Below are 72,089 nucleotides of genomic sequence, written 5' to 3'. Positions count from 1 at the left end.
TAATTTCTGAATTTCATTTACCAGACAAAAGTGTTCTATCATAAGATCTTTAAGTTCTGCCCAAGACATACGGTTGGTTACCTCTTGTCCCCGAATTTGTATAACCGTATTCCACCACATTAAGGCGTGGTCCACAAATGTGGAAGTAACATATTTGAAAATACAATCCGGTGGATAGTTTGTGATATTGTTAATGGATTCAGTCTTTTCGATCCACCTTAACAGTCTATTCGGTCCTTCAGTTTCACTAAAATCTATAGGTTTACATAACATGAAGTTCTTAAGTTGATGTCCCTGTTGGAGGAGATTTGGGTTATTTCGATTATTGGTCAAGTTTGGTGGGGGATTATTATCATTAACATTAGCATTAGTATTCAACGGGGGAGTATTAGTTGTGATAGTGTTAGTGTTTATCAGGGGAGCATTTGTAGTTGTATTTGTATTTGTCGGGGGATTAGTATTCATGGCCACATTAGTACTTGACATTTGATTTGTATTCATAGTTGTATTAGTACCGGCAGCGAATTTTGCTGCTATTGCTGGTAGTACTGTCTGTAGTTGCTGAGCAATCATCTCGGCTACATCTACCTTAGACAATGTGTTTGATTTCTTCGGGTCCATTCTATAACAATAACTAGTTATACCACAATTAGCAACAATTTTACTTACACAACTAATCACAAAAGGAATCATGTTAACAAGTAATAAGGTATTTCAAATAGCACATATGGGTCACGCGGATCTGACTTGAGTCCATATACTAAGGATAGTATATAGATTTAGTCTAACAAAGGCCATTGTCTGTGTATTTATATATAAAGTTACAACCAAGACAAGAAATTTTAACCCGATAAGGGTCAGTATTGTAACGGAAGGCCCAAATTGTCCTCCATATCAGCATAGCACGCAATGTTAGTGTAAGTCTCGAATCTGGATCACTACAATTATGATATCAACAATCTAGATGTTGGTGCGGAATTCCAACACTAGATGATTCAAGAACACACGTAAACACAAACATGTAGAACACAAAAATGCTTCAAAACACACGTATTATTATACGTCGGGTGCTTAAGCACTATCAATACCAACTCTTCTAGAACAGCTTTTAGACAGCCAAAAATACATGTGAATGACACAACCCCTAACCCTATACAATGCATTCTATATATATAGGGAACTAACCACTCAAGCCCAATACTAACCAAAAGCCCACCGAGATCCAAATGGATCTCGGTTTACATAAGCAACCCAAGTTAAACAAACAGACTAAGTATAAACCACATAAATGGGCCCAACAGTTAGATGCATGCATGGAGTATCGAAAAGATGCTATACACAATAATAACACACTACCCTTATCCATCTACGTACACCTTATAACAATTACGAACGGTTAACAACTCGCATGACAATTATTCCGTTACGATCCATCATTGGGCAATTATTTTCGTCCGGCCTCTCTTATAAGTAGACATCTGCCCGTTATGAGTTTAATCAGTGCGTTATAAAGGGGAATACACGTATATATTCCACTTGACCTCTGAATGTTTTAAATATAAAAATATAATATATTCTTTCACCAGATCATTCAGTATTCGTAAGCATACCGGGTTTACTATAAGTGGCAAGTAATTGGTTAAGGATAAGTATGTCCCATTCCAATCAAGGCAAGTCATCGATTATCGGGGGTTTCTCTTTTATAATAAACCGATTGGAATGGCAAAATGTAGGAGAGGTTGGAGGTTCTCGTACATAAATGATTTGAAGAGTTTGCTAGTTAGGGAGGTTCATCAGAATCAGTTGCACTGGTGACATGTATAAGGAATTATTATTGTTAGGATTTCTTTTTGAAATCTCGATAGTATCTGGTATGCACCGGCAGTTACGGTCTGTTATAAAATTTAGGGCTCAATAAGGTAATTATTATATTTCTAAACTAATAGTTCGGGCTCATCACTAGGCATTCTCCAAGGAAAATTATTTGTTTTCGAAAGACGAAAGTGAGAGACGAACGAAAAGCAGTTTAGTTTATTATTTGAAAACGGGTATATAAGATAAGGGCTAGATCTAAGTTGAGAAGTATTATATATATCCTTTCAAAATTATCGTGTGTAAGTCACACCTCCCATGGTTCTTTCCTGGACCTTGAATATTAAGCCCAGTTGTGGTTCCGTCATATCCCAAGATTCAGTTCGAATTCATTAAAGAAGTCTCGTATTCTCGTTTACAGGAAAAACCGGTTCTTTATATATCATAAAGCTACCCGATCTCGATCTCTTTCGGTGCAACAATTAGTCATAGAATAACATTTTCGTTTGCTTTGATTAGGGTAAAAATAAAATATTTTATCTGTTATGACCAGGTATAATGTTAATTATGTTAAAATATAGTAGTAGTTTTAATAAAATAAAATGTTTATTAAAATAAGGATTAATATTGATTATAATCGAATATAATATTTGTTACGATAATATTTAATATTATCGGCAGTACGATACGTACACGTATTCATATACCTTGTTTTAGATAAGCACGTATGCACGTTACATATATACTCCACATTACTTTCATACACGTATGTTGCCATTTTTACATATCGGTATGTCCCGCGACTTCTCTACGAATTCCCTCGTACAAGTTTGGTGGGGGATTATTGGTCAAGTTTGGTGGGGGATTATTATCATTAACATTAGCATTAGTATTCAACGGGGGAGTATTAGTTGTGATAGTGTTAGTGTTTATCAGGGGAGCATTTGTAGTTGTATTTGTATTTGTCGGGGGATTAGTATTCATGGCCACATTAGTACTTGGCATTTGATTTGTATTCATACTTGTATTAGTACAGGCAGCGAATTTTGCTGCTATTGCTGGCAGTACTGTCTGTAATTGCTGAGCAATCATCTCGGCTACATCTACCTTAGACAATGTGTTTGATTTCTTCGGGTCCATTCTATAACAATAACCAGTTATACCACAATTAGCAACAATTTTACTTACACAACTAATCACAAAAGGAATCATGTTAACAAGTAATAAGGTATTTCAAATAGCACATATGGGTCACGCGGATCTGACTTGAGTCCATATACTAAGGATAGTATATAGATTTAGTCTAACAAAGGCCATTGTCTGTGTATTTATATATAAAGTTACCACCAAGACAAGAAATTTTAACCCGATAAGGGTCAGTATTGTAACGGAAGGCCAAAATTGTCCTCCATATCAGCATAGCACGCAATGTTAGTGTAAGTCTCGAATCTGGATCACTACAATTATGATATCAACAATCTAGATGTTGGTGCGGAATTCCAACACTAGATGATTCAAGAACACACGTAAACACAAACATGTAGAACACAAAAATGCTTCAAAACACACGTATTATTATACGTCGGGTGCTTAAGCACTATCAATACCAACTCTTCTAGAACAGCTTTTAGACAGCCAAAAATACATGTGAATGACACAACCCCTAACCCTATACAATGCATTCTATATATATAGGGAACTAACCACTCAAGCCCAATACTAACCAAAAGCCCACCGAGATCCATTTGGATCTCGGTTTACATAAGCAACCCAAGTTAAACAAACAGACTAAGTATAAACCACATAAATGGGCCCAACAGTTAGATGCATGCATGGAGTATCGAAAAGATGCTATACACAATAATAACACACTACCCTTATCCATCTACGTACACCTTATAACAATTATGAACGGTTAACAACTCGCATGACAATTATTCCGTTACGATCCCATCATTGGGAAATTATTTTCGTCCGGCCTCTCTTATAAGTAGACATTTGCCCGTTATGAGTTTAATCAGTGCGTTATAAAGGGGAATACACGTATATATTCCACTTGACCTCTGAATGTTTTAAATATAAAAATATAATATATTCTTTCACCAGATCATTCAGTATTCGTAAGCATACCGGGTTTACTATAAGTGGTAAGTAATTGGTTAAGGATAACTATGTCCCATTCCAGTCAAGGCAAGTCATCGATTATCGGGGGTTTCTCTTTTATAATAAACCGATTGGAATGGCAAAATGTAGGAGAGGTTGGAGGTTCTCGTACATAAATGATTTGAAGAGTTTGCTAGTTAGGGAGGTTCATCAGAATCAGTTGCACTGGTGACATGTATAGGGAATTATTATTTTTAGGATTTCTTTTTGAAATCTCGATAGTATCTGGTATGCACTGGCAGTTACGGTCTGTTATAAAATTTAGGGCTCAATAAGGTAATTATTATATTTCTAAACTAATAGTTCGGGCTCATCACTAGGCATTCTCCAAGGAAAATTATTTGTTTTCGAAAGACGAAAGTGAAGAGACGAACGAAAAGCAGTTTAGTTTATTATTTGAAAACGGGTATATAAGATAAGGGCTAGATCTAAGTTGAGAAGTATTATATATATCCTTTCAAAATTATCGTGTGTAAGTCACACCTCCCATGGTTCTTTCCTGGACCTTGAATATTAAGCCCAGTTGTGGTTCCGTCATATCCCAAGAATCAGTTCGAATTCATTAAAGAAGTCTCGTATTCTCGTTTACAGGAAAAACCGGTTCTTTATATATCATAAAGCTACCCGATCTCGATCTCTTTCGGTGCAACAATTAGTCATAGAATAACATTTTCGTTTGCTTTGATTAGGGGAAAGGATATTATTAATTAGGGTAAAAATAAAATATTTTATCTGTTATGACCAGGTATAATGTTAATTATGTTAAAATATAGTAGTAGTTTTAATAAAATAAAATGTTTATTACAATAAGGATTAATATTGATTATAATCGAATATAATATTTGTTACGATAATATTTAATATTATCGGCAGTACGATACGTACACGTATTCATATACCTTGTTTTAGATAAGCACGTATGCACGTTACATATATACTCCACATTACTTTCATACACGTATGTTGCCATTTTTACATATCGGTATGTCCCGCGACTTCTCTCCGAATTCCCTCGTACAAGTTTGGTGGGGGATTATTGGTCAAGTTTGGTGGGGGATTATTATCATTAACATTATCATTAGTATTCAACGGGGGAGAATTAGTTGTGATAGTGTTAGTGTTTATCAGGGGAGCATTTGTAGTTGTATTTGTATTTGTCGGGGGATTAGTATTCATGGCCACATTAATACTTGGCATTTGATTTGTATTCATAGTTGTATTAGTACCGGCAGCGAATTTTGCTGCTATTGCTGGCAGTACTGTCTGTAATTGCTGAGCTATCATCTTGGCTACATCTACCTTAGACAATGTGTTTGATTTCTTCGGGTCCATTCTATAACAATAACCAGGTATACCACAATTAGCAACAATTTTACTTACACAACTAATCACAAAAGGAATCATGTTAACAAGTAATAAGGTATTTCAAATAGCACATATGGGTCACGCGGATCTGACTTTAGTCCATATACTAAGGATAGTATATAGATTTAGTCTAACAAAGGCCATTGTCTGTGTATTTATATATAAAGTTACCACCAAGACAAGAAATTTTAACCCGATAAGGGTCAGTATTGTAACGGAAGGCCCAAATTGTCCTCCAAATCAGCATAGCACGCAATGTTAGTGTAAGTCTCGAATCTGGATCACTACAATTATGATATCAACAATCTAGATGTTGGTGCGGAATTCCAACACTAGATGATTCAAGAACACACGTAAACACAAACATGTAGAACACAAAAATGCTTCAAAACACACGTATTATTATACGTCGGGTGCTTAAGCACTATCAATACCAACTCTTCTAGAACAGCTTTTAGACAGCCAAAAATACATGTGAATGACACAACCCCTAACCTTATACAATGCATTCTATATATATAGGGAACTAACCACTCAAGCCCAATACTAACCAAAAGCCCACCGAGATCCAAATGGATCTCGGTTTACATAAGCAACCCAAGTTAAACAAACAGACTAAGTATAAACCACATAAATGGGCCCAACAGTTAGATGCATGCATGGAGTATCGAAAAGATGCTATACACAATAATAACACACTACCCTTATCCATCTACGTACACCTTATAACAATTATGAACGGTTAACAACTCGCATGACAATTATTCCATTACGATCCCATCATTGGGAAATTATTTTCGTCCGGCCTCTCTTATAAGTAGACATCTGCCCGTTATGAGTTTAATCAGTGCGTTATAAAGGGGAATACACGTATATATTCCACTTGACCTCTGAATGTTTTAAATATAAAAATATAATATATTCTTTCACCAGATCATTCAGTATTCGTAAGCATACCGGGTTTACTATAAGTGGTAAGTAATTGGTTAAGGATAACTATGTCCCATTCCAGTCAAGGCAAGTCATCGATTATCGGGGGTTTCTCTTTTATAATAAACCGATTGGAATGGCAAAATGTAGGAGAGGTTGGAGGTTCTCGTACATAAATGATTTGAAGAGTTTGCTAGTTAGGGAGGTTCATCAGAATCAGTTGCACTGGTGACATGTATAGGGAATTATTATTGTTAGGATTTCTTTTTGAAATCTCGATAGTATCTGGTATGCAGTGGCAGTTACGGTCTGTTATAAAATTTGGGGCTCAATAAGGTAATTATTATATTTCTAAACTAATAGTTCGGGCTCATCACTAGGCATTCTCCAAGGAAAATTATTTGTTTTCGAAAGACGAAAGTGAGAGACGAACGAAAAGCAGTTTAGTTTATTATTTGAAAACGGGTATATAAGATAAGGGCTAGATCTAAGTTGAGAAGTATTATATATATCCTTTCAAAATTATCGTGTGTAAGTCACACCTCCCATGGTTCTTTCCTGGACCTTGAATATTAAGCCCAGTTGTGGTTCCGTCATATCCCAAGATTCAGTTCGAATTCATTAAAGAAGTCTCGTATTCTCGTTTACAGGAAAAACCGGTTCTTTATATATCATAAAGCTACCCGATCTCGATCTCTTTCGGTGCAACAATTAGTCATAGAATAACATTTTCGTTTGCTTTGATTAGGGTAAAAATAAAATATTTTATCTGTTATGACCAGGTATAATGTTAATTATGTTAAAATATAGTAGTAGTTTTAATAAAATAAAATGTTTATTAAAATAAGGATTAATATTGATTATAATCGAATATAATATTTGTTACGATAATATTTAATATTATCGGCAGTACGATACGTACACGTATTCATATACCTTGTTTTAGATAAGCACGTATGCACGTTACATATATACTCCACATTACTTTCATACACGTATGTTGCCATTTTTACATATCGGTATGTCCCGCGACTTCTCTACGAATTCCCTCGTACAAGTTTGGTGGGGGATTATTGGTCAAGTTTGGTGGGGGATTATTATCATTAACATTAGCATTAGTATTCAACGGGGGAGTATTAGTTGTGATAGTGTTAGTGTTTATCAGGGGAGCATTTGTAGTTGTATTTGTATTTGTCGGGGGATTAGTATTCATGGCCACATTAATACTTGGCATTTGATTTGTATTCATAGTTGTATTAGTACCGGCAGCGAATTTTGCTGCTATTGCTGGCAGTACTGTCTGTAATTGCTGAGCAATCATCTCGGCTACATCTACCTTAGACAATGTGTTTGATTTCTTCGGGTCCATTCTATAACAATAACCAGTTATACCACAATTAGCAACAATTTTACTTACACAACTAATCACAAAAGGAATCATGTTAACAAGTAATAAGGTATTTCAAATAGCACATATGGGTCACGCGGATCTGACTTGAGTCCATATACTAAGGATAGTGGCCATTGTCTGTGTATTTATATATAAAGTTACCACCAAGACAAGAAATTTTAACCCGATAAGGGTCAGTATTGTAACGGAAGGCCCAAATTGTCCTCCATATCAGCATAGCAAGCAATGTTAGTGTAAGTCTCGAATCTGGATCACTACAATTATGATATCAACAATCTAGATGTTGGTGCGGAATTCCAACACTAGATGATTCAAGAACACACGTAAACACAAACATGTAGAACACAAAAATGCTTCAAAACACACGTATTATTATACGTCGGGTGCTTAAGCACTATCAATACCAACTCTTCTAGAACAGCTTTTAGACAGCCAAAAATACATGTGAATGACACAACCCCTAACCCTATACAATGCATTCTATATATATAGGGAACTAACCACTCAAGCCCAATACTAACCAAAAGCCCACCGAGATCCAAATGGATCTCGGTTTACATAAGCAACCCAAGTTAAACAAACAGACTAAGTATAAACCACATAAATGGGCCCAACAGTTAGATGCATGCATGGAGTATCGAAAAGATGCTATACACAATAATAACACACTACCCTTATCCATCTACGTACACCTTATAACAATTATGAACGGTTAACAACTCGCATGACAATTATTCCGTTACGATCCCATCATTGGGCAATTATTTTCGTCCGGCCTCTCTTATAAGTAGACATCTGCCCGTTATGAGTTTAATCAGTGCGTTATAAAGGGGAATACACGTATATATTCCACTTGACCTCTGAATGTTTTAAATATAAAAATATAATATATTCTTTCACCAGATCATTTAGTATTCGTAAGCATACCGGGTTTACTATAAGTGGTAAGTAATTGGTTAAGGATAAGTATGTCCCATTCCAGTCAAGGCAAGTCATCGATTATCAGGGGTTTCTCTTTTATAATAAACCGATTGGAATGGCAAAATGTAGGAGAGGTTGGAGGTTCTCGTACATAAATGATTTGAAGAGTTTGCTAGTTATGGAGGTTCATCAGAATCAGTTGCACTGGTGACATGTATAGGGAATTATTATTGTTAGGATTTCTTTTTGAAATCTCGATAGTATCTGGTATGCACCGGCAGTTACGGTCTGTTATAAAATTTGGGGCTCAATAAGGTAATTATTATATTTCTAAACTAATAGTTCGGGCTCATCACTAGGCATTCTCAAAGGAAAATTATTTGTTTTCGAAAGATGAAAGTGAAGAGACGAACGAAAAGCAGTTTAGTTTATTATTTGAAAACGGGTATATAAGATAAGGGCTAGATCTAAGTTGAGAAGTATTATATATATCCTTTCAAAATTATCGTGTGTAAGTCACACCTCCCATGGTTCTTTCCTGGACCTTGAATATTAAGCCCAGTTGTGGTTCCGTCATATCCCAAGATTCAGTTCGAATTCATTAAAGAAGTCTCGTATTCTCGTTTACAGGAAAAACCGGTTCTTTATATATCATAAAGCTACCCGATCTCGATCTCTTTCGGTGCAACAATTAGTCATAGAATAACATTTTCGTTTGTTTTGATTAGGGGAAAGGATATTATTAATTAGGGTAAAAATAAAATATTTTATCTGTTATGACCAGGTATAATGTTAATTATGTTAAAATATAGTAGTAGTTTTAATAAAATAAAATGTTTATTACAATAAGGATTAATATTGATTATAATCGAATATAATATTTGTTACGATAATATTTAATATTATCGGCAGTACGATACGTACACGTATTCATATACCTTATTTTAGATAAGCACGTATGCACGTTACTTATATACTCCACATTACTTTCATACACGTATGTTGCCATTTTTACATATCGGTATGTCCCGCGACTTCTCTCCGAATTCCCTCGTACAAGTTTGGTGGGGGATTATTGGTCAAGTTTGGTGGGGGATTATTATCATTAACATTAGCATTAGTATTCAACGGGGGAGTATTAGTTGTGATAGTGTTAGTGTTTATTAGGGGAGCATTTGTAGTTGTATTTGTATTTGTCGGGGGATTAGTATTCATGGCCACATTAGTACTTGGCATTTGATTTGAATTCATAGTTGTATTAGTACCGGCAGCGAATTTTGCTGTTATTGCTGGCAGTACTGTCTGTAATTGCTGAGCAATCATCTCGGCTACATCTACCTTAGACAATGTGTTTGATTTCTTCGGGTCCATTCTATAACAATAACCAGTTATACCACAATTAGCAACAATTTTGCTTACACAACTAATCACAAAAGGAATCATGTTAACAAGTAATAAGGTATTTCAAATAGCACATATGGGTCACGCGGATCTGACTTGAGTCCATATACTAAGGATAGTATATAGATTTAGTCTAACAAAGGCCATTGTCTGTGTATTTATAAATAAAGTTACCACCAAGACAAGAAATTTTAACCCGATAAGGGTCAGTATTGTAACGGAAGGCCCAAATTGTCCTCCATATCAGCATAGCACGCAATGTTAGTGTAAGTCTCGAATCTGGATCACTACAATTATGATATCAACAATCTAGATGTTGGTGCGGAATTCCAACACTAGATGATTCAAGAACACACGTAAACACAAACATGTAGAACACAAAAATGCTTCAAAACACACGTATTATTATACGTCGGGTGCTTAAGCACTATCAATACCAACTCTTCTAGAACAGCTTTTAGACAGCCAAAAATACATGTGAATGACACAACCCCTAACCCTATACAATGCATTCTATATATATAGGGAACTAACCACTCAAGCCCAATACTAACCAAAAGCCCACCGAGATCCAAATGGATCTCGGTTTACATAAGCAACCCAAGTTAAACAAACAGACTAAGTATAAACCACATAAATGGGCCCAACAGTTAGATGCATGCATGGAGTATCGAAAAGATGCTATACACAATAATAACACACTACCCTTATCCATCTACGTACACCTTATAACAATTACGAACGGTTAACAACTCGCATGACAATTATTCCGTTATGATCCATCATTGGGCAATTATTTTCGTCCGGCCTCTCTTATAAGTAGACATCTGCCCGTTATGAGTTTAATCAGTGCGTTATAAAGGGGAATACACGTATATATTCCACTTGACCTCTGAATGTTTTAAATATAAAAATATAATATATTCTTTCACCAGATCATTCAGTATTCGTAAGCATACCGGGTTTACTATAAGTGGCAAGTAATTGGTTAAGGATAAGTATGTCCCATTCCAATCAAGGCAAGTCATCGATTATCGGGGGTTTCTCTTTTATAATAAACCGATTGGAATGGCAAAATGTCGGAGAGGTTGGAGGTTCTCGTACATAAATGATTTGAAGAGTTTGCTAGTTAGGGAGGTTCATCAGAATCAGTTGCACTGGTGACATGTATAAGGAATTATTATTGTTAGGATTTCTTTTTGAAATCTCGATAGTATCTGGTATGCACCGGCAGTTACGGTCTGTTATAAAATTTAGGGCTCAATAAGGTAATTATTATATTTCTAAACTAATAGTTCGGGCTCATCACTAGGCATTCTCCAAGGAAAATTATTTGTTTTCGAAAGACGAAAGTGAAGAGACGAACGAAAAGCAGTTTAGTTTATTATTTGAAAACGGGTATATAAGATAAGGGCTAGATCTAAGTTGAGAAGTATTATATATATCCTTTCAAAATTATCGTGTGTAAGTCACACTTCCCATGGTTCTTTCCTGGACCTTGAATATTAAGCCCAGTTGTGGTTCCGTCATATCCCAAGATTCAGTTCGAATTCATTAAAGAAGTCTCATATTCTCGTTTACAGGAAAAACCGGTTCTTTATATATCATAAAGCTACCCGATCTCGATCTCTTTCGGTGCAACAATTAGTCATAGAATAACATTTTCGTTTGCTTTGATTAGGGGAAAGGATATTATTAATTAGGGTAAAAATAAAATATTTTATCTGTTATGACCAGGTATAATGTTAATTATGTTAAAATATAGTAGTAGTTTTAATAAAATAAAATGTTTATTACAATAAGGATTAATATTGATTATAATCGAATATAATATTTGTTACGATAATATTTAATATTATCAGCAGTACGATACGTACACGTATTCATATACCTTGTTTTAGATAAGCACGTATGCACGTTACATATATACTCCACATTACTTTCATACACGTATGTTGCCATTTTTACATATCGGTATGTCCCGCGACTTCTCTACGAATTCCCTCGTACAAGTTTGGTGGGGGATTATTATCATTAACATTAGCATTAGTATTCAACGGGGGAGTATTAGTTGTGATAGTGTTAGTGTTTATCAGGGGAGCATTTGTAGTTGTATTTGTATTTGTCGGGGGATTAGTATTCATGGCCACATTAGTACTTGGCATTTGATTTGTATTCATAGTTGTATTAGTACCGGCAGCGAATTTTGCTGCTATTGCTGGCAGTACTGTCTGTAATTGCTGAGCAATCATCTCGGCTACATCTACCTTAGACAATGTGTTTGATTTCTTCGGGTCCATTCTATAACAATAACCAGTTATACCACAATTAGCAACAATTTTACTTACACAACTAATCACAAAAGGAATCATGTTAACAAGTAATAAGGTATTTCAAATAGCACATATGGGTCACGCGGATCTGACTTGAGTCCATATACTAAGGATAGTATATAGATTTAGTCTAACAAAGGCCATTGTCTGTGTATTTATATATAAAGTTACCACCAAGACAAGAAATTTTAACCCGATAAGGGTCAGTATTGTAACGGAAGGCCCAAATTGTCCTCCATATCAGCATAGCACGCAATGTTAGTGTAAGTCTCGAATCTGGATCACTACAATTATGATATCAACAATCTAGATGTTGGTGCGGAATTCCAACACTAGATGATTCAAGAACACACGTAAACACAAACATGCAGAACACAAAAATGCTTCAAAACACACGTATTATTATACGTCGGGTGCTTAAGCACTATCAATACCAACTCTTCTAGAACAGCTTTTAGACAGCCAAAAATACATGTGAATGACACAACCCCTAACCCTATACAATGCATTCTATATATATAGAGAACTAACCACTCAAGCCCAATACTAACCAAAAGCCCACCGAGATCCAAATGGATCTCAGTTTACATAAGCAACCCAAGTTAAACAAACAGACTAAGTATAAACCACATAAATGGGCCCAACAGTTAGATGCATGCATGGAGTATCGAAAAGATGCTATACACAATAATAACACACTACCCTTATCCATCTACGTACACCTTATAACAATTATGAACGGTTAACAACTCGCATGACAATTATTCCGTTACGATCCCATCATTGGGAAATTATTTTCGTCCGGCCTCTCTTATAAGTAGACATCTGCCCGTTATGAGTTTAATCAGTGCGTTATAAAGGGGAATACACGTATATATTCCACTTGACCTCTGAATGTTTTAAATATAAAAATATAATATATTCTTTCACCAGATCATTCAGTATTCGTAAGCATACCGGGTTTACTATAAGTGGTAAGTAATTGGTTAAGGATAACTATGTCCCATTCCAGTCAAGGCAAGTCATCGATTATCGGGGGTTTATCTTTTATAATAAACCGATTGGAATGGCAAAATGTATGAGAGGTTGGAGGTTCTCGTATATAAATGATTTGAAGAGTTTGCTAGTTAGGGAGGTTCATCAGAATCAGTTGCACTGGTGACATGTATAGGGAAATATTATTGTTAGGATTTCTTTTTGAAATCTCGATAGTATCTGGTATGCAGTGGCAGTTACGGTCTGTTATAAAATTTGGGGCTCAATAAGGTAATTATTATATTTCTAAACTAATAGTTCGGTCTCATCACTAGGCATTCTCCAAGGAAAATTATTTGTTTTCGAAAGACGAAAGTGAAGAGACGAACAAAAAGCAGTTTAGTTTATTATTTGAAAACGGGTATATAAGATAAGGGCTAGATCTAAGTTGAGAAGTATTATATATATCCTTTCAAAATTATCGTGTGTAAGTCACACCTCCCATGGTTCTTTCCTGGACCTTGAATATTAAGCCCAGTTGTGGTTCTGTCATATCCCAAGATTCAGTTCGAATTCATTAAAGAAGTCTTGTATTCTCGTTTACAGGAAAAACCGGTTCTTTATATATCATAAAGCTACCCGATCTCGATCTCTTTCGGTGCAACAATTAGTCATAGAATAACATTTTCGTTTGCTTTGATTAGGGGAAAGGATATTATTAATTAGGGTAAAAATAAAATATTTTATCTGTTATGACCAGGTATAATGTTAATTATGTTAAAATATAGTAGTAGTTTTAATAAATTAAAATGTTTATTACAATAAGGATTAATATTGATTATAATCGAATATAATATTTGTTACGATAATATTTAATATTATCGGCAGTACGATACGTACACGTATTCATATACCTTGTTTTAGATAAGCACGTATGCACGTTACATATATACTCCACATTACTTTCATACACGTATGTTGCCATTTGTACATGTCGGTATGTCCCGCGACTTCTCTCCGAATTCCCTCGTACAAGCAATTCTGTTATTACGTTCCGGACCATAATAACCCACTTGCGCTACGAGTTCATCCCGGCATCCATCATTATATATCGTTACTTATTATTAAGTTTCCCATATATAATCGAGCCGAAGGTTATATTATAGGTATCCTAAGGGATAACTTAATCCTTTATAACCAATGGTTCTGATACCAACTTCTGTCACACCCCGTTAAGCGATATGTGGAAGCGTAAAACGATAATGTAACAGACACACCTGGTGTCAAATATATCGTTCATAAAGAAGCATTACTAACTAATTTACAATATATTACATTGTTCTAACATCTTTTACAAACTAGGTGACACAATCGAAACCAGTTCTTCAACTACTTCATTTCTAACTCGAATCAGTTTACACAGCCTCGATCACAATCCAAACACGTAGCACATACTCAATCTACTTCAGTTTTCTAAATACATGAAAAACATGTTAAAAACAGGTCAACTATGAATAGTTGGTGAGTTTCATAAGTTTTAACGAAATTAGTTCTGCGTACCACACAGTTAAAGTTTGTATGTACACGTGAATGAAAAATGTATTTACGTTTGTATATAGACACATCGGTATCTTTATATGTACATATGTATGTGTGTAAGTTTATGATATACGTTTGATATTACAATAGAATCATGACTGTTTGTTCGTACTACGTGTCTTTATTTTTCACAAAAATTAACCACTGTACCTCCCCTTCCGCCCAAATGGTTCCACGTGACATCAACCACCGTGGCCCCCTTTCTGCCCACAACGGTTCCACATAAAATCAACCACTGCACATTGTGTGTGTGTGTCTATATATATATATATAGCAACCACTATCTTTTTTTTTCCTATGCTACAGTATTTCCTACGCCTATCCACATAGTATGTATATATATATATATATATATGTATATATATACGTATAGTATTTTCCATGTATCATCAATCACTGTGCCCCCTTTCTCCCACAATAACCTCGTGGCGTCCATTGCCTACGTTGTTTTCATGGCCGTCAGAGACCATGTTATCCCCATGGCCGTTACAGACCATATTATACCCATGGCCGTTACAGACCACGTTATCCCCATGGCCCGTTACAGACCACGTTATCCTCGTGGTCATTACAAAACATGTTATTCCCATGGCCGATATAGACCACATTATTCCCATGGCCATTACAGACCACGTTATTCCCCAACCTATTATGTTTAACATTATATAGCATATTCTCATGGCCATTACAGACCACTTTATTCACCTTTCATTAGCATGCAGTTAATCATTATGTTTGCAGGGACATTTCATATATGAAGGTTTAGATAATTTATATCCTGAACCGATTTCAGATAGATAGTGTACATAAATATGCTTCTCACCCCAAAAGTTCTTAAACAGTTTGAAAAGAGGTTATGAAACTCACAGTTTTGTAGGTACTCAGGGCAATGTCAGCTCAGGGTTCGTTTCCCTTGCTATCTCTTAGTCCCTTTGCGGTTTCGTTCGGTTTCACTCTCTTATACAAGTTTATGGGTTCTTGTGCTTCTAAGTAATCTAGGTACAGGTCCTTAGGGTTTTGCTATGGTGTGAAAGAACAACAGCTAATTGATGAATAAGTTTTGGAAAAACTGAGTTATAAAATATCTTAACTTGTTTATAATAAAGAAATAAAATTAATATTAATAAAAAGGGTTTTTAGTCAACTTTGGCGAGCTTGGCTTGCTGGCCCCTTTTTGGGCCCATTTGGCCTACTTTTCTAGATTTACGTGCCCAAACATGAAATATCGAGTCCCAATTTATTTCGGGTTCGGTTTTTGTTGCGAAAAATATCGGGTACGACAAACAGTGCGAAAACGAGTGTTTTTCGGCTATTTTTGTGTAAATTTATAAAAACATACTATTCGTTTGTAAAAATCGAAAATATTATTAGGGATCGCTTAAAACATTCCCACTAAGTGTTTTTAAATCTTTTTCGGCTTGACAGATGATACAATGCTTGTTTTGTAACACTCTTTCGCGTTGAAATCCACAGCGGGTAGTTAGACGAGTATGTTTTCGTTTAATTAGTTTGCTATTGAAATAAGGCCATGATACTAATATGTTGGCTTATATTCAACGTATATCACTTATAGATGCCCCCCCCGGGATATCTGGGTCATAACCAGACCCGTTTGGTTATCCATTTGTTCGTTACGCAATAAGCGGTTAATCGCTTATTCGATGTGTGAGTACTAATGTGTAACTGGTTTTGCCACGAATGCCACAAAAGAACTCAGAGTAGAGAGCCAGTTTACCGGTAGGAGCATCCATGGCGGTACTCTAGTTAGCCAGAAGTTCAGGCTCCCATTCTGGCGAAAGCTTATAAGATGAAACCAAAGTGTCAAAATCAGGTTGACGCCACTTAATACTGACGCCATTAATGGATGAACCGCCACTCTTCTTCCCACCCTTCTCCCGGCCGGATTTCTTGCCAGTAGAAGACGACGCCATAAAACGATGGCACAAGACGAAAAATGGAGAAGAAAAACGAATAATCTTGAAGAAGAAGGTGAAAGATGAAAGGAAAGATGAAGATGAAAAAGATACATGATAACCGACTTATTTATACTAACTGTTGGTGAAGGATCAAGGAAAAAATCGGAAATTCCGAATAATAAGGAGGTCCAATAGGAAAGTGACAGGTCACGTGGGAACTTCAAAGTTCAAAACATGTGACATCCCACATCGGTTGGGGAAGAGAACAAAGCCTTCTTTATAAGGAGGTGGATACCTTGTCCATCATAACGCGTTTGGGGCGCTTAATGGTAGTGGATGAGAGGAGAATTCCACAGTTAAGTGTGCTTAGGTGGGAGTAGTATCAAGATGGGTGGCCGCCTGGAAGTCTCCACCTGGGCAACCAAAAGCAAATCCATGAGGCGATGGTGGTATGTCTCAGACAAAGCGAACAATATTATGGTGCGGCGGTAGCTGGGCTTTAAGAAAACAAGTGGGAGCGTATACAACACATGCGGACAAGTGAAACAACTGATAGGACTGGCGTCGTGTGACGCAACAATGGCTAGACCCACATGTGGTAAAATCTTATCCATAGAAAAATCCAATCCAAACACAATATAAATATGATAGTTAAGGTAATTTTGCGTAAAGAAAGGTCCGCGGGAGAGAAACGCGGAAAAATGCAGAAAAAGTACCTGGAGATAGCAATATCAGTCAGAGCGTGGAGGCAATAACGCTTGATAGGGATGAAGCCTGGTCCGAGAGCACTGCCAAGAAGTAAAGGACGCACCTACAACGTAGGCTATGATTTTGGACCAGGCAACATACCAACCAAGAAGTCAATTGCCAAAAATGGAAGATATCATTGAAGAAAATAGAGTTATGATAAGATCCCAAAATGGGAAAGAGAAAACCAGGACACCCTCTATTTACACACACGGAAGTAAATGCGCTAAATGAATAGCTGGATAAACTACGCAAAAACAACCAATAAGAGAAAGGCACGCGTTGCTGAAGCAGGAAATTGAATGTGCCGCTTGGAAAAAACATTTATGCCTACCTGGAGTAAATAATAGTCAGACCTATACGTGCGCTGACACCCCTACAAATACGAGTCACAAAGACAGAAGCTACCCCCATAAAGAACCTTAGAAATAAACATCAACAAAATATAAACACAAATAAAAGGTAAGTCCAAAATTCCTCCCACAAAAATCAATCGTGGAAGAAACAATGGAACGGCGGGAGTTGTGGAGGTAGGGTACTAATCAAGTAAAGACAAGGAGGTAACCTCTCCGTGACCATAAACAACCAAGGATGAAAGACTTCATATGTTAACCAAACACATTCACTAGCGGGGAGGAGCAATCTCCACGGAAAACATGTACACCATCCGCGGGAGGATACAAAAGTCTCCCGCAGAAAGAATACTTAACAATCTACAAAGAAAGAAGAACACGGAGGACTTGTTGTGACTAAGCACAGGCCAGTAAGCGATAAGGAAGCGAGAGCGGATCACATGCCGAGCCCCTGCACTATCCACCAAAGCATGATGGGCCAATGAAAAAGCGCCAGCGCAGTACCTGCCCCAGACAAGGATCTTCGTAGGCCAGGTGGATGACCAATTAGGATCCAGTATCATGCACAGCCATAGGAATGGAAAGTTCCACTAAGTGGGACAGTTGGTCTAACCGTTCTCCCCCCCCCCCCCCCATCGGCTATATATACAAGGTGTAGAACAACGGTAAAAGGATCCGATACCCTTTCATTCTCCTTAAGCATATCCACTACTTACCATACTGATTCTCACGCCAAAGGGTGGTTATGAGAAGACCCCATATTCCCTTCACGTAACGAGCTCACGGTGTTTTGTGGTTCAGGTTGACAACCATTGGTAACCGAAATAGTTGGTGTTAACTTCACCAGAAAGTACCGATAAGCCCACCCGGGGTTAGATTTGGTGTTAATCCATTTTTGGATGAGACATTAAGCTAAGCCTACCAAGGGTTAGATTAGTGTGTCTTCACTACGTAAACCAATTAAATGAGAGAGAGAGACATCTAAGTAAAATAACCGTAAATATATAAAGGTATTACATGTATATATACACACACAAATATAATTATAATACCAATAGATGCATATAAAATTCACATCATCCACTTCGGTGGTGTGAATAATAAATATAAAGTAGCAAAGTGCTCGCACAATGCGGTAGCGAACAACACTTAAAGTTGTTAACGAGCTAATATGAGCCTAAACAAGGGTATTTAGAACAGGTTTTGAACTTCATTCCAAGCTGGCTCGGCTAGGCTACAAATTAAACTTGAGATGGCTTGCTCGACTCAATTTGGCTCAAGATTACAATTTATTATCTTAAATGCCAGTCATATAACTTAATTATGTTAATGTGTTAAAACTTACACTTAACCAAAGAGTTGTACGTCACTTACTCAGTCTATTAATTATTATAAGGACTTAACTTGCATTTATAGAATAGATAGTATCTCCCTTATTTTTCTCCATTCACGTGGGAAATAGAAACTATAATTAATGTTTAACCTAAACAAAAAGATAATTATCTATAAGATTCTTACTGTGTTTTACACTCGTAATTACTTAAACTACTGAATTTTATGTACATTTATATTTTTATCCTCGTTATATGAGTACCTAAATTAAGCACAATTATTTCACTTTTAAAACAATGATATTATGTTTTTGAAAAAAGTATAAAAGTATTTTTTTTTAGATAAACAAACTACACTCTTTTCCAAAAAAAAAAGGTTTTTTGTTTGTTGATGCATTATTCGTATATTATGTGTGATTATAGGCATGAGTAATTGCTAAAAAAATATGTTGCGTAATTATTATATAAGTTGTGTAACTATTTTTGCATGTGCGTAATTATGTATGTGCATAATTACAAATATATATTGCATAATCATACAAATTGCGTGATTATGTGCGTGTCAAAACGGGATGGTGTTTTTTTTCAAACGGGTTAAAATGAGGTGGCGTTATTTTCAAAATTGTCAGAATGGGCTAATATGACATGCACAATCCAGCGTCAGTATGCACATAACGCGACACGGAACGCTTAATTGGCACGCTATGCGCGTAACCCGACATTATAGCACGTAATAGGCCCGTGACGTGCATAAACCAACGTTGGAATCCACACAAACCCAAATCGGTTGCGTATAACGGCATCCAACTTATAACAAACGTCAAAACAAATGTAACGCGACATCGGCCGCATAGCCGGTACTGGTACGAGTGTAACTTGATGAAGTTATGCACGCATAATGCATCATTGGACTCGTAATCGAAGTCGGTACGCCGGTAACCAGTAGTTGTACGTCAAATTTAACTTTGGCATATGTGTAATGCGAAATCCTACACGTAACCGATGTTGGTACGCATGCAACCGACATCCAACACTTAACCAGTATCATTGTAACCCGACGACGATACACGCCCGACTAGAACTCGGTTGCCTGTCCTAACTCGTATTCGTGTAACATGTGAATTTTTTTAAATCACAAAGTGTAGCAATACCATACTCAAATTAAAGAGAATAAAATTCCCGTTTTTATTGTGTAGTTTTTAAAAAAAATATTAACGTATGAAGTAGTTATAGTCGTTTAAAAATCACGAGGGGTAGTTGGTTTAGCTTAAGGGAGCAAGAATGTAATTATTGTTTAAATAGTCAAAAGATGAGTAAGTTGAGGGGCTGAATATACAAGTATTTTTAAAAAGACATTTTTCCCCAAAAAACAATTTAAGACATGCATTTGAGACTTGTAAATTTAACAATGTTTGTTGGACCTCTTAAAATTTAAGAGGTCCTTCACTCCTATATTATATATATATATAGATAAAAAAGAAGAGATGTTAAAAACGAATAATAATGAGGTTGAATGCATATGATGAGGTATGTGATTGGACAATGCATAAACCTACCCCATGTCGTTTCTTTAACTAGTGAGAGTTATATATAATTGTAATAATAAATGGGCCCCACTTTGATAATCTCCATGAAAGCTTGACCGAAACCTCTTCTTCTCCATATGCAAATTTGAGACTTCTGTTTGTCCTAATGTTTTAAATCATTATTTTATTTATATCAGACTGGACTAATAAATGGTATAACCGGTTGAACCAGGTTATATAGTTTACCTTTAATTTCATATAAATGCAACTTTAACTGAGAAAAACTATAAAATACATAATTTCATAATAAAATATCATTCAAAAGTTAATCAATATTCAAAAAACAATACAAAATCAATTGATTTTCAAACACAGTTCTTTTAAAATTAAGCTTCGCAATAGATTTATGTCATTGGAGTATTGTATGGATCGAATTCGCGGTCGCTTAAAAGATAAAATTCACTCTCATTTCCTAGAATAATAAATAAGAAGTTTTAGTTACATATAATCATAATATACAAAAATCATATTGAATAAGTAATACATACAAAAAAATGGGCCTGAAATATAAATAATCTTGTGGGCTTTTAAACCGGTTTCCTATGAAAACCGGTCGGTTTGATGCTCCACAAAACCGCTCAAATATACCGGATACAAAGTATCGGGCTGCTCACTGAAATCCAGTTTAACCGGCATGTTTAAACCGGTTTTTATAACACTGGTTTGTCCACTTCTTTAATGTTGATATTTTGGTTCCAACCAAATAAATAATAATAATAATAATTTTCCTCATCAGTAAATAACAAATGAACACCATCATTTTCTTCAGAGTTTGGACCATCCCCTTAACAATCATACATGCTACCAATGCTAGGAATTCGGGTATTGTAAAACATGTAAACACAAATAATACTGCAAGGAAAATAATAAACGAAGATAAACACACGAGATTTACGTGGTTCGGTCGGCTAACCTACACCCACGGGCTACAACCAGGATAGTTTATTATTGCTTTCTTCCTCACTTGTGATGAGGAATTACAATTACAAGATACTATTTATAATCACAAGATTAGGGTTAACAACTTATTCCCCAAGTAAACAAATAAACGGGCCTAATATAAATTAACACCGGGTCATCTGCCTCTTTAATTAAATGCCACCGACTTAATCTTTTAAAATGGACCAGCCCAACACCAAATCAAGCCTCCATAACCTAACAATCTCACACTTGGAGGCTTGATAATCTTCAAACTACCTACCGATGATCTCTGTTACCTCTTCTAACCTTCCTTGTCTTTCTGGTTGCATCTGCCTTCTCATTAGTTAACCTAAAGGCTCGTTGAAGCTCCCCGAGATCCAACACATCAGTTATGGCACTGCCACTGACTCGTTCTCTATTCCTACAGGCTCCCACTTATCCGAACAGGCGAATCCTGGAATACCATGAGAACAAACAACACTCTCCATATTTAGCAGCTAATTCTCTAGAGAGACTTTGACAGCTAGAATACTGATTCTTTTAACCTATTGTCTAGTAACTTTGGCTAATGCTTTGACCGACTGGCTTCCAGTGCTCCCACTTGCACGAAAACCCCTGGCTGGTTTCTCTAAACCTCTTCTAGCATGTTCAACCTAAATCTGACCTGTGACTCTGGATTTATCTCCTACAAAACAAATCTTCTTCTACCTACTAGACACTATGAACCAGACTTTGGACTTTTTCTAAACTGGGGCGGTCACTCAGTCAGACGACAAACTGACCATATACTGTGAACCCTTTTTTTTTCCTGGAGCCATGGCAAGATTTCACATAAAAATTTCCACTGCCCGTTCCCAAATTTAACCTCATGTCCTTGTTCATCCAGCTTCCCAATAGAAATCAACTTTTTCTTTAAGCTTGGAATCACTCTAACATCCATCAAGGTCAATGAACTGGCTGAAGTAAATAAATGCATGCCACCCATGCCCGTAATAACAAGAACATCATTGTTCACCAGTCTAACCTTACCAAAATCACCGTCATTTAAATTCTACAAATGCGTCAGTGCCGTGGGTAGCATGAAACAAAGCATTAGAATTCCTGAACCAGGAATCAGCATTATCCTCAACACTAAGAAGTAAAGCCTCATCTTTTGAGTATTCTTCTGCAGTGTTGACTTCTTTCTTTTCATTCTTATCATTCAGACACAGATTCCTAAAGTGTCCCGTCTTGTTGCCGTTCCAACATACCACATTCTTCCGAGTCCTAGACTGACTCCTTTTCTTGTTCCCACTCCCACTACCTTTGTTATTTTTCCTTCCTTTGGAAACATGCATTAAATCACTTGATGATTCACCTAAATTTCTTCGTCCGTCTTCGCCTAGAATAAGATCCCAAATCCCATCAAAAGTGAACTCGTTGGTAGAACTAGTAATCGCTGTAACAGTTCCTGACCAGCTATCTGACAATGATGATAACAGTAGTAGAGTCTAAACCTCATCCTCGAATTTGATACTAATTGACCCAAGTCTTGACAAAATCGAGTTTAAGTTGTTGATGTGTACTGTAACTGAACTTCCTTCTTTCATCTTCGTGTTTACCAGTTCCCATATCAAGAAAACCTTATTAGCTACCGAAGACTTTTCGTATATATTAGAAAATGCATTCATTATCCCACGCACGGTATCCTTCAAGATGTTGAGCGTAACATCCTTTGATAATGAAAATTTATTAACTGCCTTGGCTTTCTTATCCAAAGTTTCCCATTCATCTGGTTGTATCTTCTCCGGTCTTTCACCCAATACCATGTCCAAATCCTTTTTAGCTAGCAAATCCTCCCTTTGCATTTTGCACCAACCGAAGTCTTTACCATCATACTTCTCCATCTGAAGTTTCTCGTTCTCAGCGATTAACTCAAACTTAGAATTCCCAACTTTGGATCTAAGTAACAATGTAAAAAAAAACTTCAGACGAACAAATTACCGCTACCAACTTTAACAATACCACTCAGTTAAACTGGGCGACAGCCGCCAAAAAACCGATGACAAAAACTCGAAGCAAAAAATGTGAACCAACCAACATTACTTGAACCAACCCAAACCTTAATCACAAACTAAAACTAGTTAGAAACGCAAGATGTTCCTCTGGTTCCTTTCTGTCACACCCCAACCTAAGGCGGAATATGTCGGGGCGCGACATAATTGTATCATATCTCAAAAGACACTAAAGTAAATACACGTGTCAATATCTAAATTATTTATTTCACATAATTCAAGTACGCAAAACACACAAACATTGTCTTGAATTAAATAACATTACAACTTAAACAAATAAGAACAAAATCTGTCTTTATTACTTATGCAACCTAAAGTCCAATCTACTCTTTAATCTCTTGCTTCATCCAATATTGCTACATGCACCATGCGTGAAAATAAAAAGTTTAGCAACATAAAGTTGAGCAAGTAATCACGGTTTTTGAATACATATAATATTGAAAATGACAATTCCTTGCGATAAATATGAACTACTACAACTAGCATAACAATAAATATAAAAATTGTCTTTTCACTCGAATCACATAGATAGCGAGCTAATCCGACGGCTTATGATCATGCTAATGAAGATGAGAATGAGGATGAGATACCAACCACCAAAACATAAAATAAACATATAGTCACATTGCACATATAACTAATTGAGAAATATCATAAAACGCAAATGATGGAATTGTAGTGAAACAAAATGATTGAGTTGTGAAGGCATAACGCCCCCAAAATGTAAAACGGTAAAAAGAGAGATGTGAATAACTTACCTTATGTGAGTGGATTAGGGAAGATGAGATAATATTATAATGTGAGGATAGACACATTTCAAGCCTTCGTGATATGTCAATAAAGATTCCCTAGTTGTTACGATAGTAAAATTAATAAATGAGGAAGGGAAATAGTAAAACATAACGATTTGAGATTTAATGGGATATTATTAGTTTTGACGTCATTATTGTGATTTAATCGGTTTGGAAGACTTGGAGTCTTTTTGGATTTTATATCATTATGTTTATTATTATTGTTTCCATTTATTATTATTGTTGTTGTTGTTGTCGTCGTTGTTATCATTATTATTATTAGTGTAAATATTATTATTTGGTAAATAATATAAGCGATATATTTTATCAATATTTATAATTTTCAAGTAAACGAAATTTATTAATAATTAATCGGCATTAAGTGTTAGTAACAATATATATGTGTTTAATGAAACATTAATATTAATTATATAAAAAATATTCATATGCATATATATCTTTAAGCTAGATTGGTTTGGAAAAAAATATAAATGAATGAATAAATAAATAAAATAATATTTGTTTTATGTGTATGTAAGTGTATATATAAAAAAATATTATGTATATAATATATATATATATATGTGTGTGTGTGTGTGTGTGTGTATGTTTAAGTGTATATATGTATACATACTAATAGATAGGAACAATATGACGCGGAAGCCATGGCCATAATAATATCTCTTGGGATCGATTTCACTAAAATAATGTTTATTTATTTATTTATTATTATTATTAAGGTAAATTAAAAACAATATATAAAAAAAATAAGCAAAACTGGGTCCAGGGGGATAGAACCCGCGCACTGGGCCGGTTCGGTGTTTTAACAAGAAACGCACCAGCCATCAGGCTGGTGCTTCAGTTGTGTTCTTTTACGTCCTGCAACATATTTAAACAGATTCAAACAGAACCAAATTCAAGTATAAACCCTAGTTTCGAATTCAGATTAATCATTCAGTGTTAGTCACAATTGTTTAGGGGTTTTGTTTCTGGGTTAATGATGACTTGAATACACATTTTAATTACCTTATATGATGACGGATTGAGGGTTAACGGCCAATTAGTCTTTATGGCCTGGATGGAGATCGAACTCGTGCTTGGCGACTTTATAAACTGCAATTGAGTTTGGGTTTGTGTTCGAGGGATTAAGGTAAATTAGTATGCGAGGTTAATTGCGTTATCAATGAGTATTTATAGTGATACAAGTCCGGGTTAGCCGCGATTTCGTTTTAATAGAATTTGCTATCAAAAAGTCATTGTTTTCCACAATTAAAACGTCGGTGTGAAGCAATTTTTGGCAATTAATGATTTTTGGAAATCAATTTCGTTTAATAGGGCCGAGAATTGAGGAACAAGAAAGGCAATGGATGGTTTGAATGGGTTGTCAGCGACGGTGGGAATGAGAAGGACAGAAAGAATATTTTTTTTAATATTATTTTCAATTTAGTCCCTGGTCTTTAGTGTTGGATGCAAAGTTAGATTAAGGTTTAGTCTAGGGGTTATTTTTGTATCTCTCTTGATACTTAGAATAATAACCGAAACTAAGTCAGTGTCGAGGAATAAATGATCAATAATTTATTAATTTGATTTAATAAGATAGAAAGAAAAAATAAGATTTTAAACGGGTCGGGTTTTAGAATATGAAATTTAACGAATGTTAGAGTATTCACAACTTTTTAAAAATTCCGTCCCGAAATTAGAATACATGAGAAAGAAAAATAAGAATAAACCCAAATTTTTAAATCATTTCCATAATAAATGAAACAACACAGATGTTCGAGTGACCCGAAAAACGCTACAAATGAGTAAATATGACAAGTCCACTTATATAGGATGTATCAGCAGCGTATCCACCATGATCTTGTCATATTACAAATCATTTGTACCGTTGTCCTATCCCTCGGTTCTGAGTTGTTAGCACACCAACGTACCCACCATGACTTCCATGCAAGGGTTTCGATAATTATACGTGCACTCATAATTACTTATTTCGTCGCATGGTTTGCATGGTTCGTTCCGTGGGTGGGTTAAAAATCACACGATATACGTTTAAGAAATAATCTTTTTGAAAATAAAGATAAATTTTGGAATGAAGGCGAAACAAAATTTAACGACCATTGAAAAACAAAGAAAACTCTTGAAGTCAAATATCAAGATCACTAGTGCAACACCAAAATGATTGAACAAGCTTAAATATCAAAATTCTTAGAGTTAATGTATATTGAGATACAACGTTTGGAAGAAGACGTAACAAGTTATTGGGTATTAAAACCAAAAAAATAAAACTCCGAAAATAATCATCACAATAGTTAAGTCAAATATATGAATCATTGTAGGTCATGAGAGGCTAAAAATCGTGTAAACATATAATAACCACAAGAAACTAACTAATTTATAGTAAAGGAAAATAATCATCACAATAGTTAAGTTGAATATATGAAACATTGGGGGTCATGTGAGGCTAAAACTCATGTAAACATATGATAACCACAAGAAACTAACTATGTTAGAGAAATAATGACGCGAAGTAGTTAGTTGTGTTATTCCCGAAGAAGTTTAGATGTTACGGGAAGGGTGTTAATTTGTGGTGCTCACATTGAGATAATGATATATTGTAAATAAGAATATAAAGTCGATAAAATAAAATGTATGCATAGGGCTCCTATTTGATAGCTATGCCTTAACCAAGTACACAGCCCCAGTTCCAAAGTGACTGGTCATAGGCAGCCCAGATTACAGTTCCGATTAGATAACCATGTGCATAGCCATGCACATGGTCCCGATTTCCACTAACGATCATGTTTGGGGTCACCGGTCATAGGCCGTTAAGTTGAGTTGATCATGAGCAAACAATTATAATTCTAAAGATAGATATAAGCAATGCATGTCATGCTTTATGAGGGGAGTAATTGAAGACGGATATATCAAATGCAAACACCAATTCATTAATAATATTGAAAATTTGAGTACAAGGAGACATTATTCAAAAGAGAAGAACAAAAACAAAAGTAATAAATATGAAAATAAAAAAAATATGTTGCTTGCAGTGTTTGTCTTCTCGAGGTAGGTAGGTCTTTGGGCATAAGGACTAGTGTGAAGTGGTGCCATGATTCCCAAGTTGCAATTCATTGGCGTTGGTGTAGTACACATGTCCTTGCATGCCCTGATTGGCTTGATTCGATTGGGTTTGCTCGGCTTGGTTTGGTTGAGGTTGAATAGCTTCGATGGGTTGGGCTTGCATTAGTTGGGCTTGGTTGACTTGATTGGATTGGGATTGGAAAGTTTGGGCTTGATATATTTGGAGTTGGTTGGTTAGGCTTGGGTAGGTTTGAATTTGATAAACGAGTTTTGAAAATGTGTTGCGAAGAGGGTTTGGGCTACCGCAGTGATAGCAGGCTCGTATAGTTGGGAGAGATGGAGCATAAGGTAAGGGAAATGATTGAGTGATGGGTTGGGGAATATGGGAGTTGAGTTACGTTTTCATTGGCTCTCGACAATATTGGGTGAGGTGGCCGAATTGGTGGCAATTGGTACACACTCGGCAAGTGGATTGTGCCAGATGGCGGCGTTGGCAAGTGTTACAATATGGTGAGGGCCGGTGTATGGTTTCTTGGTTGGAGGGGCTTGTTGGGCTTGTGATTGGGCTATAACATAGTTTTGTGAATTGAGCTTTCGTTTGTTTTTGTGGAAATGAGATGAGTTGTGGTTGTGTTTAGAGGACTCGGGCTTTGAGGATTTAGGCTTGGAATCTTTAGCGGGCTCGGATGCGGGCTTATCATTCGGATTTTTGGAACTTTTCCGCATCAAGGTCCCGTCCTTAACGTGGTTTTCAATGAGGGTACCGCTAAGGTAATGGCATCATGAAGTTCCTTCGGGTCACGACTAAGGACGGAATCTTGGATTTGCATCGGCAAACCCGTGGTATACTTGTCAATGGCACACTCCAAGGGAGTGACCATGTGCGGGATAAGGACGCTCAATTCGTGGAACCGATCGTTGTAAGCGATATTATCACCTCCCTCTTGCTTCAAATTCTAGAACTCTTCTTCCAACTTCTAGAGTTCATACTTCGGGCAGAACTTGTCTAGTATGAGCTTCTTGAGGTCTTCCCATGACAAGGCCATGGCAACCTCAGCTCCAAGGTCCTTCTTTTTGCTATTCCGCCAAGTAAGGGCACTCAATTTGAAAACGCTTGAGGCATACATGGTCTTTTTGTCATCTGGACATGCACAGTGGAGGAACACACTTTCCATGTGCTCGAACCATTGAAGAAGGGTTGTAGCACCTACAGTCCCAAAGTAATCGGTCGGGTTACCGTTGGTGAATTGCTTGATAGTGAAAACATTAGGGTTCGGGTTCGCGGAAACACTAGCAGCGGCATTCACTGTTTGAAGTTGAGAAATGAGTGTCGGGAGGGCTTCCATGATTCCCTTGGCAATGCGAGATGACATGCTACAGCCAGAGTCACCGGTGTGACGTTCACGGTTGATGAGGCGGGAAGAAGACAAGCTGCAAGGATAAAATGTGTAAAATTTACGAGACTCGGGTAAGTGTTGTAAATGTATGAGTTTGTGTAAATTGATACTTGTGAATTCTATTTAACAATTTGGGGTTGAGTTTGTGCTTGAGGTTGAGAATGAAGCCATTTATGAGACGTGATTTTATTACTGTTGACCTTATAAGGAATAAATAAATGCATAAAAATAAATAAATAATGATTATAACATAACTTAAAATTGAAACATAGGTGTTTCATTTGTTGGTTAGGATTTCATTAATCACCATGGTTCTTTCCAACAAAATAAAAATATCAAAAACCAAATAAAAGTTGTTGAAATATATTAAAATAACCTTAAAATCGGAATATAAGGTTTCATTTGTTGGTTAGGATTTCATAAATCACCATGGTTCCTTCCAACAAAATGAAAATATCAAGAACCAAATAATAGTTGTTGAAGTATACTAAAAAAATAAAATAACTTAAAATTGGAATATAATGTTTCATTTGTTGGTTAGGATTTCATGAATCACCATGGTTCCTTCCAACAAAATGAAAATATCGAAAACTAAATAAAAGTTATTGAAATATTCATGTATTAACTCCACAAAATCGATGAAAATTGAGTTGTGAGGGGTGTTGAGATAGATGGTTGAAGTACTTCGGGAACCACCCCGTATTTGAGTACTTCATCCACCCATTCAACTAAAACACAATGCGAAAAAACCGAGTTTAGCCACGTATCACAATATATAAACAAGAATCAAAGCAAATAGATCTTGGAAGCCATGGAATTTTCAAACATCACAAATAAAGGTTCAACAAAAACATTATATTGCAATCTACAATATATTTATTCCTTAATTAATTTGATGTTAGATAACGGAGGTACCTTCGAATAAGGGGTGGTAGGTGGCTAGGAGCTTCCGGCCTTAAATCCTAAACCGGCCAACTATTTTCTCTCGCGATCGTGTTTCGTCCACGTATAATCGTAACCTGGAACTGATACCACTTGTTAGGGTTTCGGGTATTGTAAAACACACACAAACAAAAACAATACTACAAGAAAAATAATAAACGAAGATGAACACGCGAGATTTAGGAGGTTCGGTCGGCTGGCCTAAGTCCACGAGTTGCAACAAGGATACTTTATTATTGCTATCTGCCTCACTCGTGATGAGAAATCACAAGATTAGAGTTAACAATTTGTTTCCTAAGAAAACAAATAAACATGCCTATTATAAATTAAAACCGAGCCAACTGCGTCTTTAATTAATTGCCACCGACTTAGTCTTCTAAAATGGACCGGCCCAATAGCAATCGAGCTTCCATAACCCAACAACAAAGATATTTTCTTTCAACGTCAGAGACACCCATCATAAAAATGAATCATGCCTCACCATGCACGTCAGTAAATCCCTCTCAACACAACTGTTGATCAACTCTTCATGCTAGTAATGAAAAAAAAATGATTATATGATAAACCTATAAGACTATTAGGTGTGGATGCCATTTTACTTCTCCCTTTATAGGATCACATCAGCGCCACATCATACCACACTTCACTCCACTATCATTCACAATACCATGAAAATGGTCACCAATTCACCACTTCCCTCACTTTTCAAATAAAATAATAATATTTTTTATATTACAATAATTTAATATAACTAAAATTAATTTAATAAAAATAAAATAAAAACTTGAAAAAAAAATATAGTTACATTCACTAAAAAAAATAACAAGAAATAAAAATAACTTAACTTAAAACGTAAAACAAGAAAAATAAACACAACTATACATATTTGTTGGCGATTTAAGATTTCAACGCCTCCAATGCTCGTCTACGCTTTTTGTCCGAAACGTCGATGTTCGTTTGTAGGATTTTAATTTTCTCTCTCATCGCCGCCTCCTTTTTCTGCTTCCTCACCTCCTCCATCATTTTTTCTTTCATTTTGAGTTCCCATCCTCAATTTCCGTATAGTTGGTGTTAAACGCATCTTACTTGTCTAGATTTCCGATAAACTGTGTTTAGATTCATGTGCTTAGTATAATTGTTGAATGTCATTCAAATTGGGTTTCCTCAAATATTGGTTCCCATAAATCTTGATGGCACACTTACAAATTTGTACAGGCTTTCTCGTGCTGTTCTCTCGGACATTCTCAAATATTCGTCCCAAGCGTCGGATGTTGTCCTGTACCCGTTTGATGTAGTGCAACAGCGCATTTTCGGTAGGTTGTATACCCTTGACGTCCCCTCGCATCTGTTGATTGACTAAAAGACGGGTGATACACTTCTAATCTTTAGCTATCTTTATGAATAATTCTTTGCTCAAACAAAAACGTCTCTTAAACATTTTTTCATCACATACTGGATTTTCGTCAAAGCAATTATCTACCAGGCGCTTTTGAGATGATTCACGATCTATGTTCAAATCGGCTCTTCTCGTTTTCGGTGTCGAATTTTTGCCCTCGTCGGTTATTGTAGCGGCTGTAATAAACACGATCATGTGAATTAAAAGTGGAACGACCTAACTCGACTCGTCATCGGATGAAAAATTCATCTTGGTTGAGAGAGATTTGTAAGTTTTTGATATGGATAAAAGGAAAAAGAAGGGTTTATTTGTTTGGTTTAGTAGTTTTTTAATTATATTTTGTTAAAAAAACTAAAACCGTTTGACAACGATTATCTATAATATATATAAACGAAAACCCTAAAATCCTACATGTCGCGATGTGGTCGTTCCCCCTTTTATGGAAGCCACAAGATTGCTTAATTTTTAAATGGAGGCCACTCAATTATTTAACCCAAATTCATGAGTATGGGTCTTATCAAAACCAGATAGCTTTTAAACGGGTCATAACATCTCATTAAATTAAAAATTGATCTTACCAATTATTTAATATAAAAATTCTATAAAATAGGGATATACTAAAATTTAATATCAAATTTAAAAAGAAAAAGATATTATTTATAATTAATAAGCAATTTTATAGGTCATGGGCCACCAAATCCAGATAACTTTTAAACGGGTTATAACATATCATTTATTTATGAAACCTTTTCATCACCAAACCCAAAGTATATTATTAACTTTCTTACAATAAAGAAAATTAAAATCCAAAAAATAAATATTAAAAGCGAAAAATGTAAAACAACCATTCTCTCAAGCCATCATATTGCTTTATTTGTAAATGAAGGCTTCTCACGCATTTAACCCGAATTCACGGGTAAACGTCTCAACAAACCCAGATAGCTCTTAAACGGGTTATAACATCTCATTATATTAAAAATTAATCTAATCAAATATTTGATAGGAAAATCCTATAAAATATGGATATACTAAAACTTAATATCCTATTTTATTTAAAAAAATATATTATTTAAAATTAAGAAACAATTTTATAATAAATAAAAATAAACGGGTAATGGGTATCACTAAACCCAGATAACTTTTAAACCGGATTATAACATATCATTTCTTTATGAAACCATTTCATCATCAAACCTCAAGTATATTAATTATTAACTTTCTTACAATAAATAAAATTAAAATCCAAATATACATATATACAAATGTAAAACGAATAATGTAAAACAACCCCGTAATATGTGGGATAAAATCTAGTATTAAATAAAAAAAGCTTTTTTTCTTTTTGAAAATGGTCAAATGCTATTTGCACTTTCAACGGTGATATGAAATAAATAACTATTATTTCTTTTAGAAAATTTCACATCTCAGCGGCAGTTTTTACTTCCAAAATTTCACCCCCGTCAGTGCGTAATTGAGTGGGGTGGTGTTCAGCGCCTGCACTACCTGCCAAATCAACATTTTCATCGGTATAATGATTTCCATACCTTGCAGCCTGATTATATGTGTACCTGTTACAGCATGTAGAGTAGCCATAGCAGAGGAATATGATCTAGACTACATGATTGCCAACTTGTTCGAGTTACCCTTTAGGATGTATGCTTGAGGATGAGGATTAGGATTCTTGATAGAAACCGATTATGGTAGAGAGAGGAACACGAATTTTTCTGACTGTTTTATTAGGTTTTGATGTTAATTTATTATCTCCCTTATGTACACTTAACGAGAAACCCTTTATTATCTAGTAAGGGTAATATGTTCCATCAAAAATTTAAGCTAATATATTATAAGGTATACTTAATAGTTTGATATAATATTATATAGATTATAATGGCCATATATATATATATATATATATATATATATATATATATATAATTCTTACATTCTCCCACTTGGTTGAATATCATTTATTTTGAGCATTAGATAAGTCTGATGAGGAGTTAACACTCATTTTAGCTTTAAACTTAAACTAGAATAGAGTCATTGAATTGAATATCAGCTCAATACCTGCATTAATCATACTAAAGTTCTTATTTAAAACCGAAGTAATGATCAAAATTTTCTAATAATCCCTTTAGAATGTTTGATTTGTATAATAATTTGTCTGTATATCATTATGCATGCAAAACATATTAAGAGACATAAAAAATCAAAACTGGTGAGGAATTCATAGTACGATATGTAATTACGCATTGCTATCAATAAACCCGTCATTATTATAAGTGCTTTCATAATACTTATGGGTGATAGACCTTTAGTTATAGGATCCTTAACCATATCATAAACGTATTCGATATGAAAATTTAGTTTCCACAATTCGTTCATAAACGAATAATTAATTTCACATCAAAATTTAATACAACACCTCTCGAACTTTTATTGGTTGTGAAACTATGGTAGCTGACTTTATCACAATAAGTCTTCAATATATAATTTATATGTTGTCTAAATGTGCAGTTTTTGCTGGATTGTTGGATTTTGATGCTGTCAAAAATGCAGTTTGCTGCATTTTATTTCTTACAAATGATGTAGCAGGGAATAAAAATTGAAGGCTGAAGTTTGCTTTAGTTCTTAGTTAGGTTTTCACTTTGATGCGGTTTGTTAAAATTAAGACATGATAGTAGTTTATTCCGACGTATTTCGCACCAAAATTACCTAAAATGTTGTAAACGTCATTTATTTTGTTTTAATGTACTAAGATTTTATTGTTATTTTTTTTCTAAATTAATGTTGTTGAAAGTTTTACAATTAATCAAATGCTTTCTTTGATTGCGTATGATATATATCCGAGCCATAATGACCAGTTTAATAATATCTATAAGAAACTAAATGTGAGATTACGTACACTATCTGATCAATATCTCACTGCATGGAATAAAACATCATTTAAACCATTACCACACCATTAAACTAAAACAGTCAAAAAAATAAAATCATCATTCAACCATTGTTCAAACCATTATCTAAACCATAAACAAAAATATCATAAACAATATATCCTATATAATACCAAAAGGCCTAAATCATAGTTCATGACCCAACCAAAGACACAAACATTCCAAAGAAAAAATAGAAAAGCAAAAACAAAAACTAGAAAACCATAATTGTTCATGGTTGTGAAGTTTAAATTGTTGCCTACTGTGATGTAGCTCCCTGACCCGTGCATGATCTTTGGTTATGACCTTTCAACTTGCACTTCCCACATGCCACCGTGTTTGCAATCCTGGTTACTTTCCCTTTGTTGACCAGTTGAAATTCCTCTACACTTCTCTTCCTTTGTTTCTTCGGTCTCCGAATTTGTTTGTGATGTTTTGGAGGTATAAGTGTTGTTGGACATTCAAACGGAGTCCACATCTCCCTACCAGTTATTGGGTTAATGGTATTTTCATATACCCTTTTCCAAGTCTCTAACAAGTGCACTTCAGATACCCAAGATTCTGGGCTACCAACATTAATAGTATTTGTAACCATATTCCAATTGACTTCCATGGCATGCTTACATGGGATTCCAATCAATTCCCACTTTCGACACGAACAATTTTTCTGGTCAACATCAACTACACATTGATTTAAAGAAGGCCCGTTAACGTTGTACTTCTTCCTCCCATTCCAAATCACTTTATATTGTGAGACTTTGGTCTTTATTGCTTCAAAAATCTTAGTAATATTAGGAGTTAGCAGTCCATCACATTTAGCAATTGACTTGCGCACAATCACAATTCTTTTCATACATACTCCCTAATGTACTCTAAGCATGCTATAATGGGCTTGTCTCGCTCACCTACTAATTGACGATTGAATACCTTACAAAGATTGTTCAAAAGCACATCAATCTTTGATCTCCCTGCATAAGTTTAAATTATCTAACATTTATGAAATATGTTTCAACCAATCATGGAATTTGTTTCAACCAATCATGTAATATGTTATCCTTGTTGTATACTGCTTTCATGCCTTTTTGAAAAATGAAATTGAAGTTGCAAAAGCATACCTCGTAAGCAAGTTCTTAAACAATTGACCCCTCTAATTAGACTTCATATTTTCCTGAATATGTCTTAAACAAAATCTATGTTCAGCTCTTGGAAATACATCTTCTAAAGCTGGTATGATGCCCTACAATGATAGGCAAGTTAGTAAGTATAGTTTGTTATAAATATGAAATAAATGTGACATTCATTACCTTTTGCCTATCAGTAATAAATGTGAAGTTGGAGTTAGCATATAGATCTAGGTCACCTCCTAGACACTCTAAGGACCAAGTCCATGAATCTTTGGTTTCAGCTTCAACCAAGGCATATGCCACTGGATTAATACCATTATTTGAATCCAGACCAACCGCAGTTAAGATCTGCCCAAGAAAGGGTCTTTTCATGAAACAACCATCCAATCCTAAGATCTCTCTTCCAATCATTTTGAAACCGGTTTTCAAAGCCCCTATACATATATAGATTTTCTTGAACTGTCTAGTAGTACTTGACGGGTTGAACTCTCTTTCCACCTCAATCTTTAAGTTGTTCCCGGGTTGGATCTCATCAACTTTGCACAATAATCCCTTAGCAATTCATACTGCACTCTATAAGCACCCTCAACTTTCTTAGTCGCCATGGCCTTTGCCCTGCTGACTTTCTGATCCGACACTTGTATTTGGTATTTCTTTTGGACTTCATCTTGGAGTTTTTTTGCGGTTATGTTAGGATCGACTACAACTTTGGGTATAAATTCTCTGGCAAGAAAACTCACTATACACAACCTTACTTCTCTGGTTTGAAGACAAGTATGCTCGTTTTTAAATGTCTTCACAACCCATGAAGACTCTAAGTTGTGGTTGGATACATGTAATACGCAAGGGCAGGTTTACATTTCATTCTTTTTCTTTGGTTTACTCATTAAAGTCTTTGACCTAGTTGTTTTTTGGGAACTTACAGAATTACCCTTGCTTTGGATTCTTTTTCCTTTGGACCCACCTGAAACTTTTTGCCCCACTTGATTTATTCCAAAACACTCCACACAAAATCTTGCTTTGTCATTTTTAGCAATGTATAGTTCTCTTCTAGTTTGAATAGCGTAAGTCTTTACAAGTGCTTTGATTTCCTCTTTATGTGAAAATTTTTGGCAAACATAAAAGGGTTCGGCTACTGGATCCTTGGCAATTTTCCCTTTTTTCCTTTCTAAACCACTTAAGTGCTTTTTTAATAGGAGGGTCATTATCTTCATCAGTTAAATTATCGTAGATGTCTAGATCTAATTCAAAGTCACTATCATAATCTAAACTATCATTATCAAGATCTTCATCCCCAACATCCACATCAACAACTGCTCTAAATTCATCCATATCAACTTCAAAATCGACAAGCATGCTATCTTCATCAACAACGAAATCAGAATCTTCAGAAGAATCATCAATCTCTTCATCATTATTGTCAACATCAAGCATGTACACTTCCTCATCCACTTCTCTACCACTAGTTGTTAATGTTGTATCCCCATACTCAATGAAAATATCTATCAATTTGAACCTATCAACATACTTCAACATATTAAGCCCATCTGTGTCGTTACCTAAACCCCATAAATCAAAATTAACATCTATTTCGTCACCCTCAGGAATCCTAAAATGGTAATCTACCACGTCTTCTGTTTAATAAGCAATCTGTTGTATCATATCATCGACCACCTGAAGTGAAAACTTATCTTGTTCTATCATATCAACATAGCTTACCCGACCATTCACATATCTTCTACCCGGGGCCTTCGTAAACTGTCCATGTTAGAGCATAATGTCTATTGCTAGGGTATTGAATGTATTAGATATGATTGTATAGGGCTTTAAATGTAAAATGTATGTTTTGTAATGGTGTTTAACGTATAAGTCACCAGGAATGCATATGTTATGCGGCGCATAACATATGCGCCGTATATCATATACGCCACTGGATACTTACATGTTATTTTTATAAATAGGGCACTTATGCGTTATTCAGTAGACTTTTGGTGATTGTTAGAGTGAGAGACTAGAGAGAGAAAGTTGCCTAAGTGTCATATCTTGTATTCTTTGAAGTTATCAATGAAGTATATGCTTAATATTTACTTGTTGTGTTCAATCTCAATGAATTCCGCACTTTGAGATATAAGCTGTAACATCTAGAGATCCTAATTGTTTTGTTCAATCTTTCAGTCTTGCTTTGTTTCTGACAATGATTCCATTCTCATCCCTTTTACATGCGTTGACCAGGGTCAATAATCAACTTATATGCTAATTCATACATATCCATTAGATCTGACATATACGTGATATGAGCTAAATTATATATAAAGATTATAAATATTTCCTATACCTTTGAGTAGCTTTTGAGCTAGCTTTTATTGAAATTTCCTCTTATCTAACTCTTATTGAAAGTTTTAAGGTTTTAAGAGACATCGAGCTAAAACGAGTAAATTCAATATTAACTTGTCAAGTAAATAAATTAAGTTATTATTATCTTGTTTGGTTTAAAAGAATATTAAAATTAATTTTGTTTAACCAATATAATATTTAATATGCTTTATAATTCATAAATAATATATATACACACATTTAATATAATACTAAAATATAGTTGTTGATTTTGTGCAGGTGAGTTCCATCTTCCACGTGAGAAGTTCAAATCTCAAGTAAAAATGTGGGCTTCGTTAAATTATATTTAAGATGGAGTAAATGGAGCATTCAAGCCCACAAGCATTTGTTTTTTTAGCCCAATACGTAAACTAAAATAAGGTCTGGACTCATGTTGATTTGGAGAGACTTGGACAACGATTCAGAAAATCAATATAAAAAAAGAAAAGTCGGTTATCATTGAATATATTATAAGGCTTTTAAGTTCGGTTCAAGTAGAGAGTTTAATATTATTTATTTGATGCACATGTGCGCTTGGTTTTATTTGGTGAATTTTACTATTTCACAGAGTCTTTAGTGATTGTTTCATATAATAGGATTCTGTTAGGTCATTTACTGTGTCTTCTTAACAAGTTTGTGATTGATTTATAATAATATCATAGAAACAATATTGTTAATCAAATAAATAAAAGTGTGTGGCTAACCTAAGAAACTGTAAGGTGATAGGTTATTTGATAGGTCTTGGTTGATTAATATTTCTAGATATAGTTCTTCATAAGGAGTCTGTCTAGGTTTGATTTTTCAGCCTTTTCTATTAAAGTCGAATGAATTTATTAAACTTCCTTTGATTTCCGCTGTAAGGTAGGATTTCGTATAAAGGTACTCGTTCATAATAAATTAGATAACCGTAAGGAAGTTGAATATTAAAGCTGGTGCTTTTAAGAACTTAATAGAAATTCGTAGGTGTCTTCTTGAGAAGGGTCAGGGGTCCTCAATTAAGTGAATATTTTATGATCCCAGTTCCATAACAAGCATTTTCCGATTAAGTGATAACTAAAACTTTGGGGATTCTAGCCTAGGTGGTTTACCATCATCATCTGCATTAAGTCTAAGATGTAAGTCGAGTCGTCTTTGGTTTTATTAATTAGTTTAATTTTAGTTTTTAGTAAACCCCCCTTTTTAATTTTAGTTGAATCTAATTTAGCTATTTAACGTAATTTAAAGAGTCTCGTGGGTTCGATATCCGGACTTACTTAGCTGTACTAGAGTCGACCGGTTCACTTGCCGGTTAGTAGTTTTAGTTAAGTTAAGAGTCTAGAATTATTACTTAGTGTCTAGATTAGTGTTTATTTAGTTAATAAATTAATAACTACTTTTAGCACATCAATACGTTTAACTTGACATATGCGTTTAGACAAATATATACGTTCAGACAAACATATATGTTGAGTAAAACTTATCCATTGAATAAAACTTAGCCGTTGATTGAATTCAAATGTTAACATGTATATCTGTTTGTGCTTGCAGATGGGTAAGAAAGGGAAAATTACTTACCCTAAACACAACATCTGTGCATATTTGAATGAAGAGGATCCTAAAGCAGCAAAGTTTAAAGTTATGTAACACCCGTCAACTTCCGGTTTAATGATTTAGCGCGTGTAAAGTATGTAAAACTCTCGGGACTTAACCGACGTTTCTCGGAAGCCTTTACGTCATCCCGATACGATAAAGAACTTAACATTTCCTTCCATAATGCCTTATACTTCAATTTGGAGGGACCTTGATGTAACCATTTTTATTATATCATAAAACGAATTACCTAACCCTAAAACCTTTCTAGCGGCCGATCGGAAGAGAGACCCTCTGCTCGAAATTCTTCTGTCCAGCCAGCTTTGATCCGTAACAACTTCAATTCCAGGTCGTTTTATGATTCCCCATGTCTCTTACACGTTAATTGACCTTTGAATTACGCGTATTGATCGAAAAATAACCTGTTGTAGACTAACCGGGTGGCTGTCCAATTGAGCTTTTCTGGGACTATTTTGAGTGAGGTTTTTGCATCAAAATCCTCCTAGGTATGTTTAGTACATCATATTAAAATTTTGTGGCCATTGGAGGTGTTTAGGTCGGTCAATCGATTTTAGTACAAACACTCGGGTTTATCGGGTGTAGAATTGTCAATTGTTGAGTTTGATGCGTTAATAGATCGAATGACCAACCGAATCAGTTTTCATGGCCCTAGGGGGGTTTAAGGGCTTTTGGAAAATTATTTTTTTGAAACTCGGGGCGGTTCAGGTTGGTGAGTAGTCAATCGATTATGAAAAGGTTAATATGGAAATTTGGTCCATTTGGGGCTGATTGGTTTGACAATTGGTTTTTAAGATTTAGTACGCGCGTATTCGACTAGATTTGTATACCGACGGGTGAGTTGTGCATCATGGTTAGCCCCGACCTTGATCGTAGGGTGGATTTGGGTAATTGAAGGGTTTTAGGGGCTGAGGTAAAGTAATTGGGTATGGGTTGGGCCTCGGGCCAAGTTGTTTGGCCTCGGGCCAAAGTGTTGGGCTTGAACGGCCCATTAGGCAAGTGCGTTCTTACGGTCTAGTTTGGTAACACATTGTGTACAATTTACAGGCTCGTACTTGTGAGTGTGCACTTAGGGAGTCCTTAGCTCGTTGCTGGTGTTTGGTTGACCTCAGGTGAGTTCTTGATGCCCCGTTTAACTCATTTTAAGTTTTGGGCTAGCATGCACACCTAAGCGATTTTGCTTGATGAAATGTTTTAAACTATTTTGCATAGGCTTGCTAGTATTTTTAGGCCTTGGAATGTTATAGAATGTGTGTACGTATGTATATATATATATATATATATATATATATATATATTATTGTATGGCCAATATTTGGCGAATGTTGTAGTCGTTATCGACTACGGAATGTTACGTATGCCTACTTTGTGTTTGTATGCGTTGAATGGAATGTTACGTGTTGGGGTTGTACGTTTTCTCGGCCTTGAATGTTATTATTGAATGTATATATATATATATATATATATATATATATATATATATATATATATTTATATATAGGAATGCACGTATAGAGATGTTCATACGTAGGGATGATTATTTATTAAATGTGATGGCCTAACTGATGTATTTCCATTTACAGTTTTAAAACCGTTGGAATGATTATTAAGAATTTTGTTACTTATTTAAAACTTGAACTCACTCAGCTTAAGCTGACTTTGTGTGCATGTTAGTGTGAGTTTCAGGTTAGGAAGAGAATGCCTTATCGCTTGGACGTGCACGAAGCTACTTGGACGGTGAAGGGCATACGGGATTTTAAGACTTTATTATTAAACATTTCCTTTTAAAAATTTTTATTAAAGATAATTAAGTTGGTTTTGGGAAAAATTTTCGGGTTTTGGGAACTTATTTTTTTTATTTACGTTTTCCGCTGAATTTTACTCTGAAATTGGTTGCTTAATGGAACGACTGATTTTTTTTAGTTTGAATATTTTATAAATGTTTTGTATGATTACCAACTGTGGGGTTCCCGGGGTTTGGGGCCTTACAAGTTGGTATCAGAGCCTTGGTTCGAGGGATCCGAGCATCCCCGAATGCTAGGACTCGAACTGTAAGCAAAGAGACACGTATGCCCACCGCGAGTAGCTGCACGCCAAGAGGTAACTTTTAATTATTTAGCCATTCCTTTAAATTTAAAAGTTTCCGGTATGTGATTAACTGTTTAAGTGTTAGATAGAAGGCTCACGTGGTTAGGGGCAGGGGGTGGTTAGGACGATGTAGGGCCCCGAATCCCGGGAATCCTACAGTTGGTAATCACATCCACAATTTCACAAAAATTTAAAACCAAACAATTCATTTTATTTAAAATCAGTTCAGAGTAAATAACAGCGGAAAAAGTGTAAGTATTTAAAAAAAATCCCAAACACGGGTACAGGTGTCCAAAATCAAATGTAAAGAAAATGTTTGTTTTATTTGAATTCCTCGACCAGAAATGCCTTCAACCTCCCGAGTAGCATCCAACACGTCCAAGCGGTAGCATCCACTTCTTAACCTGAAAGTCAATCTAACATACACACAAAGTAAGCTTGAGCTGAGTGAGTTCAAATTTTCGTAAACAATAATTCATACTTTATTTCAAAACTATAGTTATAAACAATAGAGAGGATAAAATAGAATAAATAATATAATTCACCAAGTAATACAATCATCGTCGAACACACGTACACGGGCCTCTCCATCACGAGTCAAGACTCAAGAAATATATTTGACCCGGACGCGGTAAGACCTAAGCATGTGACACGAGCCTCTCCACCACGAGTCAAACCCGAGTAATATATTTGACTCGGTCACAGCTTACACATTCGAGCACGAGATACGGGCCTCTTCACCACGGGTACAACCCGAGTAATATATTTGACCCAATCCCGGCTCACACATCCAAGCACGTGATACGGGCCTCTTCACCACGGGTATAACCTGAGTAATATATTTGACCCGATCATGGCTCAACATCCAACGGGCCTCTTCACCACGGGATATTAAAACCTGAGTAATATATTTGACCCGCCAAAATGATGATCACGTCACACGGGCCTCTCCACCACGGGTACAACCCGAGTAATATATTTGACCTGGCCGTGAATCATCATGCACACACACATCAATATGCCTACTCATCACACAACCGTAGGCTATAAGGTAACACATACCCATACATACATACATACCTCCATACATACATACATACATACATATATATATATATATATATATATATATATATATATCCCATGCGGGAACTAAATAATAGGTCTACTCATATTCAATTACTACCAAGTCTACTAACATCCTCGAGTCTAGACCATTAATAATGTACGTAACCTTAAAGGATACAAGACCATAAACGAGTCTAAAATATCCTAGAGCATATAAAATAATTCAAATATAACTTTCAAAGTGCACAATCACGAGTCAGACCATGTAAAACCTTCAAATCGTTGTAACGGGTAAAATCGTTTAAAATGATATTTCGGTGTGTATGCTAGCCCAAAACGTAAAAAGAGTAAAAAGGGCATCATGAACTCACCTGAATCAATCGAACACCTACAACGGGCTAGGAAATCCCTAAGTGCACAATCACAAGCGAGGGCTTCTAAATTATACACAACGCGTTACTAAACTAGACCGCAAGGACACACTTGCCTAATGGGCCGCTCAAGCCCAACACTTTGTCCCCAGGCCCACCAACTTGGCCCAAGGCCCAACACTTGGCCCAAGGCCCAACAACTTGGCCCAAGGCCCATCACTTGGCCCAAGGCCCAACACTTGGCCCAAGGCCCAACAACTTGGGCCGAGGCCCAACCCAAACCGAATTACTTTACCTCAGCTCCTAAAACCTTACAACTAACCAAATACACCTTACGATTATGGCCGGGGCTAACCATGATGCACAACTCGTCCGCCGGTAATCAAATCGAGTCGAATAAGCACGTAATAATCCTTAAAACCAATTGTCAAACGAATCAGCCCCAAAAGGACCAAATTCCCATCTTCACCTTTTCATACATCATAATTATGTTACCCGAGTTGATAGGGTTGACGGTTCCTTTTTACAACTTTCAATTTAACATTTTAACGAAAATTCACGCACCGCCGACTCGATTGACCAACCCCCAACCAAAACAGCCCCGAGTATCAAAAATAAAATTTTCCCACAGCCCTTAAACCTCCCTAGGGCTGTACAAACTGATTCGGTTGGTCATCCGATCATTTAACGCATCAAACTCAACAATTGCCAATCCTATACCCGATAAACCCTAGTTTTCGAACTAAAATCGATTGACCGACCTAAACACCTCCATTGGCCATGAAAATATTAGTATGAAGTAAGTGACATACCTAGTAAGATTTTGGTGCAAAAACCCTAATCAAAACAGCCCTGGAATTTCTCAATTGGACAACCACCACACAAGTCTACAACAAGTCGTTTAACGATCAATATGCGATGTCTAAGGATGGTTTAAGGTGTAAAAGACTAGAGGGGACATGGGACTAACCTAGAATTGGAGTTTTACGGCCTAATCACAGCTGCAAAAAAAGAAAAATCGGGGGTGCTTGGCTCTTGCTTTCAACCGATTGTAGGTTGGGGGGTGTTAGGATTAGGTTTGTTTGTTTTATGATATAAAATAATAATTTGCACTCTAGTCCCTCTAGTACGAAGTGTGTAGCAACTTGGGTGGAAATTTAAGTGAGAAACGTTTTCGAGGGTGGTCAAGGAGCCCTCGGAAGGATGCCGGGCCAAGCCCGAAAGGTGAACACAACACTACAAGGTTAAACCTTTTATCGGAAATTTACGGACGTTACAGACGGGTGGGTAAAGTAAACGACTAATTACACTTGATCAACGTCATTAGCAGTTTACCCTTACCTTACATGTTCTAATTACCACTTGTACTTGACCGTGTTAAAATTCTGTCTTTGTAGGGATAAGTCATGGTTAATACTCGAGCTGCTAAGAGAGGTGGTCCTAGTGTTCGCGGCCGTGGTCGTAAGCCACGTGCCGAAGCCGAGAGAGAGATTCCTACTCAGCGTTAGGAGACCCCGATTCATGAGGAGGGGGATAACCCCGCCTTAGATCCTGCTATACACGCGGCTATCGCCGACGAGGTTTACCAGGTGCTCCATAGCGCCATTCCCGAGATCGTTGCTGAAGCCGTTAGGGCTATGGAAGAGTCATTGGTTGGTAAAGGTTCGGATAAAGGGAAGAAGGGTAAGGAGACGCAGGTTGAGGAAGAGGAAGAGGTGTATGTACCGAGTGGGGATGAGGACGAGGTTCGGACTGTTAGTGTATCTACTCGGGGTTTTTCGTATGGGGACTTCAAAAAGTGTGACCCTCCTTCTTTCGATGGTACTAAAGATGCATTGGTAGCACATCAGTGGGTGAGAGAGATGGAGGCCATTCTAAGGGTTAGTAAATGCAAGGGGGATGACATGGTGATTTATGCTACTGCCTCGTTTCGTTCCGAGGCACTGTGTTTGTGGGATAACTTGGCGCAGGCTATGGATGATCGTTCGATTAGGAGGATGACTTGGGATGAGTTGAAGAAATTGGTTCTCGATCAGTTTTGTCCCCGCATGAATTGGATAAGATAGAGCAGGACTTCTTGACCTTGGAGGCTGGTACTATGTCACATCGGGAGTATACCACCAAGTTCAACAAGATGGCTCGCTTATGTCCCGATCTGGTTACCCCTGAGGCAAAAAGGATTAAGAAGTATGTGAAGGGCCTTCCGGTGGATATTCGTAGGGGTGTGGTGACCTCCGACATGAACTCCTTTCACTCAGTGGTTACCTTGGCAAGTACATTGTATGATCAGAGGGAGAAGTTACCGCCGACCGAGGCTAGGAAGACTTGGAACACTAATTTGTATGGTAAGCGGCCTGAGGGAAACAATTTTAGTTCGTCTGGAAAAAGGGCGAAGACTGAGACTTCTGAGTTTAGGAGGGATGCGGCATTCAGTAATTGCAAGAAGTGTGGCAAACTACACAAGGGGGAGTGTAAGATTGAGTCCGGCACCTGTTTTTGTTGCGATAAGGTTGGGCACCCCCATTACGAGTGTCCGACTCTGACTTGTTTCCGCTGTAAGGGTTCCGGTCACTTCTCATCAAACTGTCCTACTAGTAAGGTGGGGGGATCCGGTCAGGGGACTTCCTCAAGAGGGAAGATGGAAGAGAAGCCGAAGGCTAGGGCAAGGGCCTTCAACATTTCCAAGAAGGATGCGAAGGATGATGAGGATGTCGTTTCAGGTACTTTTCCTTATTTAGTTTTTATTCCACCGATAGAATTTCTGAATTCTTTGGAATCGTATGTGATGATCGTGTAGCTAAGCAGTAGTATAATATTATCTCAGGTACCTTTCTACTTGATGAATTACATGCGTCAGTTTTATTTGATTCGGGCGGCAGTAGAAGTTTTGTGTCCACCGCTTTCTGTTCTTTGTTGAGTAAATCTCCGGAGCGCGTAGTCGATGTGTTTGAGGTTGAGGTCGCCATAGGAAAATCGGTGTCCGTGTCTTGGGCTATTCAGGGTTGTTCCATCTAGTTGTCTGGGTAAGATTTCCGGTGTGATTGTATTTGATGCCGCTTGGTTGTTTCAATGTGGTGCTCGGGATGGATTGGCTCGCGAGTGTTGATGCTCAGATCATTTGTGGTCGAAACTCGTTCGTCTAAGGGCCCCGGATAGGACTCAAATTACGGTCTTCGGTGATCAGAATGTTGCGACGCCACATATTTTATCCATGCTTAAGGCGGGAAAGTTGATGCAGCGGGGGTGCGGGGCGTATGTGGCGTATGCTATAAACGTAAATACCGAGGAGGCTACCGTCGGTGATGTTCCTGTTGTTCGGGATTTCCCGGACGTATTTCCAGATGATTTGTCAGATGTGCCGCCGGATTGCGAGGTCGAGTTCCAGATAGACCTTGTGCCGGGCGCAAAACCCGTTGCTCGTGCCCCTTACCCTCTAGCACCGAATGAAATGAAAGAACTGATTGCCTAGGTGGAAGACTTGCTCGTCAAGGGCTTCATTCGACCGAGCATCTCACCTTGGGGTGCCCGGTCCTGTTTGTTAAGAAGAAGGACGGTAGCATGCGAATGTGCATTGACTACCGTGAATTGAATAAGCTCACTGTTAAGAATCGGTACCCTCTCTTGAGGATCGAAGACTTATTTGACCAACTCCAAGGAGCTAGTTGGTTTTCGAAGATCGACCTTAGGTCCGGGTACCATCAGCTGAAAATTCGGGAGGATGATATTCCTAAGACCGCCTTCCGCACCCGTTATGGACATTATGAGTTCTCGTGATGACTTCCGGTTTGACCAACGCACCGGCTGCGTTCATGGATCTTATGAACTGGGTGTGTAGACCGATGCTCGATCGCTCTGTTATTGTATTCATCGATGACATTCTTGTATATTCCAAAAGTGAATCCGTCACGCCGGTCATCTCACGGAAGTTTTGGAAGCTCTGCGAAAGAACAAGTTGTATGCGAAGTTTTCTAAGTGTTCTTTTTGGTTGCGCGAGGTTCAGTTTTTGGGTCATGTTATTAACCCGAGTGGTATTTTGGTTAACCCTACTAAGGTGGAAGCCGTGAATGAATGGGAATCTCCTAAGTCACCATCTGAAATTCGTAGTTTCCTAGGTTTAGCGGGGTATTACCGCCGCTTTATTCCCGACTTTTCAAAAATTGCTTCGTCATTGACCAAGTTGACTAAGAAGAGCGTCAAGTTCGTTTGGGGCACTGAGCAAGAGGAGGCATTTCTTGAGCTGAAGAACCGGTTGACGCATGCTCCGATTTTAGCTTTACCTGATGGCACCGATGATTTGGTAGTGTATTCTGATGCCTCTTATCAGAGGCTTGGGTGTGTTTTGATGCAGCGAGGTCGAGTCATCGCTTATGCCTCACGGTAGTTGAAGCCTCATGAGGCGAATTATCCTATTCACGACTTGGAGCTGGCGGCGGTTGTGTATGCGCTTAAGTTGTGGAGGCATTATTTGTACGGGGTTCCTTGTGTTATCTATACGGATCATAAGAGTTTAAAGTATTTCTTCGAGCAAAAGGAACTAAATATGCGACAGCGTCGATGGTTGGAGTTGATTAAGGATTATGACATGGAAATTATGTAGCATCCCGGTAAGGTTAACGTGGTAGCCGTCGCTTTAAGCCGGAAGGGGAGACCAAAACCTATCCGTGTGAAATCTTACCAGCTCATTCTTAAGCCCGACATTTTGAAACAAATAGCCAACGTCTAGAATGAAGCGTTGCAGGTGGAATGGATTATGTCAGAACGTATTTAGGGGTCAGGAAAAGTTGTTGGAAGACGTCGGCGATGGGGTAAAGTATTAGGATGGGCGTTTATGGGTACCGAGGTATGGGGGATTCCGGGGTAAAATTTTGGATGAGGCACATAATTCGTGCTATTCTATTCACCCGGGCGCGACCAAGATGTACCAAGACTTGAAGAAAAATTATTGGCGGCCTGCGATGAAGTTTGAGGTGGCTCAGTACGTGAGTAAGTATTTGACGTGTCTACAAGTTAAGGCCGAGCATCAAAAGCCGTTCGGGAAGCTTCAACCTTTAGAAATACCTGAGTGGAAGTGGGAGCATCTTACTATGGATTTTGTGACTAAATTGTCTCGTACTCCTAAGGGTAGTTATGACACCATTTGGGTAATTGTTGATAGATTGACCAAGAGCGCTCATTTCTTGCCGATCCGAGAGACTTTTAATTCCGAGCAGTTGGCCGATGTGTTTATTCGTGAGATCGTTTCTAGGCACGGGGTGCCGGTATCTGTTGTTTCGGATAAGGATACGCGCTTTACTTCCAGGTTCTGGAAGAAGTTTCATGAGGAGATGGGCACCAAACTCCTCATCAGTACCGCTTATCACCCACAGACGGATGGTCAGTTTGAGAGGACCATTCAAACTCTTGAGGATATGTTACGGGCTTGTGTTATCGATTTTGGTGGTAGTTGGGATCGTCACTTACCGTTGGTAGAGTTCTCGTATAATAATAATTATCACGCCACGATTGGATGCCACCATTTGAGATGTTGTATGGTAGGAGGTGTAGGACTCCAGTCTGTTGGGGTTCCATTGGTCAAAACCAGTTGGGTAGTTTGGAGGTGGTTGATGCTACGACTGAGAAACTCGACAAGATTAAAGCGTTTATGAAGGCCGCCCAGGACTGACAAAAGTCTTATGCGGATAAAAGGCGAAGACCTATTATGTTCGAGGCTGGGGATCGGGTTATGTTGAAAGTTTCTCCTTGGAAGGGCATTATTCGTTTTCGTAAGAGGGGGGAAGCTTAGTCCGAGGTTCATTGGTCCGTTCCGTATATTGTCCTGTGTTTGTGAGGTAGCGTATAGGCTGGAATTGCCTGATGAGCTCGCGGGTATTCATCCTACCTTCCATGTGTCCTACTTGAGGAAGTGTTTAGCGGATGAGAAGGCCCATGTGCCTCTTGATGATATTGAGCTTGATAGTAAGCTGAATTACTTGGAGGAGCCTATTGCTATACTTGACCGTCAGGAAAGGCGGTTGCGGAACAAGGTGGTTAAGCAGGTGAAGGTGCAGTGGAGGCACCGTAGAGGTTCTGAGGCTACTTAGGAATCCGAAGATGAGATGATGAAACAGTATCCACAGTTATTCCTGTCGCATCAGGATTCGGGGACGAATCCCATTGTAAGGGGGTGGACTTGTAACACCCGTCAACTTCCGGTTTAATGATTTAGCGCGTGTAAAGTATGTATAACTCTCGGACTTCACCGACATTTCTCGGAAGCCTTTACGTCATCCCGGTACATTAAAGAACTTAACCTTTCCTTCCATAATGCCTTATACTTCAATTTGGAGGGACTTGGATGTAACTATTTTTATTATATCATAAAACAAATTAATCATCATATCATCATCATCGTACTCAGTATATCCCACCAATAGCAAAGCCATGGTAGGGTCTGATGAGGGTAAGATGTAGACAGCCTTACCTCTACCCTATAAGGATAGAGAGGCTACTTTCGGTAAGACCCCCGGCTCGATAGTAGTTTTGCATCAAGCCTTGGACATAAGGCACATAGCACTCAATCATCGGGACACCGGCTGATCGGTGCATGTACCCTTGTCTTTCGGCTATCAACGCCACTACACGATGCCTGATTAACCGTCCGTCACTTTTAACGTTATTTTCACGAGATTAGTAAAATAACGTCAAAATTAGTGCAATTTCACTTTTGCCCACCCGAGGGTTCACACATATATACATCATATGTGCGCACCACAAGCAGGGCTACATAAAACCTTTCTAGTGGCCGATCGGAAGAGAGACCCCCCCTGCTTGAAATTCTTCTTTCCAGCCAGCTTTGATCCTTAAAACCTTCAATTCCAGGTCGGTTTTATGATTCCCCATGTCTCTTACACGTTAATTGACCTTTAAATTACGCGTATTGATCGAAAAACGACTTGTTGTAGGCTAACCGGGTGGCTGTCCAATTGAGCTTTTCCGAGACTGTGTTGAGTGAGGTTTTTGGATCAAAATCCTCCTAGGTATGTTTAGTACATCATATTAAAATTTCGTGGCCATTGGAGGTGTTTAGGTCGTTCAATCGATTTTAGTTCGAAAACTAGGGTTTATTGGGTGTAGAATTGTCAATTGTTGAGTTTGATGCGTTGATCAATCGAATGATCAACCGAATCAGTTTTCATGGCCCTAGGGGGGTTTAAGGGTTGTGGGAAAATTATTGTTTTGAAACTCAGGGCTATTTAGGTTGGTGAGTAGTCAATCGAGTCGGCGGTGCGCGAATTGTCATTTAAACGTTAAATTGAGTGTTTTAAAAAGGAACCGTCAACCCTATCAACTCGGGTGACATAATTATGATGTATGAAAAGGTTAATACGGGAATTTGGTCCATTTGGGGCTTATTGGTTTGACAATTGGTTTTTAAGATTTAGTACGCGTGTATTCGACTCGATTTGCATTCCAACGGGTGAGTTGTGCATCATGGTTAGCCCCAACCATGATCGTAGGGTGGATTTGGGTAATTGAAGGGTTTTAGGGGCTGAGGTAAAGTAATTGGGTATGGGTTGGTCCTCGGGCCAAGTTGTTGGGCCTCGGGCCAAGTTGTTGGGCCTCGGGCCAAGTTGTTGGGCCTCGGGCCAAAGTGTTGGGCTTAAACGGCCCATTAGGCAAGTGCGTTCTTACGGTCTAGTTTGGTAACACGTTGTATACAATTTACAGGCTTGTACTTGTGAGTGTGCACTTAGGGAGTCCTTTGCTCGTTGCTGGTGTTTGGTTGACCTCAGGTGAGTTCTTGATGCCTCGTTTAACTCTTTTTAAGTTTTGGGCTAGCATGCACACCTAAGCGATTTTGCTTGATGAAATGTTTTAAACTATTTTGCATAGGCTTGCTAGTATCGGTAGGCCTTGGAATGTTATATAATGTGTGTACGTATATATATATTATTGTATGGCCAATATTTGAGGAATGTTGTAGTCGTTATCGACTACGGAATGTTTCGTATGCGTAATTTGTGTTTGCATGCGTTGAATGGAATGTTACGTGTTGGGGTTGTACGTTTTCTCGGCCCTGAATGTTATTATTGAATGTATATATATATATATATATATATATATTTATATATATAGGAATGCACGTATAGAGATGTTCATACGTAAGGATGATTATTTATTAAATGTGATGGCCTAACTGATGTATTTCCGTTTACAGTTTTAAAACCGTTGAATTGATTATTAAGACTTTTGTTACTTATTTAAAACTTGAACTCACTCAGCTTAAGCTGACTTTGTATGCATGTTAGTGTGAGTTTCAGGTTAGGAAGAGAATGCCTTATCTCTTGGACGTGCACGATACTACTTGGACGGTGAAGGGCATACGGGATTTGAAAACTTTATTATTAAACATTTCCTTTTAAAAAATTTTATTAAAGATAATTAAGTTGGTTTTGGGCAAAATTCCCGGGTTTTGGGAACTTATTTTATTATTTATGTTTTCCGCTGAATTTTACTCTGAAATTGGTTGCTTAATGGAACGATTGATTTTTTTTAGTTTGAATATTTTCTAAATGTTTTGTATGATTACCAACTGTGGGGTTCTCGGGGTTCGGGGCCTTACAAGTTATTATGCCATTTTTGAAAAGATCCAGAATCTTCATAGCCGTTAGACATTAGATGGGTCCGTACGAGAGCATTGTGACTGAATTCAGGCCACAGTACAGGGGCAAAAGATTGTGGTGAATGAAGCCTTGATTAGGAAGGTTTTGAAGTTCAGGGATCAATCATCATATCCTAGTGATCTTTATGAAAGGATGCTTACTTAGGATGGGTTATAGAGATTCATTAAACATGTTAGCATTCAAGAGGACTACATTATCGAGGCCTTATAAGTATTTGGTACATGTGGTGGTTCATTGTCTTGGACATCGGAAGGAGGATACGATGATATACTTGACTACCAGATGAGTACTATGGCTGCACTATGTCTGAACCTGAAGTACAATTTCTCCCAAATTATTCTTGACAACATGAAGATGAATTTCGGAGATGATCAATTGTTGCCGTATCCAAGATTTGTTCAGATGTTTGTAGAAGATGTGTGTTTCCAAATGTCAAGAAAGAAGGGCCTAAGATTTTTCTTGATCATGTGACTGGCAACAATCTTGCAAAACTAGCTTCGTACAAGAATGTGAAAGAAGCTGATATTCCCAAATTCAGAGGATTATTTGGACATCTAAAGAATCCTGATTATGTTGCTCCATCTAATAATAAGTGGAGGAATGATGGTAGTGATTCAGACAGGGCAGAAGAAGAAAGTTTAATTTTGGATTTTAAACAATGGTAGTGATTCAGACCGGGCAAAAGAAGAAAGGTTAATTTTGGATTTTAAACCCGTGGGCAAACGTTTTATTAAAATTTAGTCAGATTCAGAAGGTGAATCTGTAGCACCTAAGAAGAAAAACCAAAAGATTGTGAAGAAAGAAGTAGTTACACCTGTCACACAACAAGAAGTTTATTTGGCTACATCTGAGAAAGATCCGGAGGAAACCGAGTCGGATTCTGAGGGAAGAAGGATGAGATTAGCTAATCCAAGGGCTAAGTTTGAGAAAAGGGCTGAGAGTTCCAAGAAACGTAAGTCTACTGATGAGTAAGATGAGACTTATATTCCTAAAGATGTTGTTGAAAGCCTGTGAAACCAAAGAAAGTTCGTATTAAACAGAAGTCAAAGAGGGCTACATCTCCAAAGTTTAAACTCATCGATGAGCCAGATAGTGAAGAACCTAGGGTGATTGAAACTCCTATCAATCCAGCTTTTGTGGTTGAGAAACGACAATGTGTTAAAGACGCCAGTGATGGAACCATCTCCACAAGTTCAAGAGCCTCGTGTATCACCTAACACAGCTGAAAAAGTTCAAGATTTCAGTCTACCTTCACTCGATGCTAGTTGTTCTGGAGATTTTCCTACTTTTAAAGATCTTGATCCGTTGAAATCTATTGTTACTGAACAAGGTATTAGAATTGATGTTAGTGCATAATGTCTATTGCTAGGGTCTTAGATGTATTAGATATGATTGTGTAGGACTAGAATTGTCAAATGTATGTTTTGTAGTTGGATTTAACGCATAAGTTCACAAGACCGCATATGATATGCGGCGCATAACATATGCGCCGTGTAACTTATACGGGCTTGCGGTCTTTCATGTTGTTTCCTATAAATAAGGGACTTATGCTTTATTATGTAAACTTTTGGTGAATGTTAGAGTGAGAGAGTAGAGAGAGAAAGTTGCTACAAAGTCATATCTTGTAATCTTTGAAGTTATCAATGAAGAATATGCTTAATGTTTAATTGTTTTGTTCACTCTCAATGGATTCTGCACTTTGAGATACAAGCTGTAACATCTAATGATCCTAATTGTTGTATACATCAGCAAGGCATCCTCCTTCAAGTGGTATCAGAGCTTTACTGCTCGTTACTAGCTTGAACATCACAAGTTTTCAAGGTTTTTGTCTCTATCTACTAATTCAACCGTCAAAAGTCCTTCAAGTTTTCACAAGACATTCCTTACCTATCGGTGACAAATACTTCAAGTGTACACTCAAGCCGTACATCATTTGAACCTACAAACTGCCAAAATTCTGAAAAGATGTCTTTTTGCGGATATGTCATATCAACGTATATGTTATTCACGTATAACATATCCGGCGTATAACATATACGTCATATATGTTATTGGATGAAAAATATATACGTGTGTATACATATACGTTGACCACATCATATACGTTGACCTTCATACATATCCGTTGACCAAGAGCAGAAGTTATTCGTTGACCTATACTTATCCGTTAACAAACATATACGTTGACCTTCTTTGACCAAAATGGAAAACTTTAGTACATTTGTGTCACAGCCTTCTGCATTGCTTCAGAACCTTAATCTTGAGAACGAATTGGGAACATCAAACAAGCCACCTAAGCTTCTTCGTATGGAAGATTATCCGTCTTGGGCTGACAAGTTTAAAATGTACGTACAAGCTTTGAACTACGAGACGTGGACGGCTGTTGAGGAAGAATATATTATTCCGAAGAATGAGAATCCTGGATCAACTATAGGTTGTCACAAATTTCTGAAGGTGACAAAAATCAGTTCTTAAGAGAAAAGAAGATGTTGAATTTGTTTCAACAACCCATTAAAGCTGAAAATTTTCAATTACTACAACACAATGGCTCGTGCTACTCAATTTGGCAAGCTCTACTAAACAAGGATAGAGGAAACCCTGATATGAGGAAAAGCATGATGGCACTACTGAAGAAAGAATTTGATATCTTTACTCAAGTTAAGGGGGAGTCTTTTGCGCAGTTGATTGAGAGATATTGCCACTTGGTGAATGAAATGAAAAGATTAGGCATTGACAAGCCTGATTATGAGTACATTGATAAACTGGCTGATGCACTTCCTGAAGAATGGGGCACTTTCATAATGATCGAACAGTCAAATCCTGTTGCATATGCCCGATTAAACCTTGCTAGATTTATTGAAAAGCTTGAGGCACACGAATTAGAGCTTAGAAAAAAACAGAAGATGAAATCTACAGCAGTTTCAAAAGATGTTGGGTTGTATTTCAAAGGTTCACAATCTGCTACTTCTTCAAATCCTAAGATTCCCACAGCGTTTTAGGCTGAGCCAGCTGGACAAGCTTGTGTTTCCAATGTTACTGCTATTCCACATTTCAGTAGTAGTTATTCTGGAACGATTCAAAGAACGATTTTAGTATCTCAAGCATCTATCACACAAGATCCTGATATTATACAATGCAACATTGCTATAAATCTGAAGAATACAGGAAACTTGACCAATGACACTATAAAAGAACATATGGCATTCCTTGGATCAGTTTTAGAATCATACGAGTGTCTGGTTGCAGGTCGTATTGGAAATTATAATATGACAAAAGAAGACTACGATCAGATTGATCTAGAAGAAATGGAAATGATTGATATACGGTGGTGCATGGCAAGTGTGATTAGAAGGGCTCAAAGGTTCAAGGAGATAACCGGAAGAAATGTGCTAGATGGATCAACATCAAAGTTGGGTTTTGATAAATCTAAAGTGAGATGCTTTAGGTGCAAAGAAAAAGGACACTTCAAGAGGGAGTGTACAAGAAGAAATGTTGACGATAATTGTCACACCCGGCCCTAAACGGCGGAAACAGCCGAGTGCGCGCGAGTGGGAATTGATAATCAAGCACGGGTCATTGCAAACATTCAAATAAATTTTCCATTGCGCATGAAATGTCTAGTACAAAATACATTACATTGTTTAGAATTACATAGAAAAACATCCACATATGAAAAACGTTGAAGATTTCCGCGCCATATCCCCTTACACGGCGGGAACAACCACGCGTGTGGAAGGGATAGAACTAAAATCTTCCAAAAACCATTTTATAGATGTTCTGCGTGAAGTGCTCTATGTGTGACTCCTTGCGCTACTAATTATCACCTGAAAGACACGTAAAAAAACATTTGAATCAGTATAAACTGAGTGAGTTCACAAGTTTTGGTGACTTGATAAATCGTATTGCATCATATCCTTGATAAAACCATATTGAAACATATTTCTGATAACATCATTAAAACATATGCTTGATAAAACCGTCCCGCGGGTTACGCGCGGACATTTCTGAAAAACCGTGCTCGTCCATGCAAAGTGGCGCTGCCACTACGAGCTAAAACAATACCGTCCCGCGGGTTACGCGCGGACGTTGTGCTCGAAAAACTAGGCGCTCGTCCATGCAAAGAGGTGCGACCCCTACGAGCGGGCTTTGCAGCCAGTAGTACTACCCCATGACCATACTAGGCACTCGTCTATGCAAAGAGGTGCGACCCCTACGAGCGGGTTGATCAAACACAGTAGTCCCTACCCTTAGAGTTCCATTGACGAAGTGATCACTTTCTAAATCTTGCGCACTCACATTGAAAACCAAGATAAACACCATGAACAGATAATCGTTTGCATTGCTTGTAAATATACCATGATAAAACATAATTTAAACACGTGTCCCTCGCCCCGGAAACAGTTTAAAAACAGTGAAAATAGGGGCTGTGAGACTCACCTGTGATTCTTGTTAAGTGATGGTTTAGAGAGATTAAACGAGATTTGGGTTTTCCTGATGTTAGCCTCGAAATTGGAAGTCTAGAATATGTTTAAATAACAAGAAATATGTGTATTAAGACCAAGTAATCGAAGAATATAAGGGCCGGTCGGAAAAGTAAATCTCAAGACTTAAAGTTTCGGCTTACCTAGCGATGGAACTGGAAACGGATGCTTGGGAGATGGTTAGTGCAGAATTACAGATTTAAGAGAGGAGTTTGAAGTGTGTTTGTGTGATATTTTTATTCAAGAATTGATACTTATTTATAGGCAAATTCAAGGGAACACAATCCCTTGATTTAGGGGATTGAAATCTTATCATATTGGGTGTAATGATAACAAGGTATGGGGTTCATTATTATTTATTTTTAGGGATGGGGGTGATGGTCCTAGGGAGTGGTTATAAAGATTCTGATGGATTAGACAGTACGTGCAGGACTGTGGTTGGTGAGAGTAGGTGCGGCTGACAGCTGACATTTCGTGTTACAGTATACTTTTCCTGGTACTGTTGTCAGTGTGCAGTCAAAAGGTAAAAATCTCTGAAACACGCAACTGGTTCTTTCTGGGCGGCGGTAATCCCCTTTCTTCTGAAGAATAGACTAAGTGTTTTGTGCGTGTAGCCTTGCGCGTATAGCCTTCTGCGTGAAGGCCATTTCTTTGAACGTTGTGGGTCCGGCGGCTCCAGTTGGTCTTCGCGCAAGCGTCCTTGTAACGAATCCTGCGCGTATCACTGCGCAGGCGCCCTTATAAGGAATCCGGCGATTCCATCTGGCTCTGCTGGAACCAGCGTTCTCAGTTTATTAACAGGGTGAACTTTTGGATTTAAGCGAAAAGGTGGTTGGTTTCTGTGCAGACGTTCATGCGTAGAGGGTTTAGTTTTAAGGTGTCCCGCGAGGATTCTTCCCGCAGGTGTCGCATATAACTCCTTTTTATTTGATGCGGGTAGATGCGTAACCTTCTCGTAGTCAGGGACGTTGAGTTTCATTTGTAGATTCTCCATGAGGTCTTGGTATTTCAACATAGTGATCAGTTATGTTGAAGTCAATTCCATCTTGGAGCTTCAAACAAACTAGCTCTCAATGTTCCCGCCATGCGGGGAGGTTAGTTCCCTTTTTCCGCGCGCGCATAAATGATTTGGGTCTTAATTAGGAAATTAGGATATTGTTTGAACATAGTTTTACTTATTGATCAATGAAGAGGTATGCAACCCATTAGACATAAACGACATAAAATTAAGTTGTCATGAAAACACAACAAAAACCTCCGCGCATGGCGCATATAACATATGCCCCGCGCTGATCATAACATGCATCGCATCCGCGCATGGCGCATATAACATATGCCCCGCGCTGATCATAACATGCATCGCATCCGCACATGGCGCATATAACATATGCCCCGCGCTGATCATAACATGCATCGCATCCGCGCATGGCGCATATAACATATGCCCCGCGCTGATCATAACATGCATCGCATCCGCGCATGGCGCATATAACATATGCCCCGCGCTGATCATAACATGCATCGCATCCGCGCATGGCGCATATAACATATGCCCCGCGCTGATCATAACATGCATCGCATCCGCGCATGGCGCATAATATTCACAATCACCTAATAATTAGGTTGATTACTTGGTTTATGGGATTGGGAAATTACCGGGTGTCACATTCTCCCCCTGTTAGGAGAATTTCGTCCCGAAATTAGGAGGTGTCGCTGGTAGGAACTATCCTTTGGAAGAGGTATGGGTACTTTTTGCGCATTTGGTCTTCTCTTTCCCAAGTGAATTCAGGTCCACGCTTTGAGTTCCATTGAACCTTTACTAACTTGATTCGGCTTCTTCGCAACTTTTGTTCTTTCCAATCGGTTACTGCTATAGGCTCTTCCACGAAGTGTAGCTGTTTGTCGATATGAACCTCGTCCAATGGTAAAATTAACGTTTCATCAGATAAGCACTTCTTGAGGTTGGATATATGAAACGTGTTGTGAACTCCACTAAGTTCGGCGGGTAAATGGAGTTTATAAGCAACTGGACCGATCCTTTCCAGGATCTCAAATGGTCCGATGTATCGCGGATTTAACTTTCCTCGCCTGCCGAAACGGGGGACTCCCTTCCATGGAGAGACTTTCAAAAGTACTCTATCCCCTACTTGAAATTCCAACGGTTTTCTTCTCACATCTGCATAGCTTTTCTGTCTGTCGCGCGCTGCCTTAAGGCGATCCCGTATCTGGAAAATTTGGTCCGTCGTTTCTTGGATCAATTCTGGACCAGTCATTTGCTTGTCACCCACTTCAGCCCAACACAGTGGGGACCTACACTTGCGCCCATACAAGGCTTCAAATGGCGCAGCCTTGAGGCTTGTGTGATAACTGTTATTGTATGAAAATTCAACCAATGGGAGATGAGTATCCCAGCTACCCCCAAAATCGATTGCGCACGCGCGCAACATATCTTCTAATGTTTGAATGGTTCGCTCGCTTTGTCCATCCGTTTGGGGATGATAAGCCGTACTCATGTCAAGACGAGTACCTAAAGCCCCTTGTAACGATCTCCAAAATCTTGAGGTGAAACGACTATCTCTATCAGAAATGATGGATACCGGAACTCCGTGTTTTGAAACTACTTCTCGAATATACAATCGGGCTAACTTTTCCATCTTATCGGTTTCCTTGATCGGCAGGAAGTGTGCTGACTTAGTTAGCCGGTCTACAATAACCCAAATCGTGTTGTAACCCCCAGGTGTCCTTGGCAGTTTGGTAATGAAGTCCATGGAGATTTGTTCCCACTTCCACATGGGAATTTCTGGCTGTTGAAGCAACCCCGACGGTTTCTGGTATTCAGCCTTCACCTTTGAACACGTCAGGCACTTACTGACATACGTCGCGATGTCGCCCTTAAGATTGGGCCACCAATACAGCGCTTTAACATCTTGGTACATCTTGTCTGCGCCAGGATGTACGGAATACCGCGTTTTGTGAGCTTCGTTTAACACTTGCTCGCGCAATCCTCCTTTGAGAGGGACCCATATGCGGTTAGCAAAATATATCGAGTGTCGTTCTCTTTGAGCTCCAAATTCTTAATCATACCCCCAAGGGATTCGTTCTTGACAAACTCTGATTTCAAGGCTTCTTGTTGAGCTTCTCGGATGCGGGTAGTGAGGTCTGCGCGAATGGTCAATCTTAGAGCCTTAACTCGTAGCGTCTTTGCTCGCTCTTTCCTACTTAAAGCGTCTGCTACCACATTCGCCTTTCCAGGATGATACTTTATTTCACAATCATAATCATTCAATAATTCAACCCATCTTCGTTGCCTCATGTTTAAATCCTTTTGATCAAATATATGTTGAAGGCTCTTGTGATCCGTAAAAATCAAACACTTTGTACCATAAAGATAATGGCGCCAAATCTTTAGCGCGAAAACAACTGCTCCAAGTTCCAGATCATGCGTTGTATAATTCCTTTCATTGACCTTGAGTTGATGAGAGGCATACGCTATAACTTTGTTTCTCTGCATAAGGACACATCCAAGTCCTTGATGTGAAGCGTCGCAGTAGACGACGATGTCGTCCGTCCCCTCGGGTAGCGACAAAATTGGCGCACTACATAACTTTTGCTTTAATATTTGAAACACTGCTTCCTGGTTTTCGCCCCAATCAAACCTCTTATCTTTCTGAGTTAGCGCAGTCAGAGGTAAAGCTATCTTGGAGAAATTCTCAATGAAACGTCGATAGTAGCCAGCTAGTCCTAGGAATTGCCTCACCTCAGTTGGTGTTTTTGGCGCTTCCCAATTCTCGATGGCTTTGACCTTGGAAGGATCGACGTGTATTCCTTTCTCGTTTACAACGTGACCGAAAAAGTGAACCTCTCTAAGCCAAAACTCACATTTAGAAAACTTTGCATACAACTTTTCTTTCTTCAGCATTTCCAAAATTAATCTCAGATGTCGTTCATGCTCAGCTCTGGTTCAGGAGTAAACCAGAATATCATCTATAAATACAATCACAAACTTATCCAAGTATGGCTTGCACACACGGTTCATCAGATCCATGAATACAGCCGGCGCATTAGTTAGCCCGAAAGGCATCACTAAGAACTCATAATGGCCGTATCTAGTTCGGAAGGCTGTCTTCGGCACGTCTTCCTCATGGACCCTAAGTTGGTGGTAACCTGACCGTAGATCTATCTTCGAGTAATAACTGGATCCCTGCAACTGATCAAATAAGTCGTCAATCCTCGGTAAGGGGTACCGATTCTTGACTGTCAGCTTGTTCAGTTCCCTGTAGTCAACACACATTCTAAATGAACCATCCTTCTTCTTCACGAAAAGTACTGGAGCTCCCCAGGGTGAAAAGCTTGGGCGTATGAAACCCTTATCCAATAGTTCCTGCAACTGATTGGATAGCTCTTGCATCTCAGATGGAGCTAGTCGATAGGGTGCTCGAGCTACTGGTGCAGCTCCTGGAACCAAGTCGATTCGAAACTCGACTTGTCGCGGTGGCGGTAATCCGGGCAGATCTTCAGGGAAAACTTCCGGGAATTCGCGCACCACTGGTAAGTCTTCAATCTTTCGTTCATCTCCTTTCTTTTCTACTACGTGCGCCAGGAAGGCATAGCATCCTTTCCTCAGGCACTTGCGCGCCTTTAGACACGAAATGAGTTTTGTCGCAACTCCACTTATTTCCCCTTGAATTACCAAGGTTTCTCCGCTCAACAGTGGGATCCGAACCTGCTTCTCATGGCAAATAACTTCCGCGTGGTTCTCGACTAACCAATCCATGCCTACCACAATGTCAAAGCTTCCCAACTCTATTGGCAATAAGTTAATATTGAATCCGTGACCTCCCATGACCAATACACATTGCTCAGTCCTCTCGTTCGCGCGTATCTGCCTACCATTGGCTAGTTCTATAGTATAAGGCGTGTCTAGCCTACTGGTTGCTAGGCCTAGGGAGTTTTTAAACTCAGTGGATATGAAACTTAGGTCAGCGCCAGTATCAAATAAGACAGATGCAAAATGGTCGTTAAGTAGAAACGTACCGGTTACCACATTCGGTTCTTCTTTTGCTTCGCCCGCGCCGATCACAAAGGCTCTCCCGCGAGCTTGGTTTCTCTTTTGCGGGCAATCCCGACTGAAATGTCCTGGCTTCCCGCATGCGTAGCAGTTGTCGTTTGCTCCAGCTTCCTTATGGCAGTTTATCGCCTTGTGCCCTGGTCTGCTACATTTGGCGCATACGATGCTTGCGCATTCACCCTCGTGGTGATACTTGCATCTGCTGCACCATGGGCGAGGCCCATTGTACCCTTTTCCTGGTGGCTCCAAGGCTTGTATCGCGTAAGCCCTTACGCTCTCCTGTTTCTTGAATGGTGGTTGCTTGGAGTCGGACCCTCGGTGGTGAGAGTTCCATTTTCTCTTGGGGTCAGAGGTTCGCTGCTCGTTCCCGCGCGAGGTCAACATGCCCGCACGGATCGTATCTCTTGTGAGAGTGATGTCCCGCGCCACTGCCTCATCAAAGGTTGGAGGCGCTGCGGCATTGAGCGGAACTCTGATAACATGGGGTAACCCAAAGATATACCTCTCAATCTTTTTCTCCTCCGTGTTCGCCATATCCGGCACCATCTAGCAAAGTTCGTTGAATCGGTTGTTGTAGGCGTCGATATCAGTTCCTATCATGGTGTGGTTCCAAAATTCCTGCTGTAGACTCTGAATTTCGGCGCGAGAGCAGAACTTCTTCATCATCATTTCCTTCAGCTCCTCCCAGGTCTTGTGGAGAGCAACTTCTCGTCCCAATGTTTTCACTTGAAGCTTCCACCAAGACGAGGCCGCTTCTTGAAACATGCAGGTCGCGTAAAGGACCTTTTGATTTTCACTACTCCCGCTAATGGAGAGAACTGTCTCCATCTTGTCGATCCAGTTGTAGAGCCCGATGGCCCCTTCGGTGCCCTTGAATGGCCAAGGCTTACAGGCCATAAATGTCTTATAGGAGCATCCTTTCTCCAAAGCTCCTGATTCGGGTTCTGGGGTTTCGGTCTCTTGACGACCCTGACTTGATTCGGCCTTGCTGGCCTCATGCGTTGCGATCGCTTGTGCGATTATTTCTGCGAGTTCCTCGGGTGTCATGGTAATTCCCTTGGCTCTGGTTGGAGGCATTCTCGTTTTTCTTAAAAGAGAACAAAAATATATCAAACTTAGCGCATGTACCCTGAGCACATAATGTTCTTATCCTTAGTGTTCACTAGACATTGTGTGACCCGTGTTCCTAAGTGTGTGTGTGGTTTTTCTTTTGAAAATATTTTCTTTGCAAAATATTTCATGCGATTCCCCTACGGTTATAGTCTAGGTTAAAACTACTTTCCTAGTTCGCTATAACCAGTGCTCTGATACCAATCTGTCACACCCGGCCCTAAACGGCGGAAACAGCCGAGTGCGCGCGAGTGGGAATTGATAATCAAGCACGGGTCATTGCAAACATTCAAATAAATTTTTCATTGCGCATGAAATGTCTAGTTCAAAATACATTACATTGTTTAGAATTACATAGAAAAACATCCACATATGAAAAACATTGAAGATTTCCGCGCCATATCCCCTTACACGGCGGGAACAACCACGCGTGTGGAAGGGATAGAACTAAAATCTTCCAAAAACCATTTTATAGATGTTCTGCGTGAAGTGCTCTATGTGTGACTCCTTGCGCTACTAATTATCACCTGAAAGACACGTAAAAAAACATTTGAATCAGTATAAACTGAGTGAGTTCACAAGTTTTGGTGACTTGATAAATCGTATTGCATCATATCCTTGATAAAACCATATTGAAACATATTTCTGATAACATCATTAAAACATATGCTTGATAAAACCGTCCCGCGGGTTACGCGCGGACATTTCTGAAAAACCGTGCTCGTCCATGCAAAGTGGCGCTGCCACTACGAGCTAAAACAATACCGTCCTGAGGGTTACGCGCGGACGTTGTGCTCGGAAAACTAGGCGCTCGTCCATGCAAAGAGGTGCGACCCCTACGAGCGGGCTTTGCAGCCAGTAGTACTACCCCATGACCATACTAGGCACTCGTCTATGCAAAGAGGTGCGACCCCTACGAGCGGGTTGATCAAACACAGTAGTCCCTACCCTTAGAGTTCCATTGACGAAGTGATCACTTTCTAAATCTTGCGCACTCACATTGAAAACCAAGATAAACACCATGAACAGATAATCGTTTGCATTGCTTGTAAATATACCATGATAAAACATAATTTAAACACGTGTCCCTCGCCCCGGAAACAGTTTAAAAACAGTGAAAATAGGGGCTGTGAGACTCACCTGTGATTCTTGTTAAGTGATGGTTTAGAGAGATTAAACGAGATTCGGGTTTTCCTGATGTTAGCCTCGAAATTGGAAGTCTAGAATATGTTTAAATAACAAGAAATATGTGTATTAAGACCAAGTAATCGAAGAATATAAGGGCCGGTCGGAAAAGTAAATCTCAAGACTTAAAGTTTCGGCTTACCTAGCGATGGAACTGGAAACGGATGCTTGGGAGATGGTTAGTGTAGAATTACAGATTTAAGAGAGGAGTTTGAAGTGTGTTTGTGTGATATTTTTATTCAAGAATTGATACTTATTTATAGGCAAATTCAAGGGAACACAATCCCTTGATTTAGGGGATTGAAATCTTATCATATTGGGTGTAATGATAACAAGGTATGGGGTTTATTATTATTTATTTTTAGGGATGGGGGTGATGGTCCTAGGGAGTGGTTATAAAGATTCTGATGGATTTGACAGTACTTGCAGGACTGTGGTTGGTGAGAGTAGGTGCGGCTGACAGCTGACATTTCGTGTTACAGTATACTTTTCCTGGTACTGTTGTCAGTGTGCAGTCAAAAGGTAAAAATCTCTGAAACACGCAACTGGTTCTTTCTGGGCGGGGGTAATCCCCTTTCTTCTGAAGAATAGACTAAGTGTTTTGTGCGTGTAGCCTTGCGCGTATAGCCTTCTGCGTGAAGGCCATTTCTTTGAACGTTGTGGGTCCGGCGGCTCCAGTTGGTCTCCGCGCAAGCGTCCTTGTAACGAATCCTGCGCGTATCACTGCGCAGGAGCCCTTATAAGGAATCCGGCGAGTCCATCTGGCTCTGCTGGAACCAGCGTTCTAAGTTTATTAACCGGGTGAACTTTTGGATTTAAGCGAAAAGGTGGTTGGTTTCTGTGCAGACGTTCATGCGTAAAGGGTTTAGTTTTAAGGTGTCCCGCGAGGATTCTTCCCGCAGGTGTCGCATATAACTCCTTTTTATTTGATGCGGGTAGATGCGTAACATTCTCGTAGTCAGGGACGTTGAGTTTCATTTGTAGATTCTCCATGAGGTCTTGGTATTTCAACATAGTGATCAGTTATGTTGAAGTCAATTCCATCTTGGAGCTTCAAACAAACTAGCTCTCAATGTTCCCGCCATGCGGGGAGGTTAGTTCCCTTTTTCCGCGCGCGCATAAATGATTTGGGTCTTAATTAGGAAATTAGGATATTGTTTGAACATAGTTTTACTTATTGATCAATGAAGAGGTATGCAACCCATTAGACAGAAACGACATAAAATTAAGTTGTCATGAAAACACAACAAAAACCTCCGCGCATGGCGCATATAACATATGCCCCGCGCTGATCATAACATGCATCGCATCCGCGCATGGCGCATATAACATATGCCCCGCGCTGATCATAACATGCATCGCATCCGCGCATGGCGCATATAACATATGCCCCGCGCTGATCATAACATGCATCGCATCCGCGCATGGCGCATATAACATATGCCCCGCGCTGATCATAACATGCATCGCATCCGCGCATGGCGCATATAACATATGCCCCGCGCTGATCATAACATGCATCGCATCCGCGCATGGCGCATAATATTCACAATCACCTAATAATTAGGTTGATTACTTGGTTTATGGGATTGGAAAATTACCGGGTGTCACAATAATACTGCCAATCCCTTTGGTAGGGATTACTACAAACAGACAATTTATCATCAAACTGAGGCAGAATCATCAAAAGACAAGAAACCGACCGAAGCATCAACCTCACAACAAAAAGCTGCTACAGCTCAGATGGACGAGGGTTTTGATTGGAACTTGGTGTTTCAAGCAAATGTAGCGGAAATGGTGGATGAGAAAGTTATTGATAATGGTGAGACTATGATTAAAACGGTTGAGGACAAAGTGAATGATTGTGTTGAAAAGGAAAAGACTATGGATAAGAATGAGGAATGTGAAAGGATTGATCAAGTGGATGATAAGAATACTTCAGATGACGAACTTCCACGAACATATGATAAAATTCATGAGGTTCCTTCTGACTATTTGATTTCATTATTACCACCTGATATCATAGAAAGTTTTGCAGGTTGGTTTAACGGTAAAGAAGTGCCTCATGGAAAGATTAACTTTGGAGATTAAGAAGATGAGGTGATTTCAGAAATCAAAAGATCAAAAGATAAGGAGGAATCAGTTGAGTTAAAAGAGGAGTTTGTCGAAGGTTTGGTTACAAATGAAGATTCTGAAACTTCAAGTGAAGAATGTTCTCCAACAGAACAGGCACTCATGGCACATCAGGTAACTCTAAACTCAAATGTTTGTAAAAAGTGCGAATTACCATGTAATGAGTGTGAATTCAACACTCTTGAGATTAAAGGGTTGAAAAAACATTATGATCAAGCTTTGTTAGATCTTAATAGAGTTAATGAGGCGCATATGAAATTGCAAAAATGTGAAAAGAATTTGTGGGCATGTATTCAACAAAATCAAAAGACAATTTCAATGTTAAAACATACTGTGGAAGATAAACAAATTGCCATTAACAGACACATTGATGTGTAAGACCCCGAACCCCGGGAGCCCCACAGTTGGTATTCATACAAAATATTATTTAAAGTAATTAAACTTGAAAATGGTTTCTTCCATTAAAACAAACGTCTCAGAGTGTAAATTCAGCGGAAAACATAAATCGTAAGATAAGTTCCCTAAAACCCGGGAATTTTGCCCAAAACCAATTTTAAATGTAACTCATAAAACTATTTAAAATCAAAATTTTCAAAGTACATTATTCCATCCACGTATGCCCTTCACCGTTCAAGTAGCTTCGTGCACGTCCAAGCGATAAGGCATCCTCTTCCTAACCTGAAACTCACACTAACATGCACACAAAGTCAGCTTGAGCTGAGTGAGTTTAATTTTTAAGTAAATAATATCAGTAATAACAAATATGGTAGTCATACCAAAAGTTTTTAAAGTAAAAAGAGTGCATCCATTAAGTCATCGTTACCGAAGACTAAACATTCTCATACACACATATACCAAAGATATATATATCAACATCCTTTCAAGTACATCCCTATGTATATAACAATATATATATATAACATCCACGTATAACATTCAAGGTCAAGCAAACGTACAACCCAAACACGTAACATTCAACGCATGCAAACACAAAGTAGGCATACGCAACATCCGTAGTTGAAACGACTATAACTTCGCCAAATAGAGGCCAAACAATAATGTGTGTGTATATATATATATATTAACATCCCAAGGCCTACCATATACTAGCAAGCCTATATAAAGCCGTTTAAAACATTTCATCAAGTGAGAAAACACTTAGGCGTGCATGCTAGCCCAAAATTTAAAAGAGTAAAAATGGCATCATGAACTCACCTGACACAAGACGCGGATTCAAACACCTAGAGAATCTCTAAGAAATCCCAAAACTCAAACACCTGTCAGTTTACATTCAATCAATACTAATGACATCAAGATGACTCGTTTATCCTACGAGACGTTCTAAAATGGTTCGAGTTACCTAAACCCTCGACCTCATCAAACTTAATCACAACAGCCCCCGAGGTCTCACATTCACCGAAATGACCCTTAGGTACTCCCGGGAATAAAGAATTCCCAATTGGCCCCCGGGAGCACTAGGTGACACTAACACGCGCATTTAGGAGTCGTTTAGGCCGTTAACATCCAACTCAGCCCCGTGTGGACCCATTATGATAAAATCACAGCCAACAAGTCCACACGACGCCACACGAGTCAAATGGGTCGGTAACCTGCAAGTACAACGCACCAACTATTCAATAAACACAATTGCGCGTTGTACCGACCCATTGGAGTAACCGACAACCAATTCAGCCCCATAACTTATAAAAATGAATTTTGAACAGCCCGTACATCAAACCAAGTGTCCCCGAGCTGAATTGGTCGTTAATCACTTCAACTCTCGCGTTAAACGCGCCAAATTACAATTCTAGACAACCGAACATAAAATCAAACTACAACTAGTTGATCAACTTAACGAACACCTATGAACATGATCTTTAAGTATGATATACAGGATATACCTAGGAAAATTGTGGTGCAAAAACTCACTTCAAACAGCCCCGACAAGAACACAATAGAAGATGAGAAGGAAGAAGATGAGAGTCTGTTGAAAATGATTAGAAGTCAAAGTCATTACTTTCAATTATCAGACTTTCTTAAGTCGTTACTTTCAAATATCATGTTTTTCAAAAGAATATAATGAATGAAACTATCACGGATCAGATACAAGGGATAATCTGATCATATCCTTCTTATATGACTTCATGTAACTTGAGTGCTTCCAAGACTATAGCGTAGGAGTTCATGTAAAAGAGGTGCTGTCAAGACTACACCAGGTGTCCATGAAGAGTGTATAATGTTTTGGTGCAAAGATGTTTAAAAGGAAAGACTGAAGATAGAAGATCGAAGACCTAGCAACATCCAAAGGGGAGTCTGTTAGTGCATAATGTCTATTGCTAGGGTCTTAGAAGTATTAGATATGATTGTGTAAGACTAGAATTGTCAAATGTATATTTTGTAGTCGGATTTAACGCATAAGTCCACAAGACCGCATATGATATGCTGCGCATAACATATGCGCCGTATAACTTATGCGGGCTTGGGGTCTTTCATGTTGTTTCCTATAAATAGAGGACTTATGAGTTATTATGTAGACTTTTGGTGAATGTTAGAGTGAGAGAGTAGAGAGAGAAAGTTTCTACAAAGTCATATCTTGTAATCTTTAAAGTTATCAATGAAGAATATGCTTAATGTTTACTTGTTTTGTTCACTCTCAATGGATTCCGCACTTTGAGATACAAGCTGTAACATCTAGTGATCCTAATTGTTGTATACATCAGCAAGGCATCCTCTTTCAATTGAAATTTTGGTTGCTGAGAACGAGAGATTACGGAAGGAGAATGCTGAACAAAGAAAGATTATTGAATATGGGGCACTGAGAAGAAAGCAACAAGCCGACTTGTTACATCTACACATGAGATACTTTGCTTTGCTGGAAGATAAATTGGGAATCAGTCTTGTTGAGGAAATTGGGAAGTCAGAAGATAAAGTGTTCACTAGAGTGTATGATGGTGAACCACTTTCTAAAGAGATTAATTTCAAAGTACAACAGAAGAGGAATTTGTTTTTGATTTTGAGAAAGATATGAGTTTAGTTGATGATAATGTTCTGGTGAATGAACATATTGAAGAAGAGGAGTTAGACAGGGAACCAGTGACGTATGCGAATGCTGCTGATCATGTATTTCCAGACTTTGATGCATAAATTGAAATGATAAGTCAAGAATTCGATAGTCAAGGGAATCCTATTCCCTCTTACAAAAGCAAGACAACTGAAGAAGCTGAAGTGAATAGTCAAGAATAGGATGATTGGTTTGAGAAGAGGAAAATTTAGCCAAAACGCATATACTTGAATCCAGTCAGGTATTATAAGAAGGAAAAAGAAGTAAAACTTGGAACAGTTGTGAGCATAGCGTATCTACCAAAGATCTGAAAGATTGTTGTGAGGAGAACGTACGGCGTACAGTACTTTGAAAGTTTATGTGAATTAAAATCTCTGCCATGGATGGACGTTATGGACATAGTAAAGAAGGAGTTGTTATATTGTCCTAAATGTGGACCGGTGAAGGAGATTTGGGATTTTATGAAACGTCAAGCAAAATGCAGATTTAGAAGTTGGACTCCTCAAACTCCATATCTTCATATATCTAAATTAAAGAAAGATCCTGAAACGGATGATTTTGTGAAGACTTGGATATACAAGCAGCCTGAAACCCTAAAGATGATTCCTATGTATCCTATGGAGCAAGACTTTCATGTTTATTTTCGATGGTGGTATTATGATGAGAACAGGGGTGAAGCTCAAATTGTTTTGAACCGGGACGGAGTGTGGGATGTGATTGATGTTATGGATCCCATGTGGTTGGTGAACTGCTCAGAGAAGGATATAGAGACGTTGCATAAGTGTAAGATACAAGTTTCACATGATAAACACCATGCGTCTGCTATGCAATACCAGAAAGTGATAAAGATTTGTCATATATATAAAATTCATTCTGGCGAAGTGTGGAAGAGGAAGTGGTTCAAGATGGGAGAAGAGGAAGAACAAAAAGAGAAGGATAGAGAGAGCAAGAAATTAAAGAGAAGATACGGACTTCTTCTTTGAAGAAATTCCAATACAAGGGTGTTGGAATATCTATTACCATAAATCAGAAGCCCTCAAATAAACGTTCATGGGAGGATATGAGGAGGGAGTATCGAGAAAAAGTTTTTGGGATGAAAGACTGAAGATTAAAGATTGAAGACCAAGCAACATCCAAGGGGGGGTTTGTTAGAGCATAATGTCTATTGCTAGGGTCTTGAATGTATTAGATATGATTGTATAGGGCTTTAAATGTAAAATGTATGTTTTGTAATGGTGTTTAACGCATAAGTCACCAGGAACGCATATGTTATGCGGCGCATAACATATCCTCCGTATATCATATACGCCCCTTGATACTTACATGTTGTTTCCTATAAATAGGGGACTTATGCGTTATTCAGTAGACTTTTGGTGATTGTTAGAGTGAGAAACTAGAGAGAGAAAGTTGCCTAAGTGTCATATCTTGTATTCTTTCAAGTTATCAATGAAGTATACGCTTAATGTTTACTTGTTGTGTTCAATCTCAAGGAATTCCGCACTTTGAGATATAAGCTGTAACATCTAGAGATCCTAATTGTGGTCAACATCATCATAGCATCATCTTTCAGTCCACCATGGTAGATCTTCAACGAAAAAATAGTAGGGTCTTCACCTAAAAGGCAAAAGAAATAACATATATTATAGATCATAATAAAAAAATTGTGAAAAAAATGACCTAAAAACTCATCGTATATTGGATCAAAATGCTCCTAACCACTGCATATCATCCACATATTAGTGTCCATTGTGTATGAAGTTGAAGAATCGTTTAAGGAAAGAGGTTGAAAAATAGATTGTTTTGTTTCATTGATATAATGGCTAGTGGTTTAGGGTTCTCTTGATTTTAGGAGATAAATCATTCTGGTTATTATAAGTAATATGTTAAATTGACAAAAAAAGCTCTTCATAGTTTAAAATGACAAAAGAAGCCCCTCATGAGAAGTTAACTAAGGATCCTGTGGATGACGTTAAGGGCCTGGACTAAAATTGATGGTAAAATGAAACTATTGTACCATGAAAGCCTAAAATAAACTATTGGACTAAAATTGATAATTTAAAGAAACCACAGGGATAAAAACCGAAGTTCTCTCTCTCTTTTTTTACACTAGAATTTTAATAACTAATTATAATATGAAATGCATTTAACACATAATCACGTATCATGAAATAATAAAATCACACAAGTTATTAACGTAACCGGTTCAACATTCATCACCAACGCGTACAATAGGACTCATGTGTGTGACTTGTTAGCGACTCGTGTAAATCCTATGTGTGATGTGTAATATAATGGAGTTGGGTAACGGTGTTAACGTTGATTAGCGAGGTGTCACATTATCCCCTTGTTGAAAGAATTTTCGTCCCGAGAATTGATAGGTGCCGCGAAGTAAGTAAGTAGACTCATGTCTATAAGTATGAACAACATGAATTTAGTAAACTTTCCGCACATTGAAAGATCAAAACGAATTAAGTAGACATCCCGTCTATTAGTTACTATCACAATTGTTTCAGAAGTGTTGCAAATGTTTAACAAAAATTTTCCGGTTGTCACATCATCCCCATGTTGAAAGAAATTTCGCCCCGAAATTTTGATTGTGTACATTTGAAAATATAACCGAAGTTTATTGACGTAAAGTTGTCAGAGCGTATGATAGTTCAAAGAGTTGAGAAATGTCTTGCATGATTGATTATGGTGATGCTTTATGAAATTTGAGATTCATGGTGTTTGGTGCGAGTACCGGTTCTGCAAGGTTAAAGTAGAAGTGAATATGCTTAAGGGTTAAGATTAGAAAATAATCTGGCTTTAGTCCCCACCATTAGCATATTGTTAGTGTTTATATGTAGGGTGTACCATAGCTAACCCACCACACCAAACGCACATTGCAAGTGGTTCTTATCACCAATCATTACCTTGCCAATGTCAACTGTAATCGAAGGGAGAATAGGGTAATCCGAATCCTTTCCTCAACTTTAGCTCAAAGGATTGAGCTTATGTGCTTTGTCTAGGGTAGGCCATAACGTATCTTATAAAAGTAATCGCCTTGCCGACCAATTGCTTGAACTTCGTGAATTACAGATTTAACAGTTTGGTTGGTTTCGCAAAGGAGGGTTTCAAAAATGTAGAGCCTTACGCCGACTAATAGGAATTTTTCTTTTTGGCTGATTGCTTGACGGATCTAGTCCCCAGTTGAGCAATACAGAGTGCTTTATGTTTAGAGATATTTCTTGTATGAAATAAGGTTTAAGTCAAGGTTCCACACTAGGAAATGAAAAGGGGAATACAAAATGAAAGAGCATTTATGTGTTCATCATAGGTAATGTCATTGCATGAGTTTGATCGATTATACAGAATTGTGTACATACGGTAAAGGTCAGTTAACATGAAGTTTAAGGAGTTGAGACAATGGGATTATCTTA

This window comes from Bidens hawaiensis, unplaced genomic scaffold (assembly GCF_021521415.1).
Source record: "Bidens hawaiensis isolate Kalapana, Puna unplaced genomic scaffold, B.hawaiensis_p1.1 tig00023414_1, whole genome shotgun sequence".
NCBI classification, from domain to species: domain Eukaryota; kingdom Viridiplantae; phylum Streptophyta; class Magnoliopsida; order Asterales; family Asteraceae; genus Bidens; species Bidens hawaiensis.
Note: the sequence above shows the minus strand (reverse complement) of the source record.